Below are 60,948 nucleotides of genomic sequence, written 5' to 3'. Positions count from 1 at the left end.
CCTAGAAAAACTATTTCCCTTTAAAAGACCAACTTCCATATCAACCATCAAATCACTCGGCAAACACTTACAAGGCAAGCAGCAACATCCTTAATAACCATTTACTTATTAGAAATTTTACTAATTGGTGAGCGATACTGGGCCATCTCGGCCCTCTTGTTTACAATATAGTGTACATCAAATCCTTGTGCTCGCTTTATCCCCAAAATCCCTCGGAGGATTTCGATGAAAGTCCAGGAGAGTGATTTTTATAAAGCCTAGTGATGAACTGACGTCAGCAGAGTTGGATCGGAGTATTTATTCACCCAATGAGTTTTTGCCCATTTGGTTTTTTAACAATATAGTGTACACAATTATTCTTGTGCATGCAGATGGCCAGATACCCCACAATAGTAATTTCTATCAAGCCTGAAAGTGCATGCAGTCGGCAGGGTTTACTCCAGACTTTTTTCACAGAGTTAAGGATCTTTCACTTTTTACATTATTGTGAGCATACTTGTAGAGATATTAGACATTAGTGCTTGATTCATCTCCAAAACTCCTGGCCGGATCTGGATTAAACTTCACAGGATTTTTTTCAAGCCTAGTTGTTCATGCCGTCAGCAGGGTCAAGTCAAAGTAGTTTTGACAGGGTTATGACCCCTTTTTCCAGTATAGTGTACATCAATATCGTTTTACTTGCTTCATCTCCACAAACTCTAGATGAATCTGGATGAAACACCTTTAATTTCCAGTCACTTATCATATTACATGCAAGTTTCTTGTCCTGTGTCCAAGATGTGCGTGGTTTGTAACACATTCAGTAAGATTTCCAGAGTCATATTTTTAACATCTGCCTAAAGAAACATTGTCCTGTGTTGGGGATAGCCTCATAACTCCAGTGATTGCTTTAGTTTTGAATATGGGCTGGTGTTCAATTCATTTAAATCTGTAGCAAAATAACATAACACAGATAAATTCTATGCATAACACAGATAAATTCTATGTAATACCAGGATCAACTAAGATCTAAATTGAAACAGGCTCCAGGCTATTGAGTACGGTACTCTGTTTTAGTTTGGGTAGAGGGAACAGCAAGTGTCATAAATAATTTATCTGGAATGAAACAAATGTAACAAAAGTAGCATATACCTATAAATGAACAACAAAATGTAGCTGAATTATATTGCACTTTCCTCATGGCACTAACAATATACATGTTATTCGATAACATTAGAGTTCATATTTTAAAGTTTAATAGTGATAACATTACCTATATTAAACATAAAAATATAAATCAAGAAGACTGTGTGTGTTGCTTAAAATCATGTTACAGCTAGCACTGGGCTACATCCGGCTCATGACAAGGCAGTTGAAAACTTCAGCTAGCACTGGACAACATCCGGCTCATGACAAGGCAGTTGAAAACTTCAGCTAGCACTGGACAATATCCGGCTCATGACAAGGCAGTTGAAAACTTCAGCTAGCACTGGGCTACGTCCGGCTCATGACAAGGCAGTTGAAAACTTCAGCTAGCACTGGACAACATCCGGCTCATGACAAGGCAGTTGAAAACTTCAGCTAGCACTGGGCTACATCCGGCTCATGACAAGACAGTTGAAAACTTCAGCTAGCACTGGACAACATCCGGCTCATGACAAGGCAGTTGAAAACTTCAGCTAGCACTGGGCTACATCCGGCTCATGACAGAACAGTTGAAAACTTCAGCTAGTACTGGGCTACATCCGGCTCATGACAAGACAGTTGAAAACTTCAGCTAGCACTGTGCTACATCCCGCTCATGATGAAACAGTTGAAAACTTCAGCTAACACTGGGCTACATCTGGCTCATGACAGGACAGTTGAAAACTTCAGCTTGCACTGGGCAACATCCGGCTCATGACAAGACAGTTGAAAACTTCAGCTAGCACTGGGCTACATCCAGCTCATGACAGGACAGTTGAAAACTTCAGCTAGCACTGGGCAACATCCGGCTCATGACAGCACAGTTGAAAACTTCAGCTTGCACTGGACAACATCCGGCTCGTGACAGCACAGTTGAAAACTTCAGCTAGCACTGGACAACATGCAGCTCATGACAGGACAGTTGAAAACTTCAGCTAGCACTGGGCAACATGCAGCTCATGACAGGACAGTTGAAAACTTCAGCTAGCACTGGGCTACATCCGGCTCATGATAGAACAGTAGTCTGAAACAAAAGACTTTGTAATGCTTATTTTGTCTTTGTCAGCAGGAAAATAGGTGCTTATATTATCATAATGAGAGATTGTCTGTTTTTCTCTCACGGAGATCAAGGGGTATAACTCATAAACTATTCTAATTGCTACTAATATGCCGATTGTCATTTTATACACGTGTACAAAGTTTCATGTAATATGTTGCTATTACATACCGGGTATCTTGAATTGTGGCTTTAAGTGATGAATGCCCCCTAAGTGGCATCCAGTTCAATTGATTATGCAATTACTAATATGTCTACATGTACATTCATGAAGAGCTAATATAAATAAGCATACGCCAGACTTCCTGATGGTTAACCTCAAGTGTGGGGTAGTGATGAAATAAGAGGTAAGGTCGTGGGACTGCATGCGACTCATTGTCTTTATGTACTGAACACATGTGGCAACTAATTTTAGAATCCCTCTATTAACTATACTCTATGTTACGTACATATATGAATCATTCTATGATAAACCTGTAGATTTGACTGTATACCTTCTAGGTTGGGATATTTAGTCTAGCACGCGACATGTTGTCTTAAAGTACCGAATACATGTGCAAATGAATTTAAAATATCTCCCTGTATGACAAAGTTACAGCCGAGACACGAAAAAAACAGATGGATGGACAGTGGGATTTTAATATTCTCACCTGCAGGAACATAATAATAAAATAATTGACATGACAAACCTTCAGTCCCCATGCTCCAAAGCTGTTTTATCTGTTTGTTTTTCGTGGATAAGACTTGCAAAACTGTTTCATCTGCAATTCAAAATCCATCTCTTAATTATCAGGTAGTCACTCTTACTGTTTTACGAAATATACAAAATTTAACATTAGTTCAAAAGTGAATCATGATCCCTATTCCAACTTGACATTCTAACCAAATATAATTAACAGTGGGTAGAAATGTTGGGCTCTAGAGTGCAACCAATGTTTATGGAACATTTGACTTTTTTGAGCAGATACAACCAATAACAACCCAAACTTACCTAGTTTTAAAAAAGACAAACATTCTGTGTTTCATAATATTGAGTAAACAAGAGGCCCACGAGGGCCTATGCTCTACTGGCATGAGTTGTTTGGTTTAGTTTTATCCAAAGCATGTACACACCCATAGGCAATATACTGAAACCCAGGAAAGCAATCAGTGAACCTTATGCTTTACAAAACAAATGGCAAAGGGAGATAACCACTACTATAATACACAACTCTCTGTACAAGTTGTATCCCTGACATCTACTTTTGATAGGGATACAGCATTTCAAGGGCAATAATCCAGTCATGCAAGGGTGGATATGGCTGGTTTAAAAAGAGAACTGGGCTCTCATGGATATCTAACTATTTTATAATTCTAATTGAGATACATTCAAAACTGAGGACTGTATCACATTCACAAGCAGTTGCTTATCACGGACGACTGACACCACGCCATGGCATAAGCTCTTCTTGCCATTGGCCAGTGAAGCTAAAAATGTGACATCCAGGGTTTCAAGATTTTTTTCATTCATTTGAACAAGAGACTTTTTTACAAAACATGCCAAAAATACAACAAACATTCTGACTACCCTGTTTGCTTGGTGAAGAATAGAAAATGTGCCCATTAAGAGGTTTCAGAAATTAAGACTTTTGTAGATGACTCTTTAGAACCCTTTGCCCAGATTTATAAAAACATTCTGACAAAATTCCACAATGTTTGGGTAAGAAATGTAGCTACAAGTATTATAGAGTTAACAACCAGATTGTTAACAAGAGGCAATGAAAGACATATTCATTATAGACAAAGACACACATGGAAGATGCACATAATGATAATGGGCAATCACAAAGCTTCCCTTGAGAGCTAACCCCAGTTATGTTTTCTGGTGAGTTTAAAATGTTTCAATACCTCCAGTTTGCAGATACTTGTTCAGTGTGGGTGCCAAAGTTGCGATGGGAATGCACATGTTCACATGGGGATAGCTGGCCCCTGAGGCAGTGTCCCTGGAAATACAATATGTTGTATATTGTTTTGGCATACCACTATTATTCATATACTTAGTGCTGAAATACCCATATCCAAATAGTTTACTTTGTCAAAGTTAAAATTCTTTTCTTGAGGATATTTTTTTGTTGTTTTTGTTTGTTTGTTTTTTTATGAACAGAACCGAAATCAAATCTGGTTCATCGGACAAAAATTTTGTGTTCAAGGTCACCTCAATGGTAAGCTTTCACCTGCTGACATTACAGGCAATAAAAGTCAAGCTTTCACCTACTGACATTACAGGCAATAAAAGTTATCTGCTGACTGCTGGTCAACCTCCATACCAAGTTTGAAGACCATAGACCAAATCACACTCTAATTCTAAAAAAGATGATTAAAGGTTGTTTGTTTTCTTTATGAGTGCCAATAAAAGAGAGGTAAAGACCTACCAGAATATTTAAGGTGCTAGGACTGTAGAACACCTATACCACTTCAACACCTCACTCTCCCTTTAGTGATTTAGAAATTTTCCATACTAACATATTGACTGAAAATAATACTATTGAGAAGACAGCTAATGTAAAAGTAATGTCTATAATCAAAACAGAGTCAAAGTTTTAAACCTTTTTTTATTTATGAGAATGAATGAGTTTATGTTTTTTTCTTATATAAGTCTAAAGGAAACTTGTGACCCCCAGTGCTGGGCCAGTTTTAACCCAGGGGCATAATTTTAACATGAACAAAATAACCCTCTGTACTGTAAGTCTATTGGTAACTTGTGAGGGTATTTCCATATTTGGGCTCTGTGACCTAGTTTTTGACTCCAGATGACCCATATTTGAACTTGAGCTAGAAATCATCAAAACAACCTTTCTGACATATTTCCAGGATATTTCGGCTGAAAATGTTACCTCGAGAGTGTTAACAAGGTATTTCCATATTTGGGCTCTGTGACCTAGTTTTTAACTCCAGATGACCCATATTTGAACTTGAGCTAGAAATCATCGAAACAACCATTATGACATTTCCAGGATATTTGGGCTGAAAATGCTACCTCTAGAGCGTTAACAAGGTTTTGCCATATTTGGGTATTGTGACCTAGTTTTTGACCCCAGAAGACCCATATTCGAACTTGAGCTAGAAATCATCGAAACAACCTTTCTGACAATTTTCCAGGATATTTGGGCTGAAAATGTTACCTCTATGGTGTTAACAAGGTTTTTCCATATTTGGGCGCTATGACCTAGTTTTTGACCCCAGATAACCCATATTCGAACTTATCCGAGTAATTACTGGGACAAACATCCTGACCAAGTTTCGTGACAATTGAGGCAAAAATGTGACCCCCTAGAGTGTTAACAACTAAGTGTAGACCGACGACAGACAATCATCGATCCTAAAAGCTCACCCTCAGCCTATGGCTAAGGTGAGCTAAAAAAAACTTTTTTCAAAAGATTTCCCTATATTAGTTGATAGGAAATTTTACACAACGGGGCATTATTTGTAGAATCTTGGTACAGGACCAGTAGTCTATATGAAGCTACATACCAAATATCAAGGGTCAGGGCCTAGCTGTTTCGGACAAGAAGATTTTCAAAGATTTCCCAATATATCTTTATGTTAAACAGGTAATCCCCAGGGCATGATCATTTTTGAGCCCAGGGGCTTTAACAAACTTGGTAGAGGGCCACTAGGCAGTGATACACTCCACACATCTAAGCTCTAGGCCTTGCAGCTTTTGTCAGGAAGATTTTGCCATGGCAACCAATTTTCAGCATGGAATTCATTTCTTTCAACAAATTTGAATGGGCATTACCCAATGAACAGCCTTGTGAAGTTTCGTCTAAAACTGTTCAAGCAGTTTAGAAGAGATGTTGTTTAAAGCAATTGTTGATGCCAGACATAGACTGATCATGATGTGAGCTTAAAACTTTAAGTCTGAAACAAATTGTAGTTGCAGGTACCTTGAATTACAAATCACCATGGCAACCAGCTGTCCATGGATGTTGAACACGCCCCCACCACTCACACCTGCATGCACTGCACAGGTTGTCTAAAAAAAATTAGTAAACAAATTGTAGGCTTAAAATAATACATGTTCTAATATTTCTCTTTGACAATTAAAGACTCTCATAGACTTTAAGTTTAAACAATTCGTAAGATTATGTAACCAGAAAAAGGTTGTCTCCCTTAATTTTATCAAAATGTTGTTTCTCTGGGACGACTAATCCCAACCATTGAACTTTAAACGTACTAGAAATTGTCTCTCTTACATTTAAATCATATCAAATTATATAAAAAAAATTATGTAATGCTTCCAGAAAAAGTGCCAATGCATGACTGTTTCTTTTAACAGTCAAAAAAGGAGCATAGTTACATAGTTATAAATGTGTGTCACTGGCAAGATGTTAAACCAAAATTGAAGCATTTGAAATACCGGTATAACTTTTCTACTTCCGGTGACTTAATCTCCAGGTTGAAGTGTATTCAGGGGCAGATAACCGATAAGTTATCGGAGAAGGAAAAAATCTGGAATGGTTTATGAGTTATGGTTTTTGCACAACAATGCTGACACTGTTCAGTGTTCAGGAAAATGACACTAAGGCTATGACATTTTTTGTAATAAAAAAAATAACAAGAGCTGTCACAGAGACAGCGCGCTCAACTATTCCACCGCTTTTTGATGTATGGATTGAAAAGTTTTGGCGAAACATGCATGGATCACTGTTATGTTAGATTTCAATGCAATACATGATGTGCTGAGATATTTACATAAATTGAATGGAAAATATTTGAGGTGGTACGCAAACTTTAATGTAAATTCTAAGTCGAAAAAGGACTACCAAGCACTACCCTTTAAATGCCGAGCGCCAGGCAAGGAAGCTACTTGTACCAATTTTTACCTTCTTTTGGTATGACGCGGCCAGGGATCGAACCCACGACCTTGGTTTGATTCTAAGTAGAAAAAGGGGCATAATTTTGTCAAAATGCTTGATAGAGTTACCTCCTCCTGTGTACAGGGTGGGGGCATGATGGTGAACAAGTGTGCAAAGTTTCAAAGCCATATGTCAATATTTGAGATGGTACACAAACTCTTTAACATAAGTGGCTATGCCGACGCCGATGCCGACGCCCGGGTGACTAGGATAGCTCTCCTTATTCTTTGAATAGTCGAGCTAAAAATGGTTTTCTCAGTTCTAAAATGTTCTCTCCCGTTGCCTTTACATAGTGAACATACCTGGACCATTATTGGAACACCATTGACGCTGTTGACCTTCGACACAATACCCCTGTTTACCATGGGAACTCTGCCAAAACTGTGTCTAAATATGCCATATCCCACCACGAACACCACTTCACCTGTTGAAATAAAAAAATTTTTATTTCAATTCACTTTTCCATATTAAGCATCCCTGAAAAACAGACTCCTTTGAACCCAGATTCACTTGGAGCTGGACACCTACAGTGGTCAAAGTAAGCGTAAATATTGCATGGCTTGTTTATTTTTCTTAACCACCAGCAGTGGTTCTTTAAAATCCCGAAGTTTGATGACTGCACTTAGATACTACTAGAGAACCTCACATTTTTGATAGTTCAATTGCAATATCTCTGCACCATTTACTTGTCAAGTAGAGGCTCTTCAGTGATATGTTTTGGAAATGCCTTCAAAATTAGAAAAAAAGAGGGCCAAATGGCCCAGAATCACTCACCTGTCATATATTGCACATTCTTCCATTATATACAAATATTGAAAACCTAAGCCTATGAACACGGGGCGTGGCCAATTTTGACCCCAGGGCTAAAGTTTGAACAATCTTCATACTAAATATCTAAGGCCTTCGCCTTTTGGTTTCGGAGAAGATTTTTTAAGTTTTCATCATATACATATATAAGGAAACCCATGACCGCCCGGGTGGGGCCATTTTTTGACCCCAGGGCCAAAGATTGAACAATATTGGTACAAGTCAACTAGATGATATATTTTTGACCCCAAGGCCATAATTTGAACAAACTTTGTAGAGTTCCACTAGACGATGAATCATGCCAAATATCTAAGCTCTAGTCCAAGTAAGTTCAAAGGAGAAGATTTTTGAAGTTTTAACTATAAACATATCAAGTATACCCATTGTTGTGTTTACAACAAGAAATAACAACAGTTTTACGGTTTATTACTAGTACTTGAGAACAGTCATTGAGAACTAAACTACTGTGATAGCATGCAGCATGTAGTAGTACAGAGGCGTGGCTTATCAGCAAGAGGTGTCGCTATTGGCTGAAGTTAAATACACAACAGTTCTCCCCTTTCAAATATGAAGTCATAACATCATAAATATTAATAAAATATTCCCATAATATTTTAAACTGTTTGTTTTTCATCATAAAAATATTGTTTCAACAGTGCGATCATTGATAAACAATACACATTTTGTAAAGATATTAAATTAATTGATCTTTATTTGATAAAATTAATCACAAATAGCAGCTATTAATTAGCAACACTTCTCCAGCGTCATTTAATTAAGCACATTAATTTACAATGCCTCTTGACGGGTACTCTCTAATTATACGCTAATCTTTCCGGCGGGTGCCTATCGCGTTGTGGATAACAACGTTCTTCGACCTGGGACGGTTCATTATTATTACTAACATCTGGGGCTAATTGCTCTGAATGTTGTGAATCGGGTAGTGTATTGAAATACCCCTGACCGCGAGTTAATGGCATTGGTCCTGTTAACTCTGGTATCTCAGTTTGAGCCTGACTTTGTTCTATTTCGGTGGGCCGTAACTGATCAATGTGTCGTTTCCATGTGGCATTTCCAACAAGTACTTTATACATCAAGGGGCCATCCCTTGATACCACCGTCCCTGTAACCCATTTCTCTTTCACGCTCGGCCTATAATCGCGCGCAAGTACGCTTTGACCTAACTCAAGCTCCCTAAATGTTTGTTTTCCTGCTAATGACAATTTCATTTGTTTGTCTTGAACACATTGCTTTGTGTCCGGCTTGAGCAAATCGAGCCTTGTCCTAATTTTTCGACTGAAAAATAGTTTTGACGGTGTTTCGTTGGTTGTGGAATGCACAGCTGTGCGGTATGATAATAGAAAATTACAAGCCGAAATCCTCAGTTTCGCCATCCATAGCTCGCATAGCAGATTTAAATGTAGCATTGAACCTTTCAACGAGACCATTTCGAGGGCTCAACGCAACACTATTGTAACTCATTTTTTTCAAATTTTACAGGAGGTTGAAAAAACTTCACATTTTTTTGTATTATACATATTTTGTAAGATTCTTAGTATATTTGTCTTTGAAAGTAGAATCAATTTAATAATCCAAATAGAAAGTTGAAGTATAATGTTGTGTTTTTATTATATTTGAATAAATATTAGTTACAATAGTGTTGCCTCTGAAAATGAGAAAATATCATTTAATTTTTCAACGCAACACAAAATTTTGTAACTGAAGTTGCAATAGTGTTGCATTTATCTTTTTTTACCAGTTTTCCAGTTATATTTACAATTTGCAGAGCAACACAATGATATTTTTTTTTAAGTTGTGCTTACATATTAATTTAAAACATAGCTGAAAACACATTTAATTCCTCATAGTTCTTTGTAGTTTTTAGCTCGACTATTCGAAGAATAAGGAGAGCTACACTACTCACCCAAGCGTCGGCATCGGCGTCACACCTTGGTTAAGGTTTTGCGTGCAAGCACACATAGGTTAATATCTCAGCAACTACTTGAGGTATTGCATTGAGACTTTATACAATGGTACTCAACCATCCAATGTACTTAAATAACCCAGCCCCGATATCACGCAAATACTTTTAAAAGTCAAATCTCAATCTCTATCTCAATTCATTTTACCACATAGAAGCATAGTATTATTCAAAATCTTGCATGTTTTCATACTTTTTGTCAACCTATTTTCTCATAGAATGTGTTATTGAAAGATTTTGTCAATATTTCAAAGAAATCTTATTCTAGAACAAAATATATACTTGAGTATTTGATAAAAGGCAATGAATTGAACTCAAGTACATTTTTTGGCAATAAAAAAGTTTTCAATTGGAATCGAGACCAAAGGTGTGATCAACATATTCAATGAAAGAATGCGTTTTAAAAAAAAATGTGAAAACATATTCTTGTTTCCAATAAATTTTGTATAATATGGTTAAATGTGTTGAGATTGAGTTTGAGATTTGACTTAAGTATTTTCGTGATATTGGGGCCAGGTTAGATACCTCTAGTTTGCATTTAATGCAAATAATTGCCCTTTATTATTCGACTTACAAAAATCTGGTTAAGGTTTTGCGTGCAAGCACACATTGGTTAAAATCTCAGCAATTACTTGAGGTATTGCATTGAGACTCGATACAATGGTACTCAACCATCCAACATACATTATTAACCAGGTATGATAACTCTAGTTTGCATTTAATGCAAATAATTGCCCTTTATTATTCAACTTAGAAATTCTGGTTAAGGTTTTGCGTGCAAGCACACATAGGTTAATATCTCAGCAACTACTTGAGGTATTGCATTGAGACTTTATACCATCCATCCTCCTAAATTAATCAAGTTAGATAACCTGCATTCAATGAAAGTTGTCAAAACGTTCAATCTGTGAGAGTGCAGCTTTTTAAAAATATTTTATAACATGATGTTGCCATCATAAAATGCCCTGTAAATCATAGAAATGTAATTTATTATATAAATAGAATATCCCATTCGTGGTCATTTAAACAAAATTTATTAAGTTATGTTTACTGAAGTGTCAAAAATTGATAGAAAGTTTTCACAGCTTACGGTATTTCAATCAATTTTAGAAAACTTTAATAAATAAATGAAAATGAAATTCCTTATTGAACGAACACTCATGCTATCCTCTATGTTTGGCAAACGGGGAATACACTGAAATCACAATTAGGCATTCAAATTAATAATCTGATGTTAAACTAATACATCATAATATTAGCATCGTTGGCAACTACAGTACTTTTTCTGTTAAATTTCATACACAATGAAGCATAGCGATGTTGATCTGACAATGAATAATTAGATATAAATAAATTAATCTATAGATTTATACTTCTATAATTGATCTCATAATTTTCATATGTTCTAATTTTTAAAGAACACTGTACTAGTGGCATAGTACTGTTTTGGTTTAATAGTTAATTTGATTCACAGAGATTATAAGTATCTACCATAGCCGCTCGTGTAAGATTATAGGTTCATCCCGACCCTCGCGCAGGGTGTTTTGCGGGAACTCAGTAAACCTCGTCTTACAATCTCAGTCATGGAAGATACTTATAATCTCTGTGAATCAAGTTCACTTCCTTCTGAGGACCATGATATAGCTTATTTGATAAAAGAAGCTATTTGGCCTCTCTGAGGTATATGATAACGTCCTTATTTCATTGTATTTGACCTTTTCATTAACTTCATTTATTGAAAAAAAATTCACATTGCTTGCAACCTGTTTAATGTCTAAAATGTCAGTCGTACTCATTTCTTTCACAAAATATGGCCTTTTATGTAAAGCAGTTCGGACAATTGCTGCCCACTGCCCACTTGTATACACACTGTCATGTTTTGATGCTCTCTCAACTTCAGCATGTATTGAATCTCCTTCATTTTGTGTATAATCTTTTTGCAAATAATTATGTGTGATTGTCCATAGTTTGTTGCTCCCCCTTTGCATGAGGCTACTGGTAGCCTTGCCATATGGCAGCTACTGAGTTTGCAACACACTGCCGGTCACATCCTTTATGGGAAGCTTGTCCCTGGTGTTTAAAATCTTGCAACATATTATCTGTTTCCTAGATACAAAAAAATGGATTAAATATTTTATAGATGTTGTTATTATGGATAAAACCCTTTTTTCAGAAAAAGTAGCATTTTTTTCAGCAAATACTTCTATTATCCCACAGAACCTTAACAAATCGGATGGAATGCAAATATGGCATATTTCTAAGAACTTTTATGAAAAAAACATTAAATTGACTGGACTAAATGACTTGTATCAGGGTCTTATAACAGATTTGTTGACATTGTTTGTATTAACATTTTAGGACACTACTAAATGATATTTTTCCTAATTAGGTCAATTATAAAATTATTTAGACCATAGTATTAAAAAAGTGAGTGTTTTTTTTTTAATTTCCGTTGTATTGCATTGGGATGTTATATAACACCTGAACTACATGTACCAAAATGTCATGGTATTCACTTAAATAGATTATGGTTCTATGGTGTCAGGGCCACATAATTAAAGTTAAATCTGTAATAAAATTGAACTATTAATATAACAAAAAAATAATTAAAGAAAATGTTTAGAATGGTTACACATATTAATCTTCATATACAGTACAGCCAACTATTAAAAAAATAAAAGAAATCAGTTTATTTTTACCTTGTAATGAACATAACATAATAATATTTTTCTTGTTATTTAATTTATAATTTCATAAGATATTATTACAATAAGAAATTGTTTATATGAAAAGTAAAACACTTCTGTATAAAGCGCAAGCCTCTCAAACATTTCTATGCATTTATATTGCAATATTGACACAATCTTTAGTGGACACTAATGATGTGATATGATTAATGATTATCGTCCCAACCTGTGAGATTATTACGATTATTGCATAATTGCCCGATGAGAACGAGAACGTAAAGACTGACATCAATTTCACGTTAATAAGAATGGCCGCTGTATACTTGGTAGGCAAACATTTTGATTCAGTAATGAGTACTACCCGAAACTGTACCAGATGTTTACATCCTTTAAAGGTCATAAAGCACTGAGGCAAGGAAATGTTTTGTAGAAACGTTTTTTTTTTACTTTACTCGCTGAGAATTTTTAATTATTCCAGCAGAATGGCTAGAGTCATTTAAGTCGAGATGCTTATGAAATTGCTCCTAGGCTGGACTACCCTGGCTGTGCCCACCTTATAATTGAAGTGAACAACCAAAACAGCCAATGTAAAACATGAAATATTTGAAGAATGAGAATATTGCAGGCTTATTCTGAAAACACATACGAAAAGGTTTGCTAATGTGATTTCCAGTCACTCGTTATTTTTCACAGCTAATGCCATTCAAAACCATTTTGTTATTTTACATTTTTAAAACGTTAAGACTTAAGTCACTATTGTACGTATGCTAATCATAATGCATATCCTTTATTGTTCCACAAAATCATGTTCTTTAAATCCATTTGAAATCATTGACAAATGACAAAACATATGTATTATACAGGATAATAATGGTTGACCATGGCTTTTGGTTGATAATTGCCCCAGTGAAAATAATTATTTCTTCCACTGGGGCAATTATCAACCAAAAGCCATGGTCAACCCTGTATAATTCTATAAATAAACTTCATACTGTTTATTGATTTCTTCCATACTTGGAGTTGTAAAGTTGTAATCTACATTGTACTTACTATATTTAGCTTCTTTTCCAAGAAACTGATGATGTAATCAAACATTATGACATCATAGTGATATAGTATAACAGAGTTACAATAGTGTTGCACTGTGACATTTTTTCAAAGTGTTTATAATTTTTATGCAACACTATTGTAACTGGAGTTACAATAGTGTTGCAATTTGGAATTTAACACATCAGAGATACAATTAGGTAGCAAATATTTTTAAAGATACACTTATTTTAGGAATACATCTAAAATATTTTATGAGTTAATGCATCTTAACAAAATACACTCAAAAATGCCAAAAAGCTAAATTCTGTAAAAATTGCAGTTACAATAGTGTTGCGTTGAGCCCTCGATTTGTTGATGGTTTTGCCTGGGCTGTTTTGATATGCATTATGCCATTACTTTGCATGAATTTTGCAAAACTATCAGAAATGAATTGAGGTCCATTGTCTGTAACGCATTGTTTCGGAAGACCGTATCTTGAGAATATAATTCGCAATTCATTTATCGTGCGTTCGGCAGTAGTCGATTTCATTTCTATAACTTCTGGCCATTTGCTATGTGCATCGACAATTACCATAAACATTCGTCCTAAAAATGGGCCAGCAAAATCGACGTGTATTCGTTCCCAGCTGGAACTCGGCCATTCCCACGAATGTAGGTAAACATGTGCTGGCTGTCTTTGTTCCATCTGACACCCATTACATCTTTTGACCAGAGATTCAATGTCACTATCAATACCGGGCCACCATATGTAACTTCTAGCCAGTCTTTTCATTTTGACAATCCCAGGATGCCCTGAATGAACTGTGTCTAATACCTTAGACCGTAATTTGATTGGAATTACTACCCGGTTTCCCCACATCAAACAACCATGATGAATTGCGAGTTCATTCCTACGCGAGAAATAGCTTTTCAACAGAGGGTCATTAAGCTTTTCGTCCCAGCCGTTTTCTACATAACTGAAAACACGCGACAACAAACGCTCGCGCTGAGTTTCTCTGCGAATCTGAGAACTTGTGACCGGTAACTGATCAATTTGAGAGGTGTAAAACACTTCTTCAATATCATTGTCATAATTTTCGGTGGTGTGCGGCGCCGGCAATCTAGACAAGCCATCTACGTTCGTATGTCGCTTAGTATCCTTGTACTCAACATCGTAATGAAATCCTGACAAGAATAACGCATATCTTTGAACACGTGCCGCGGTGGTAACCGGTATGCTTTTACCAGGGTTAAAAATCGAAGTGAGCGGCTGGCAATCTGTCACTAGAGTGAAATGTCTGCCATACAAATACGTGTAAAAACGTTTTACTGCCCAGTAAATCCCTAACGCTTCTTTGTCTATTTGAGCATACTTACGTTCCGTCTTTGTCAAGGAACGCGACGCGAATGCTATTGGTCTTTCGGAGCCGTCCGGCATAACATGTGACAATATACCGGAAATACCGACAGGGGATGCGTCCGTTGCGAGCCGTACCGGAAGTTCCGGATTGTAATGTGTTAGCACGGGCTCTGATGTGATCAAGCGCTTTGAATCATTAAACGCCCTGTCACATTCATCTGACCATTTATACTTTTGATTTTTCTGGAGAAGTGCGTTTAACGGACTTACAACGGTTGCAAGATTTGGCAGAAATTTGTGATAGTAGTTTAAAACCCCAAGATAAGCCCTCAATGAAGTTACATCATGTGGTACAGGTGTGTCGAGCACCGACTGAATCTTGTCATTACATTTCCACAATCCTATTTTATCAATGTCATGACCACAATATGTAACCTTGTCCTGAAAGAATTGACACTTATCTTTGTTAACTTTTAATCCATTATCACTCAAGCGTGATAACACTTTTTCAAGGTTTTCGTAGTGCGATTGATCACTGTCCCCTGTGACAATCATGTCATCCAGTATACACTGTACTCCCGGAATTCCCTGAAGTATTGTGTCCATTGTGCGCTGCCATATCGCTGGAAGTGAGGAAATTCCATACACAGACCGGTTATAGCGGTATAGTCGCCGATGTGTATTGATTGTCAGTAACTCCTTGCTGTCGTCGTCGACCTCCAAGTGTAGGTACGCCAGGCGTAAATCCAGTTTCGTGAATTTTTGTCCCTGTGACAGATTAGCGGAAATGTCATCAACACGTGGAAGCGGATACTTGTCAACCTTCAGCGCCTGGTTGACCGTGACCTTGAAATCCTGACATCTCCCGTTGATTTCAAAACAGGTACAATTGGTGTAGCCCTTTCGCTGGTATTTACTTTCGTTAATAACCCTTGTCTTTCAAGGTTGTCAAGTTCTTTCTCGATTTTTGGTTTCATTGAAAACGGAACCGACCTTGCCATCGTCTTTCAGCGTTAATTTCGCACTGAAGCCAATACCGTCGCTGAATACAGACTCATATCCATTCATCATATTCGCAAAACGATTTTTTTGTGATTCAATGTTATTGATGCGCATAACGCTAGTCAAGTCAACATTAATCTCACTCAACCAGTCTCTCCCAAATAAGGATGGTTTGTTGCCTTTCACTACACAAAGTCTTAAATCCTTCGTTTGGTTGTTGTAGTCAACACGCACTACTGCAGATCCTACTTGCTGTATTGTTTCCCCAGAATATGAGTGTAGCTTACAGTAGGGTTTGTCCAGTTTGATATTTCCAAACAATTGTTTTATGTTTTGTTCTGAAATAATGGTAACTGCAGACCCAGTGTCTAGTTCCATTTCAACCTGTTTTTCATTGATGACTGGATATAGAAGAATTCTCGATGTTCTTTCGCTGGTCACTTTGTTTATGACATACACACTGTCATTTTTCGTTTCGTCAATTACGTTCACATTTCTGGGGTTTGGACAGACAGTCTTAATGTGTCCCTTTTCACTGCAACTATGGCAAATTGCATTCTTTAGTCTACACTTGTCAGACTGGTGGTTTGATTTACCACAATGTATGCACCGTGTATTGGAATATTTCCCTTTTTGTTGTGGCTTCAATGTCACGTCTTTACGGTATTGTCGTTTACTCGGTGGCTTCTTTCCTATTTTGTTTACATTTGAACTTCCTGATGCCGTATAATGTAATTCAGCTGCGTCTTTGCAAGCTGTTTCCATCGCAGTGGCGATTTCAATTGCTTTTTTCAAGCTTAAGTCAGCCGTTGACAATAGCTTACGTTGTGTCGCTTCATCCTTCAACCCACAAACAAACCTATCACGTAATGTGTTTTCGAGATTATCATTGAATTCACAATGTTCTGCTAATCTCCTTATAGCGGCTGTGAAATCACAAATAGATTCACCTGTAGCCTGATTACGTTTATGAAAACGGAACCGTTCCGCAATCACCAGAGGTTTGGGACATAACTGTGTCTTCAATAATTGACAAAGTTCCTGGTACGTCTTCTCTGCTGGCTTTTGGGGTGATGTTAAGTTTCTCAACAATGCATATGTCTTCTCCCCCAACAGAGTTAATAAAGCGGCAACCTTTTTCTCGTCCCCTATACTATTTACTACAAAGTACATCTCTAAACGCTCCTCATATGAAATCCATGATTCACTGTCACTGTTGAATGCGTTTAAAGTTCCAATTAAACCTGAGTTCGCCATCTTAATTATTATCCAGAATTTCACGCACAAATGGATAAAATTCCCGAAATAATAGTACGTTTTAGTTAAACATCCTCGTCGCCAATATGTTGTGTTTACAACAAGAAATAACAACAGTTTTACGGTTTATTACTAGTACTTGAGAACAGTCATTGAGAACTAAACTACTGTGATAGCATGCAGCATGTAGTAGTACAGAGGCGTGGCTTATCAGCAAGAGGTGTCGCTATTGGCTGAAGTTAAATACACAACACCCATGACCCCCCGGGGTGGGGCCAATTTTGACCCCAAGGCCATAATTTGAACAATCATTGTAGAGGTCCACTAGAATGAATCATGCCAAATATCTAAGCTCTAGTCCAAGTAAGTTCAAAGGAGAAGATTTTTGAAGTTTTCACTATAAACATATAGAGAAAACCCATGACCCCCCGGGGCGGGGCCAATTTTTGACCCCAAGGCCATAATTTGAACAATCTTTGTAAAGGTCCACTAGACGATGAATCATGCCAAATATCTAAGCTCTAGTCCAAGTAAGTTCAGAGGAGAAGATTTTTGAAGTTTTAACTATAAACATATAGAGAATACCCATGACCCCCCGGGGCGGGGCCAATTTTGACCCCAGGGCCATAATTTGAACAAACTTTGTAGAGGTCCACTAGACGATGAACCATGCCAAATATCTAAGCTCTAGTCAAAGTAAGTTAAGAGAAGAAGATTTTTGAAGTTTTAACTATAAACATATCAAGTATACCCATGACCCCCCGGGGTGGGGCCAATTTTGACCCCAAGGCCATAATTTGAACAATCTTTGTAGAGGTCCACTAGACGATGAATCATGCCAAATATCTAAGCTCTAGTCCAAGTAAGTTCAAAGGAGAAGATTTTTGAAGTTTTCACTATAAACATATAGAGAATACCCATGACCACCCAGGGGCTGGGCCAATTTTGACCCCAAGGCCATAATTTGAACAATCTTTGTAAAAGTCCACTAGACGATGAATCATGCCAAATATCTAAGCTCTAGTCCAAGTAAGTTCAGAGGAGAAGATTTTTGAAGTTTTAACTATAAACATATAGAGAATACCCATGACCCCCCGGGGCGGGGCCAATTTTGACCCCAGGGCCATAATTTGAACAAACTTTGTAGAGGTCCACTAGACGATGAATCATGACAAATATCTAAGCTCTAGGCCAAGTAAGTTCAGAGGAGAAGATTTTTGAAGTTTTCACTATAAACATATAGAGAAAACCCATGACCCCCCGGGGCGGGGCCAATTTTGACCCAAGGGCCATAATTTGAACAATCTTGGTAGAGGAGCATTTGGTGATCCTACCTACCATATATCAACGGCCTAAGCCTTGTGGTTTGGGAGAAGAAGATTTTTAAAGTTTTTCCTTTTGGTTGCCATGGCAACCAGAGTTCTGCATGGAATTGAATTCTTTGAACAACTTTGATAGAAGACCACCCAAGGAACATCCCTTTGAAGTTTTATTAATATTGGCCCAGCGGTTAAGGAGGAGATGTCTTTTAAGTAAATTGTTGACGGACGATGCGCTAAAAAAATCAGACTTTGGGACAATGTCAAGTCATGACCATTTCATGATATAATATCATTAGGTTTAGCAAATATACACGTTTTTGACTCCTTTATACATATTTGTTATGAACTGTTAGAAGAGCCAATGATCTTAACAGATAGTTCAAGTTTATTATCTTCCAAATGATTATTGAATTGAACTGTAAAGTGTCGCGAGTCACCAAAAGAACAGTACTCAGTATATTATGTCAGAGTTTGCCTTGTGGTGATTTTGTTTGTTAATCAAGAAATGCTTTGTTTTTGTAATCCTTTACAATGAGAAAGAATTATGATTTGTTTCGAAAGCAGGACAATGTTTTTGCTAGGGGAAACAGCCATTAAAAGCAGTAAATTGTACCAAGAAAAATCATAATTATGTTACCTTCAACAGGCTCAGCATACTCAAAGACTATGTGCTTTTCCCAGCCAGGAGTATCATGCACAGTTACTTCCGACTGAACAACTGCAACGTCAAACTGCCGACCTGGCACACTGCGGAACACTATGCTGCTTTGTGTCTTCTCATCAGAAGCCTCATTTTGTACTATAACTGGAAGAAGTACAAATATTATTAAAACATTTCCAATATGAGCCAACTGCAACACGTGCAGCTGCTGGGCTTGTGGACAGGGAAACACCATATTGCATTGTGTCTTCTAATCTGATGTCGGGTAACAAACAACACCTGCCAGTAAAAAATATCTCAAAGGTACATTTCAGAAAAGAACAGAACATTTATTTACTGAGCATTACAAGCACATCATCATACAAACAAATATACTATTAAAAACAGGTGCATTTCAATAACAACAGGCCCATGAGGGCCTATGCTCTACTGGCATGGCTCTTGTGGTCATTTTCAATTTAAAGCATGTATGGGTAAAAGGCAACAAACATATAGTTCACGTTTAGTGTTTGGATTAGCTGAAAATGTTGCGGGTTCAACATCTGAGGATAGAAAATGTTGTAAGCAAATTAGTTGCATGAACTATTTTAATATGTGCCAAGTCAAGGTCATCTGATAAAAATAATAATACTTGTTTTCAAAACTGTATACTCATGGTCAAAATTTCACTGCTGTAGCTTCAAAATTAAGAAAGTAGGTCAAAAGGTCACAGTCAAGGTCATCCGAGGACAACATTGATACTTGTTTGCAAAACTGTACACGTGGTCCAAATTTTATTGCTGTAGCTTCATAAATAAGAAAGTAGGTCAAGAGGTCACAAACAAGGTTATCAAAGTACAAAACAGTACACATGGTCCAAATTTCATTGCTGTAGCTTCAAAATTAAGAAAGTATGTCAAAAGGTCAGAGTGATGGTCATCCAAGGACAACATTGATGCTTGTTTGCAAATCTGTATACATGGTCCAAATTTCATTGCTGTAGCTTCAAAAATAAGAAAGTAGGTCAAAAGGTCAGTCAAGGTCATCAGAGGACAACATAGATGCTCGTTTGCAGAACTGTACACATGGTCTGAATTTCATTGCTGTAGCTTTAAAAATAAACAAGAGCTGTCACAGTATGTCACGAATGCCCCCAAATGTGACATTGACCCATGAACAAGGTCAGTACATGAAAAGTTAGATCAAACACTGACCTTTGATGTATGCATGTGGATCTTGCATACGACACACAATCTTTATATGCCAAACACATGTGCCAAGTTTTTGTTGTAAATCTGTCACATACATGACAAAATTTCAGCCCGGTTATGACATCTATGTGCATGCAGCATTTCATAATAATATAAAGCAAGGAATGCTTATGAACAAGTGGAATAATTCTAAAAACACTAATTACTAGGGATGGCAACGAGTAGTAAAATTAATACTCGAGTACTCGGACGATCGTTCAATCGAGTACTCGGGTACTCGATTACTCGGAAAAATTGAATATGTGTTCGCAAAGACAAGATTGTGTATACATGTATCGTTAATGACGTATATTGTGCGTTGGTCGTATTTTTGGTCATTTTCACCTTTAAAGTAAACTTTCATTACGTATTATAACAAACAAATGATATAAAAAGAAAACAAATCTTGTCTAAGGCTTTTAATTTGTCTTATTCGTTTCATTTTATACAAGTATGCACTGCAGAAATGAACAACAATTAGAATTACAATGAAGGAAAATTAATAGCATACATAAATAAAGTGAACGAAATTCAATACGAAGTTCAGTTGTTCAGTTGTTTACTCTACATTTTTTTTTTAAATGATAGTTTTTCGTACTGTGTAATTGTTGTTTACCTCATTAATATTCATAATTCTTGATTTAAAATATCAACCAATCAATTGTGATAATCATTGCAAAAATAGTTAAAATACGCCCATTAAAAAATCCATTCTCGAAACAGTCGATACTCTTTCGCTCGTTAGCGTCCATTGTTTGGTGAAAGGTCTCTAATTGGTATACAATAGAATTGTGTAGGTGAAAGTACCGCTATCAAAACTTCGCTAATTGACATCAGTGCTAATTTGAAATAGGGGTCCTTTGTTGACAATTTGCAACCATCACAACAACTGTCAACTAATTGATTGAGGTCAATTGTGTACACAGCGGGGATTAGAGAGACCGTAAATTGTCCTCTTGGCAACTAACCAGATCTGATATTTTGTCTGTAAAACGTGTATTTGGTGATTTTTATAGATTTTTTTGATTTTTTTTCCGAATACTCGAGTAGTGATTTGGTACTCGAGTACTCGGACGTTCGATCGAGTACTCGGGTACTCGTTGCCATCCCTACTAATTACATCCCATTGATGTTTTGAAACACCACATGAGACCCATGCATGGTCACTGTAATATGACAGTGTTGTTAATGGTCTTATGCCAACTACGCCAGAGATATAGATATGGTCAAGACAAGAACCTAATACATGGGTCTGTCTTATGTCCTTATATTCAGAATTCCATTGTGAATAAACACTAAGTGTATCTTTCACCTTAGAGGTAGGGACATGGGCCTTGCACGTGACATGTTGTCTTGGTAAGTCAAACATGTGTCGCAAGTTATTTTAAAATCTGTCCATACAAGAGAAAGATACAGCACGGACACGAGTTATTTAGCCGAACACACAGACGGACGGTCAATTTTAATATGCCCACCTTCAGGGGCATAAAAAGTTACTCAAATGGGGTGGGCCAGCTTTGGCCCCAAGGGCATAATTTCAACTTTTTTGGTAGAGGGTCATCATATGATGCTCAACAACAAATATCAAAGGTATGGGCCTTGTGGTTTGAAACAAGAAGATTTTGAAAGTATTTCTTATAGAAAGTCTCTAGGAAACTTGTGACCCCCAGGGCAAGGCCAGTTTTGATACCAGGGGCATAATTTCCCGCAGGGCAGGGCCAGTTTTGAAACCAGGGGCATAATTTCAACTGTTTTGGTAGCGGACCTCTAAATGATGCCTTATTCAAAATAGCAAGGGTCTGCCTAGCGGTTTCAGACAAAAAGATTTTCAAACATTTCCCAATTAAGTATACCAAACCTTTGGCCAGTTATGACCCCAGGGGCATAATTTGAACAAACATTCAGAAGCAATTGTGTTCAGATGGATGCAAGAACGACAGACACTTCTGGTCTTTGGCCAATAGAGCTAAAAATCAACCAACCCCTTTAAACTGTAATTTTGATCTCTCTCAACAAGGGCAAGTACAACATAAAACCAAATGCACAACCAAAAAACAAGTTGTCTCTCTTTCCAGACTTGGCTATCGAAATGGCTAAAAATAGCATTTTTTTAAATACTTTCAAGGGTCATAATCTAGTCATGCATGGGTGGATCCGGCTAGTTTTCGAAAGGAACTGAGCTCTGATGGATATCTAAATACTGTACAAGTTACAATCAAAACAGAAGTCTGTATTGTGTTCACAAGCAATTGTTTACAGGCGCACTGACACACATAAAACGTAAACATTACCATCACATAAGCTCTTCTAGCCTTTGGCCTGTAGAGCTTAAAACATGGCATGCAGATTCCATGGCATATCTCATCTCCCAAATGACATAATTCTATTATTGAAATTTGGTTATTAGCAAGATTGTTTGGCATAACAATTTTAGGGTTTTTAAATCTGTTCATTGGTTAAATGGTTATGAACATTCAAATCAGAGCAATTTTGGCATCACGTTAACAAAATTGTTAATGGACAAAACACAAGAATCATTATGACTGCAGTGATTGGATTTGCTTCATAATAACTATTTACATCACAGAAGGGGGATTTACTTCATAATAACTTTTTACATCACGGAAGGAGGATTTGCTTCATAATAACTATTAACATAATGGAAAGGGGATTTGCTTCATAATAACTTTTAACATCACGGAAGGGGGATTTGCTTCATAATAACTATTTACGTCACGGAATGGAACAGTTTTATTTCTTAAATCATTCTATTTATTTTTTATGCATGTTAATTCACTTCATCTTTTTTATGCCAAAAACTGTTTTAGAGAAGGATTTTACGTGTTGAACATTCAGAGTAAATTTTTAAACAAAATAACGTAATTGCAAGCTTACTTTAATTATACTTAACCTTTTCATTCAATTAAGTACAAACAGCACTACAGCACCAAGAAGTATCAGAATATGATCTGTAATTACCAACTTGATAGCAAAATGTACCATTTTTCTGGTATTCCACGCCCTTAAGGACATGACTACATGTCAGATAGATGCCCCTGTGTTGGTCCAGTATGATGCCTGAACCCCAGTTTGCTCCCACAGATATACTGACTGCCATGGACAACATTGTTTTTATCTTGGTAGCTGAAAAGATCAATTTAGATAGAAATTGAATATTTAACACCTAAAATATGAAAATTGCTGACATCAAGTTCATTAAATATTTTCAAATTACACCAAATTGTGTTATTGCTTCATTACATCCCTGGCTGATGGGATGTTAGAGATGAATCAAAAGACAAGATATAAGATACAAGAATCTTTATCTAAATTCGGGTATACCAAATAATATGATAACCAAAAAAAGCTTCATATTCATGAAGGCCTGATACATTCAAAGATTGTGGTTGTACCATATCCTTTATCGAGCATCCCAGCGGTTGGAGAGATGTGACTGTCCACAAGTGCATGTTTACGGAGACTCCCCACCAGCTCTGATATTGCACAGGCAAGGGAGAGCCCCACCCATTCACTGTTTCTCCAGCATAGAGTAGCTATCATCATTCCTGAGAGGTACCTGAAAATGTTCAAGTATACACATTCATTTTAGCTCGATGGTGCAGACAGTTACAGCCTAATAAATAATAAATAAGTGAAGCCTGAGTGTGTTTCCTGGATAGAAATCTGTTCAGCAGCCAATTGTATAAAACTGGTTAACATTTTGGAATTGTCACATGTCATGAAATGTTTATTGATTGGCAAATATTCTACTAATCAATCATATTATTTGAATGTGCAAACTAGACTAAAGATCACCTATACATAACTTATCCAAGTTTGATAAAACTGGCTGCTGGAGTCATTTTTGAGAGGCCACAAAAAAGTGCCTCTGGTGGGTCTAACATCTGTAATCCCTCTGATGAGAGCAATACCTTGTATATCACTACACTAGCTCATTCTCTATCATTTACTCAATGTCAGCCATTACAATAAACTGCATGGATAAATAAAACTACTGATAGTTTCAAAACAACTTTTCCTTTTAAAATCAGCTTGATACAACAACCTCTTATTTTTGTGCACAAAAAACAGTCCCCCTCCTTCACATCCCGGCACACATCTGGCATCCGTCATCATCAGGACTCTGCCTGGCCCCGCTATCTTGCTTATAATACCCCGACTGCAGCTGTTTAGAAACACCTCTGGACTCATACTACCAAATGGTGTGGCACAAATCTCCACAGGATCCCCTACTTTGTTGTCTTTTGCATCCCTGAATATTAAACTATTATGTGTGGGATGATAGTCAGTTAGTTTTATTAGCACAAAACATGGCAAAAGGGTGTAATAGAAGTATTCATTCTTCTTTATTTCTTTCTTGTTTTCAGCAATGCTAAGGCTACCGTTGTCATCTTGTTCAAACTGCCACTGGTCTTTGGGTAGCAGTTTTCTGATAACATCTTTGAGTCGCTTGGCTTCAAAAACAAGTTTTACTCTACCATGATATTGTCCGACTGACTTTACGCTTTCTGCAGTGCTTGAACTTAGCACTGTGTATAATGATTTGTCAGAATTTGATACAAGCTTATTGGCTCCCCCATCAACTAAACTCATATTCGGCAAAGTAACCTCAATGTCAACATGATATTTAAATAACTTGGTCCCAACAAGAGAGGATCCATGATTTTCCAGATTACGCAAAAGTTCTGGACTGAAATGCTCGTGCAATGGGTAGAGCAGGGAGGCATGTGTCAGAACCAACCCCTGGCAAGGATCAATTAGAATACCACTTGTTGTTCCCTCAGTTTTTCCCTCAGCATTCCTTGGGCATGCAAGGATGGTGCACATTTGCAGATATGGAGCTGGCGGGTCTTGTGCTTGTTCCATGATCTTGTTTTGTATCTGAAAGATAAATAATGTATTATAATTCATTACATTATACAGTTATTTATAAGTATACAATTACAATGTAATGCTGTAATACAAAATAATATGTCCAATGCATAAAATAATTCCATCATTTTAAAAACAATCACATGTTCTACTAAAAAATGCATATATGTACATGCATGTATAAAAGTAACACAGATTCAGAGACATAAACACACAATTGAACACAATATACGTTCACTGTTGTACACTCTCTAGGATCAACTTCCTTTATAAATTATTTATTTACATTAAGATTATTTTTTTACGTATTTTCGAGACAAATAAATGAAAATAATTTCTACAATAACACTCTGAATTAAGTTACACTGTCGTGCATTAAATGTTATAAAAGTTAACAACTAACACGTCTGATGTTTAGTTGCGGCAAACAAGTAAACGATATATACTCAGTTCACGTTTTAACCTCAATGCTACATTCAAACCGTGAATGCATACATGCTCTAAGGTCATGGTTAATATGTGTACTCAACTGTGTAGAGATGGCGTAATTGGTGTTACTAATAATAGCTCCTGAATTAAGTCAGTTGTCATATGACTTCCAAACGTCATATCTGACCTTGACCTCTAAATGAAAGAAAAAGCAGTTTTGCAATATTTTTGCCAGATTCTGTGGGGGTTTTAATGGAATTTCATACAAATTCATCACATTTAACCAAAAGAAATCATTGCATATCGACTGTCTTACATGCATTTAAAAGAAAACAATGCAGGAAATTCCATGACGTCATTCAATCGAAGTTCACAAAGCTCTCTGAGCTTGTTAATGTAAACCCCGTTAATGTTGGCACATTACATGACGGTGAGTGTTTTGTGAATATTATTTTGCTGATAAAATTTGCAAGGAAAAGCTGGGGTCTCGGCTGTGTGTTCAGTTAAACGGCTAAATTTACAGCTATTTTCGTACCTTTTGTTTCAAAAAAATGCAGATGACATGGGTGCCATTTTGAGCGTGATCTTTTCGCGTGTAACATTGCGTATTGCATGTACTCGCGCGCGTTTGCATTGTCCAGAAATCGGAGCAAATAATTTGCAGAATATTTCGCCGGGATCTGAATGATTCTAATTAGAATACGCCCATATCGAGATCACACAAAACCTCTGACCTCAGCTTTTTACTGCCAGTGTACTGTTTGAGTGATGTTATTGGTACATAGAAAATGTCGAGCTGATGAAATGAACTACTTTTCAACATTTGCCCACGATAACATGATAAAATTGACAAAAGACGCAATTAAAGCACCAATTAGGTCACATAAATGTAAGAATCTAAGTTGATTTAAACATACGTTACACAAATCTTTAAATTATTGCAGATTAATCATTAAATGAAAACTGGACTCAACCAGGAAATGAGCAAACTCACATTCTCATCATAAATCTAATAAGTGAAATAATTAAAATTAAAAAAAAAAACAGTACTGACTGAAGTCAAACACCACACCACATGAACTATTACATATCATATGGAGGACTTGTGTGCGGAACACTAGAGCATTAATTTTGGAGTGACCTGTTTGAGGATTTTTTAATTAATTTTATTCCTCAGGAAAAATACATCAATTTTATGTACTCATAAATCTTCCAATGTGTATCATAATAGTAATCTGTAGACATTGTAACATTCAAGCTCTTCCGTTGTGCAAATTGTCTTGAGTGTCAAGCGTGTTACCCCAATTTGGAGCGCTGGTTTTGGTCCATTTTTCCGAGGTTAGATACACAGACTCCAGCAATATAGCTTCGGATTCCATATATAAACAAGAAAACATAATTTACAGTAATAAAAATGACTCATTTACAGACCAATGTTAAAATGGCACCATCTTCTATCACTAGATGTATATTCAAAACAAAATTTGAAGAGTGCCCTCGACCCGCCAAAGTATATATATATATGTAGATCTATTTTTATTTGGCTCATAGGAGGGGGCATGTTCTGAGTTCACTGACTACCTTCAAACCCAATGTGAAACCAAGGAACTATTGCTGGTCATGTTGAATCACTATTGAAGTGAAATCTTGAAATATTGGAATAGCGAAAACAATTCAAAGTAATGTGTTTTTCAAAAGTCACCTGTTTGGCACAATAAAGATCAAATGAAAATAAGCTCAAATTTTTTTCCTATAAATGAATTGCAAGATGAAATAACACATCAGAATTTAAACAGTATTAATTTCAACCAGAGGAAAGAAAATGTTAATTTGTATATATTTGCAGGGAAGTATTAACTATTCTTTAAATAAACTATAAGATTATGTTATTATGACCACTGTAATATCAGGTTGATCTCTAAAAGGACAAAATGTTAATCCACGCAGTCTTTGAATAACTGAAATAGCATCAATTTCCTTGTCCATTTGGCCTAGTTAAGTGTGGCTTTGTATGGTACAGTAGGACAACTCATTTCTAACTGATCGGTGTAAAAATCATTGAAATGCAATTACTATATGTATGTTTGGTTGTGATAACTAATACATATGCAGAATTTTTTGTTCAAAACTCCGTTTACATTCCATATGATACCCTTGCTAATGTATACATTAAAAAAAATTGTAGGCATTAAATACCAGGAAGTATGCTGTAAGGAATTCTGTTGGTGCATTTTACTGCCTTTCAAAGAGTTTCTCATTGAACAAGTGTCCATTTTCACCCAAAATTCATAATAGTTTCCCAATTCAATAGACACAGTTACTTTGAATGCATAAGATAGCAATGTATTTTTTTGCAAAACAAACCAGATGCACACATAAAAAAGTATATTTGCTATTATTTAAACAATATTGTTATGATTTTGTATTTTTTGAGTCAGAAAAAATCCAATTTTGAAGGCACATGTGGTGTTGCTGTTGTTGTTTTTACTGGCTATTTTTTGGCTTAATTATGCTGGAAAATGTTATTATGTTTATCATTCAGTAAAAAGGAATCCAGAACCCTTTACTTTGCCTGGAATATATAAACATTTATTGTTTGTCTGTCAATGCTCAAGTAGTAACTGATTTATGTACGAAATGACCAGAGAAGCCATGATTTAAATAAGATATTTATTCAAACAGTATTGTGTTGTTATACTAATTGTTGTGTACTTAATTGTATTCCCAAGTCCCAAGGTTTTAAACCACGGTCAAGTTAAATCTTGTTGTCATTCAAAAGTGTGTGCTAAGTGAATTCTAGGATAACATGTTATGAATTGTTCTGATGTTACTGTTGTTGTCAGGGTCACTGTTTTGTTAACAGTTTTTCCTTGTACACCACTTGACATAACAAGAAGCTTCATCTGGGGGTTTTCCTAATTGACTCTAAATTAAGCCTAATTATTGACATCGCTTTTATTTTACTGAAACATAAAAAAATTACATTAGTATTCATGATATTACTTAGTTCTGATTAATATTTTTCCAGTTTCCTAAACTTCCAGTAACTTATGACGTCAAAAAACAGCACAGGGCTTGTTTTTAAAATCATTATTTAGAATTGCCTGTACTGAATTTGGTTCACTAACTGTTATTACACAAGACCATAGATGGCAATGACAATAACATAATTCTTCATAGAGGGAAATTATTATACTGTAGTGATGTTAAAGTTCAGACTTGATCCACATTCCAATTCATTCAATAACCGTAGGACTTCAGAAGATCTTGTTCATGATTTGTGTTTCTAAAACTGAATGTTCAGTCACCTTTCAGGCCTACTTTCCAGATGATCAGAGATGTAGAAGAGAATCATCATGTAGATCTAAATGATTATTACACTTGAACATGGACAATGGTGATGCCTTTCTGGATGACATAGAGTGAGCATTTCATTCATCTCAGGCAAAATTAATCATCCTTTGCATGCAGTAGATTGTTGAAATGGCACTCTTTTCTTTATGATTTGAAATACAAGAATTAGTCAAACTCATACACAATTCATCAGATCATAGATTATAAAGCCTATTTCATTGGTTGATATAGTAGTAATATAAAAGTTTGATTGTGTGTTTTTTTGCTTGTTGAGTTCTCTAGACTGTGGTTTCATTCAGATTCTTGTTTGTTCTTTCAGTGCAACTGATTTGTTTGGAACCCAGAATGATGGCAATGGGGTAAGTTAAGATAAACTTTAAATAATGAAACAATATAATATATGTGAGCTTTCGAATGGGCTTTCCAGCAGTAATTTCTCTTTTTAAGCTTTGCTAAAAGCCCTCCTTCTTGAAGTTCGAGCAAGTTTCATTTTGTTTGTGCATGCATAATCAAACTCCAAAAGCATCAACGGCAAAGTAGAAGCACTTCACAATTGTGAGTCAAGGAAATAACAACATACCTGTTACAAGACTTAAGATGTAGAAGGTGCCTGTACTGCTGCAAATGCCACAGTACAGAGCTTGACATAAATTGATTTCATAAAATGTTCAAATTTATTTCCTGACTGCTCATTATCTAAATTGCTCATAATTAAATCATTCACAATTATCATTTGCGAATATTGGTATAACTGGCCACGCCCTGAGGTTCACAGCTTCATATAGACTTATATTGGGAATTATTTAAAACTCTTCTTGTCTGAAACCATCATATGATGGCCTTCTACCAAGTTTGTTCAAATTATGCACCTGCCTTTTGACCTATTTTCTTATTTTTAAGCTACAGTACCGTACTATATCATGTATAGGACGCTAGCATAGATAGGACGCAGGCAAAAAAATAGTTGAGAAAACGGGTAAAAACCCTTAATATATAAGATAGGACGCAGCGGAAAAATGTCAAAATCGGAGCCGAAAAATTGAGGTTGGTCAAGTATTTATAACATATATATTGAAGTAAAAAAACAAACAAAAAATTGTATATGAGGCATATTTTGATAACTGTCTTGTGTATTTCGATAATTATCGTCGTATTTTGGTAATTTAGCGTTCACAACAATGATATATGTCTTGACATTTTGAGAACATTTACGCATATTATAAGACTTATACAAATGCCGTAATAGTCCCGACTGACAGTCAACCGTTGCAACCGTTGCAATAGTCTCGACATGCCTTCTGAATGACAGTCAACAGTTGCAACCGTTGCAATCGCAACAAAACTGATGATTGTTTTGATAAGGCTTGTCGCTGTGCGGATTAAAGCATGTCGGCATAATTAAGTGTCGTTAATTAGCCTTGCCAGCGGAAGGCACATCGGGTAAAGTGCGAACAAACAACCATAAGGTATTACCATCACAATAGTTTGTTCTATTGATGTTTTTCTAATGACAGACAGCGGGTGTTTTTCACACCTTCGCACATTTGAAAAGATTTGATAGTGACAATAATGTTACTTAACGTTATGCACATTCCTTTATCAATTTTTTAGAACAGTTACATACAAAATGTTTTGTAAAATATCGAAACATTAAAATCATAAACAACGATTAATTGATATTTACCTCCTTTCCCGATTTCCGTTACCGTTATAACTCAATCCAGTTAAAGTGCTGACTCACATCGAGATTTTGTGAGTAGCGTCCCTTTTATAAAAAAGTAAACACTCGTGTTTTTTTCAATTTATTTCTCAATAAATCATTTTAAAGTAAACATTCAATATATTTCTGCGTGTGTTCACTTGCGTGATTTTACCTACGTCAGTTGTTCTTTTCGGTGACGCAGTACAGATACTTACTATTACCGCGTTCTTCCCCGGTCCGATATTTTCGACCTGAAATGGACTTGGAAAAAAACAGATGAAATTCTAATAGCATAGAAAGGACGCAGGCAATTTTTTAAGACGAGAATTGGGGGTAAAAAAGTGCGTCCTATGCATGATATAATACGGTAATGAAATTTGGACTGTGTGTGCTGTTTTGAAAACAGATATCATTGATGTCCTCAGGAGAACTTGACTGTGACCTTTTGACCCCCCACCCCCATTCTCCTTAAGCTGAGAGAGAGAGAGCCCAGTCATTTCGGGCAGATTTATAATGACGAGGACAATGATTATGACGATCATGATGATGGTTAAAAAACATGTTCTCTTCACTTTGCAGTCAGTGTTCAACTGGGCAGATGAGTTTCTCAATGACGACCACGAGATGGGTGCGAGTTCTGTTGCCACGGAATTGGGTAACCTCTCTCGGAATGTAAACCCATCCACCCTCCTCACAAGCGCCCCGGTGTATGGGGCAGGCACAAGCTTACCCTCACAGAATGTATCCACCTCTGTTGTTATGGGACATGGTAATTTGGGGCTTACAGCAGTCCTGGGGCAGTCGGGTGTGGTCACCTCCCAGCAACAGGCCCAGGGGTAAATCTTGTTTAAGATTATGACGTCAAGATTTAAAAACATAGGTGCTGTTTAAGACTAGGAATATTTTAAAACATGGTTTATGACTAGAGTATTCTATTCTAGACTTGGAAAGAAACAGAGTAATCATTGCTGATTTCATGACAGCCATATACGAAGGTGAATGGCCAAAAGTTAAGTCTGAATTACAATGTAATATTGTGCTCCTTCAAAACAAACGGTTATGCACTATGAAGCCATCTTGAAAGACCAACAAAATCATTTTAAAAAGCTGTTGATGGTATTACCAGAAACTCTTTTTTTTTATAATTGGACTATTTGCTTATGTTGAAATGCAATAACTGGTAAACATAAGCTCAGAACTCTCTGAAAAAAAGTGAGAAATGTTGCTGTGTACTCTTCCACTGCCTATTTATTCTGATGCTGCCAATTTCTTGGAAAAGTTATTTTAAATGGAAGATGTGTTTTTCTAATGTCAATTATATTCACCTGCATGAAATTGTATGCTTGTACGTGTATAACTACATTCATATAGCAAAGTAAACAGTATATTTCTATCTGTTTTAATGGTCAGTACTCTTTGCTTATGCTTATTATAGTTATGCAGTACTTTTACGGACTTCTATGTGAAATTTGTATATTATGAAAAAAAGAATTCATGTCTTTCAGTCTAGCTGATACAAAAAATTGAGAATGACTGAGTTTGTAAAATCTTTTTATACCACCGAAGGTGGGCATATTAAAATCGCACCGTCTGTCCATCCGTCCGTGTGTCCGGCTCATTAACTCGTGTCTGGGCTGTAACTTTCACTTGTATGGACAGATTTTAAAATAACTTGCCACATGTGTTCCACATACCAAGACGACGTGTCGCGTGCAAGACCCGTGTCCGTACCTCTAAGGTCAAGGTCACACTTAGTGTTTATTCACAATGGAGTGCTGCATATAAGGACATAGAGTATAGGTTGTCGTGTCCGGGCTGTAACTTTCCCTTGTATGGACAGATTTTAAAATAACTTGCCACATGTGTTCCACATATCCAGACGACGTGTCGCATGCAAGACCCGTGTCCCTACCTCTAAGGTCAAGGTCACACTTAGTGTTTATTCACAATGGAGTGCTGCATACAAGGACATAGAGTATAGGTAGTTGTGTCCGGCTGTAACTTTCCCTTGTATGGACAAATTTTAAAATAACTTGCCACATGTGTTCCACATACCAAGACGACGTGTCGCGTGCAAGACCCGTGTCCCTACCTCTAAGGTCAAAGTCACACTAATTAGTTAATTCACAATGGAATGCTGCAAACAAGGACATAGAGTATAGGTTGTGGTGTCCGGGCTGTAACTTTCTCTTGTATGGACATATTTTAAAATAACTTGCCACATGTGTTCAACAGACCAAGATGACGTGTCACGTGCAAGACCCGTGTCCCTACCTCTAAGGTCAAGGTCACACTTAGGTGTTTATTTATATTGTCAAGTATGGGTGGTATGTTCAGAGGCAATTTAAAATAACTCGCCATATGTATTTGACACGTAAAGGCAAGATAAGGCAAGATAATCTTTTCATGTACTGACCTTGTTCATAGGTCAATGTCACATTTGGGGGCATTTGTCACATACTGTGACAGCTCTTGTTACTAAATTAAATGAAAAAAAATTGAACAACCTTGATTTATATGGTAATTTTCATTCTACAATGATGTCATTTAATAAAAAATTTATACTTCACACCATGTAGTAAAGAAATTTGAAAATGAAAAACCTGCAGGTAATGCAGGTAATTGCATATATATAAGGGATGGCAACAAGTACTCGATCGAACGTCCGAGTACCCGAGTACCAAATCACTACTCAAGTACTCGGAAAAAAATCAAAAAATCTATAAAAATCACCAAATACACGATTTAAAGACAAAATATCAGATCTGGTTAGTTGCCAAGAGGACAATTTACGGTCCCTCTAATCCCCGCTGTATACACAATTGACCTCAATCAATTAGTTGACAGTTGTTGTGATAGTTGCAAACTGTCAACGAAGGACCCCTATTTCAAATTAGCACTGATGTCAATTAGCGAAGTTTTGATAGCGGTACTTTCACCTACACTATTCTATTGTATCTCAATTAGAGACCGTGACAAAAATTGATTTCTTAATGGGCGTATTTTAACTATTTTTACAATGATTATCACAATTGATTGGTTGATATTAAATCAAGAATTATGAATATTAATGAGGTAAACAACAATTACACAGTACGAAAAACTATCATTTAAAAAAAATAAAATTGTAGAGTAAACAACTCAACAACTGAACTTCGTATTGAATTTCGTTGACTTTTTTATGTATGCTATTAATTTTCGTTCATTGTAATTCTGATTGTTGTTCATTTCTGCAGTGCATACTTGTATAAAATGAAACGAATGAGATAAATTTAAAGCCTGAAACAACATTTGTTTTCTTTTTATATCATTTTTTGTTAAAATAGTAAAAATATGTAATGAAAGTTTACTTTAAAGGTGAAAATGACCAATAATACGACCAACGCACAATATACATCATTAACAATACATGTATACACAATCTTGTCTTTGCGAACACATATTCAATTTTTCCGAGTACTCGATCGAACGATCGTCCGAGTACTCGAGTATTAATTTTACTACTTGTTGCCATCCCTAATATATATATATATATATATATATATATGTATGAATATTTAAACTTTTTTTCTAGGTTAAGTAGCCAAATATTACAGCCAGGAGCTCTGATCGTGAAGACCGCCTCAGGTCAACAGATCCAAGTGAACAGACAGACGCAGCTTCAACTTCAAGCCCAGTTACTACAGCAACAACAACAACAGCAGCAACAAATGTCCACAGGTTTTAACCAGCCAACTATGCTTGGTCGCTCAGTAACTCCCAACTCTGCCAGTGGTAGCATGGGACTGACTTTTGCAGCTAACAATGTGTCTCAGACAATAAGTCAGTTGAAGAGCGCAAGCCCCGCACCAAACATGAACATCCTCCAACTCCCTGCTCAAGTCCATAATCAACAACAGCAGCAGCCTCAGCAACACCAGCAGTTCCAAATTGCCCCAGGCACCATTCTACAAATTCCGTCCTCTCAGACACTAGGTGGTGCCTCGCAATCAATCAGTGGTCTTGTGCAAGGAGGAGCATTGATAGGGACGCCACAGCAGCAGACTAACTTAGTGAACAATCAGAACTCAGTAATTCAGAACCCAAACATTGTGAATGTAAACTTTAATCAGCCACAGATGCTGCTGAATAGCCAGACGCAGCAGAGATCAAATCTGAACATCACCAACATTCAGACCCCTACCCACAGTCCCTTCAATATACAAGGTATGTAAAATTAAATGTGAATTGCAGAATGACAAACTTCTGTGTTTTAATTGTTCAACTCCATCCAACTTGTTAGTGGCTGAGACTTAAAAGGTTAAATTTCCTTTTAAAATAGTCTTTAATGTTTAACAATATATATACAAATAGATTATTAGGATTCAATTGGTCAAGTATTCAGAAATGATATAATTTGAAAAATTACCTTCTAGACATATTGGGTTTCTGAAATTCATGATGTAAAAAAACCTTTGGGTATGCAGGGTTTCCGCCAGCCCTTTTTGTCGGGCCCGACGTGCCTTCCGCTGGCAAGGCCAATTACCGACACGCGTTAATTATGCCGACATGCTTTAATCTGCGTAGCGACAATCCTTATCAAAACAATCATCAGTTTTGACAATACACGATTTTGTTGCGATTGCAACGGTTGACTGACAGCCAGAAGGCGTGTCGGGATTATTACGACATTTGTATCAGCCATTCAGGATCGACGACAGCATGAAGGCGTGTCGGTGAGGTTTAACAGTGCCAATTAACCAAACTCTTCCTATATTTTATCAGAATGGGAATGTGTGAAAAACACCACTGTCGTAATTGCGACCTTCATCCCTATAATCATCTATGAACGCATAGTAAACAATAAGTGTTAATTGATTTCGGTAACATAAATCATGTGTCGTTTTATTTTGTTTCTTAATCCCGAGTCCTTTTGTTAACCAATTATTAAATTATAACTGAGAACCGTGTTAAGATATCTGTGTTATTAACAAGGGTTATGCTATGTCGTTGTAATTTATTGAGTCGCGTTCCCGTCTTTAGTTTAAAAGTGTAAAGTTATATTTTGTGTTGCTTATTATTAACCTTTGATTATTTTATCGTTCTTTTAATTTATTTAGAAAAAGATAAATAAATCTGAAAATACACATTACATTCCCTTTAAGTTATTATTTAGCCAACCCGGCTTTAAAAATATTAGCTGTTGCAGCTTTAAATACGAATACACGAGCAGTCGCTTTGCTCCGGGCTGTTTTGTGTTCCAGCATGCAGCGTGCTTTACACGTTTTGCTGCGACGTCAATATAAATAATACCCGCACTAAACGAAACATGAGTCGATCAATATCGTCGATATTGTATTGTCGGAAAACTTTGGAAATACCAATAATCAAGGAAGAGAAACCATTAACCCTTTTCACAAATAATTTTAATGTTAATCGGACTTTAGTTGGTAATTCTAAATCATGGGAACATAACTGTAAACTTGTTTAAAATGCATGAAATTGCACCATTTTGGATACGAAAATATAAAAAAAGTTTTTGTACTTGTTAGACTGTTTTTCCCCCAGGAACACTGATTCGGACTGCTGAAGGCAAAAGTATTCTAATCCCGAGCCAGAATCTTGCTCATCCGATCAACATACAGGGTTTGTCTCTGGGAACACCACTAGGTCAAACTGCCATACAACAACCCCAGCAGACTGCCAACATGCTCGTACAGCAACAACAACAGCAACAGGTGGACAATAGGACCAACCAGGGTTAGTTTAACTTTGTCAAAGTATAAGCATGTACAACAAAAACTCTTCAAAAAGGCTATTGCATTGAAACAAGCTGAAAAGAAAGCTTCTAAATATTTCACTGTACAGAAACCTTTCCATCAATTTTATGATGAGTTACCATTATTTGCAGTCTTTGAAATAAGGATATTTTGCCTCAACTTAAGTAGGGCCTAAAAAAAAAATACATTTGGTTCGGGTTACCCGACCCTACCTACGGAATAGGCGCCGACCCTACCGTTTTTATAGTCAGTTTAAAAAAAAAAAAAGTAAAAAAAAAAAATAAAAAATAAAAATAAAAATAAAAATATTTTTTTATTTTTTGCTTTTTATTTTTTTGTCTTTCAATATGAAGTTTAAAACCTTAAATGCTTATATAGAAGATAACTTTAACACCATTCTCCAATGATGAAAATGACATTCTTATATAAAGCCTAATAAACAAAAAAAAAAAAAAAAAAAAAAAGCCTACCTACCCTACCTATTTTTGAAAAGGATGTAACCCTAACCAAACAATTATTTTTTTTAGGCCTAGGAAGAATTAAGTAGGAAGAATTTGAAAAGCAAAAGAAGAACATGAAAACAAGTTAATCAGTCAAGTTAATAGTAGCAATGTCTCATCTAAAAAATGGTTTAAACTAGTAAAAAACTCACAAATAAACAAACAAATGCAATTCTACTAACATTAATAGAAAATGATCGCACTGCGTCAACAGATCAAGAGAAAACTGAAATGCTTAACAACTTTTTTGGTAAACAATCAACACTTCCAGATGAAAACATTCAACCGCTTCCTCTCTTACGAAATGCTACATCAGTCTTATCAGACATCGTCATCTCTCTTTAAGATGTCTAAGACGCGATCACCTCCATCGACCCTTCAAAGGCTTGTGGACCCGATCTTGTCAGTCCCAGACTTATACGAGAAGGTGCACCTGTCCTTGCTACACTTTTATCCATATACTTTAGTAAACTAATATGTCGATCTGTTTTTCCGTCGTCATGGAAACTTGCAAACGTCACTCCGATCTTTAAAAAAGGAGACCCGTCTAATCCAGCTAACTACCGGCCTTTTTCTTTGCTGAGCTGTCTTGGAAAACTGATGGAGCGCTGTATCCATAAGGTTCTTTATAACTATCTCGTTAGTAAAAAACTATTATCCCCTCTCCAATCAGGCTTCATCAAAGGTGACTCTACAATCAACCAGCTTACATTCTTATACAATGACGTCTGCAAAGCGTTTGACAATGGCATAGAAGATGCAGTCTTCTGTGATATTTCTAAAGCGTTCGATAGGGTTTGGCATCAAGATCTCCTTCACAAACTATCTTCTCTTGGTATTTCTCGCTCTTTGCTTCGTTGGTTCTCTTCCTATCTATCATTTCGCCAACAAGGTGCTGGTTTCTTGTCATCTTGGTCTTCTGTTAACGCCTATGTCCCCCAGGGGTCAATTCTCGGCCCACTTCTCTTTCTCGTTTATATTAATGACATCACAACGGACATCAATGCCAATATTCGCTTATTTGCTGACGATACAATTTTATACATCGTGGTCGACCATCCCGACACAGCTAGCACTGAACTTAACAGAGATCTTCAAACCGTCTACTCGTGGTCCCGAACATGGCTTGTTTCCAGACAAGTCTTAAGTCTATGATATTTTCTGGTAAACACAATAAGCTGTACATCCACAACTTTACCTGAACCATATCCCAATGGAACAAGTCGAGTCACAAAATCATCTGGGTATAACCCTCTCAAGCGATGCCAAATGGACGCAGCACATCACTCTTATGTTGGGAAAAGCTTGGCAACGTATCGGTCTGCTTAGGACCTTAAAGTATCACCTTAATCATCCCTCCTTAGAAAAAAATGTACATGCCTTATCGACCGCTTTTAGAGTATGGGGACAACTACACAAATCAGCATACCCCCCCCCCCCCCCCCCCCCCCCAGAAAGGCCTGTTCAAAAGTCCGAATATTTAGAAATGTCACACATTTTCGCGACGTCTTTTCGGTCAATATGTTTTCGCGATATCGCAATTCCTAAGAGGGTTGTAGAGCCGCATAGCCGATTCAGATAGTCATTGATACAAGCTTAATTCAAATGAGATTCTCATCGAGTTCTGCGGCGTTTCTAATAAGAACGATTGTGATCGTAAATAACTGTGGCTGTCGGGAAGCGGTCAGACGACAAAAAGTGAAACAGTATTATGTTTTATTTGCTTAATGCATCTACAGTGGGTCAACATTCAACTGATACTCTTGAATAATAATCTCTATCTAGATTTATAATCGGGGCTTCAAGCTATAAGTGTGATATCGACAACGATTTTTTCATTACTGCGAATAAAAATGACGTAAGCAGCGCACTCAGCTTCCAGACTATGTAGTTAATCAAGCGTGTCGCTGTTGATATCCTATATATGACTAGTTTCGGATTAACAATGACATATGCAATTTAACCCTTAAGCGCATGTATACGAGATAGGCCGACATAGCTCATTAGCAGATGTAAACGCATCTGGCCGACCCTATAATGAGTCTATTCTTGAGCAACATGCCATGTGCACCTATTTATCAAAATCTTCTCTATGGAAATGAAACTCTTTTATTTGAACAAAACAAAGTAATATTTTCACTTGTGCAATCGTACATAACTGCCTCTAGGTGGTTCGGTTTGCAATGAGCAGCAACAAACAACGAAGGAAGACCAACCCTCCCTGGCGTATCGGGCTGATCACGCCCACCCCCTCATCGGTGTGCAACCAACAATTTTCATTTTTTATCATTTTTAGATAAAATTAAGAAGACATAATCTATCAATAATACTCATTTTCAGTGTAGCATATGCCATGTCTCATCTGTTTTTTATGCACTATATGTAAGTAGAGGAGCAGAATTAATAGAAGTTATTTCTTGTTTTCTAATCCTCGAACATATTGTGATTTATTTCATTTCCATACATATAACATATGTATGTTAGTATGCTATTTGTCAAATAAATAAAGTTTAAACTAAGAAGGAAGAAAAAAGTTAATACCCTTTTGATTTCATTGTTGTCATTGTCGGTGTACAAAAACTATGTTGCCCTAACTCAGAAACCATTTAAGATAGTTCAAGAGTGGACACAGTGCATCAGCTTAATCTCTTTTATCTATTTTAAACACAATGTATGTGAAATATTACCTCTCTTTGGTTAATAATGACAAATGGTTAGTTTATTATATGTAAGAAAACTACTATTGATGTGAAGTAATTTTTCAATTCTCAATCACTAAAAATCTGGTCCAAATTTGTGGGAGCTCTTTCAGTTATTGCCCTTTGAGTTGTGATATTGTTTTGCTTGAGTTGTCCGTCACAAATTGTATTTGCTCCATATCTCTTCAACCCTTGAAGGATTTTTAACTCTGCACAACCGCTCACCATATTGGGATGATGGTTTGAGCTTTTGTAACATTCAGCTCAGTTCAAGGTCAAAGTCATACTTAAAGGTCAAAGTTCATATGACTACATTTTGTGTTGTAGATATTATTTCAGTAAGTAATGTACATACATGGACATTTGAAATAAAACAACATGTATAGTAAATAATATTATACATACATGATATTTTCAATAGCCATGACAGGCACACCGAACCTAGGATGACACAAAAAAGAGAAAACTCTTATTTCCATTGTGGTCCTTGGTGGCTTGGCATAGGGAGGCATTGCATATTTAAGTAATAATATAGCTGTAATCGAAATTGCACAAATATATTAAAAGTTGTCTTTATGCATTAAAATAAATATTGCCGTAGTTGTATCACAGTCACTTTACATAATTTAGTAACATAAAGTTATAAGTTGAGAAAGTTAAATATAATTATCACAATATAGTATGAATATGACAGTATGTAGTACTTATAAAATGCGAGGCTAGGTTAAAATAGTTCCTTTACTGAAAATCTTTGGATAAATAAATGAAAAAACAAAACCTCTAATAGCATAACTTATTATGCCAAATTATCTAAAAAAAGATTCTTTACTAGCAATTTAAAAACAGGTAATTTCTTAGTCTGTGCGATACAAGATGGCAACTTGTTCCATAAGGAAATACTAGAAAAGAAGGACTTTAACCCAAAACCTTTGACCTCTGGAACAGCATAAGCCCCTTTCTGACATAACCTTGTCCTATGGGTGTGCACAGTATCTTGGGAGATAAAATTGTCTCCCATGTAGTCCGGGGCTATGCCATTTTTTATTCTAAAGACATGACCCAAAATAATCTGGTCTACACGTTTGTTGACAGGTAACCAGTTGAGTAATTTAAAGTGTTCTGGGCCAATGTGAGACCTTGCATCTAGATCAAAAACAAACGTCATAATTTTATTTTGTGAGGTTTGGAGCTTGGTTTTAAGTAACTTGGTCAGACCATGATACCACATAGATCAGGCATAATCAAAATGGCATTGAATTAAGGCCATGACATAGAGTTTCTTGGTGTGTTTTGTAAAGTAAATTTTGCATTAGCCTTTTTATGCCCCCGAAGGTGGGCATATTAAAATCGCACCGTCCGTCCGGCCGTCCGTCCGGCTCTATAACTTTCCCTTGTATGGACAGATTTTAAAATAACTTGCCCAGGTGTTCCACATACCAAGACGACGTGTGGCGTTCAAGACCTGCATATAAGGACATACAGTATAGGTTGTCGTGTATGTACAGATTTAAAAATAACTTGCCGCATGTGTTCCACATTCCAAGACAACGTGTCGCGTGCAAGACCCGTGTCCCTACCTCAAAGGTCAAGGTCACATTTGGTGTTTATTTACAATGGATTGCTGCATATAAGGACTTAAGAGTATAGGTTGTCGTGTCCGGGCTGTAACTTTCCCTTGTATGGACAGATTTTAAAATAACTTGCCACATGTGTTCCACATACCAAGACGACGTGTGGCGTTCAAGACCCGTGTCCCTACCTCAAAGGTCAAGGGCACACTTAGTGTTTATTCACAATGGAGTGCTGCATATAAGGACATAAGAGTATAGGTTGTCGTGTCCGGGCTGTAACTTTCCCTTGTATGGACAGATTTTAAAATCACTTGCCACATGTGTTCCACATACCAAGACGACGTGTCGCGTGCAAGACCCGTGTCCCTACCTCAAAGGTCAAGGTCACACTTGGTGTTTATTTGCAATGGATTGCTGCATATAAGGACTTAGAGTATAGGTTGTCGTGTCCGGGCTGTAACTTTCCCTTGTATGGACAGATTTTAAAATAACTTGCCACATTTGTTCCACATACCAAGACGACGTGTCGCGTGCAAGACCCGTGTCCCTACCTCAAAGGTCAAGGTCACACTTAGTGTTTATTCACAATGGAGTGCTGCATATAAGGACATAGAGTATAGGTTGTCGTGTCCGGGCTGTAACTTTCCCTTGTATGGACAGATTTTAAAATAACTTGCCACATGTGTTCCACATAACAAGACGACGTGTCGCGTGCAAGACCCGTGTCCCTACCTCAAAGGTCAAGGTCACAATTAGTGTTTATTTACAATGGAGTGCTGCATATAAGGATATAGAGTATAGGTTGTCGTGTCCGGGCTGTAACTTTCCCTTGTATGGACAGATTTTAAAATAACTTGCCAGATGTGTTCCACATACCAAGACGACGTGTCGCGTGCAAGACCCGTGTCCCTACCTCAAAGGTCAAGGTCACACTTAGTGTTTATTCACAATGGAGTGCTGCATATAAGGACATAGAGTATAGGTTGTCGTGTCCGGGCTGTAACTTTCTCTTGTATGGACAGATTTTAAAATAACTTGCCACATGTGTTCCACATACCAAGACGACGTGTCGAGTGCAAGACCCGTGTCCCTACCTCAAAGGTCAAGGTCACACTTAGTGTTTATTCACAATGGAGTGCTGCATATAAGGACATAGAGTATAGGTTGTCGTGTCCGGGCTGTAACTTTCCCTTGTATGGACAGATTTTAAAATAACTTGCCAGATGTGTTCCACATACCAAGACGACGTGTCGCGTGCAAGACCCGTGTCCCTACCTCAAAGGTCAAGGTCACACTTAGTGTTTATTCACAATGGAGTGCTGCATATAAGGACATAGAGTATAGGTTGTCAGTGTCCGGGCTGTAACTTTCTCTTGTATGGACAGATTTTAAAATAACTTGCCACATGTGTTCCACATACCAAGACGACGTGTCGAGTGCAAGACCCGTGTCCCTACCTCAAAGGTCAAGGTCACACTTGGTGTTTATTTACAATGGATTGCTGCATATAAGGACTTAGAGTATAGGTTGTCGTGTCCGGGCTGTAACTTTCCCTTGTATGGACAGATTTTAAAATTACTTGCCACATGTGTTCCACATAACAAGACGACGTGTCGCGTGCAAGACCCGTGTCCCTACCTCAAAGGTCAAGGTCACACTTAGTGTTTATTTACAATGGAGTGCTGCATATAAGGATATAGAGTATAGGTTGTCGTGTCCGGGCTGTAACTTTCTCTTGTATGGACAGATTTTAAAATAACTTGCCACATGTGTTCCACATACCAAGACGACGTGTCGAGTGCAAGACCCGTGTCCCTACCTCAAAGGTCAAGGTCACACTTGGTGTTTATTTACAATGGATTGCTGCATATAAGGACTTAGAGTATAGGTTGTCGTGTCCGGGCTGTAACTTTCCCTTGTATGGACAGATTTTAAAATAACTTGCCACATTTGTTCCACATACCAAGACGACGTGTCGCGTGCAAGACCCGTGTCCCTACCTCAAAGGTCAAGGTCACACTTAGTGTTTATTCACAATGGAGTGCTGCATATAAGGACATAGAGTATAGGTTGTCGTTTCCGGGCTGTAACTTTCCCTTGTATGGACAGATTTTAAAATAACTTGCCACATGTGTTCCACATAACAAGACGACGTGTCGCGTGCAAGACCCGTGTCCCTACCTCAAAGGTCAAGGTCACACTTAGTGTTTATTTACAATGGAGTGCTGCATATAAGGATATAGAGTATAGGTTGTCGTGTCCGGGCTGTAACTTTCTCTTGTATGGACAGATTTTAAAATAACTTGCCACATGTGTTCCACATACCAAGACAACGTGTTGCGTGCAAGACCCGTGTCCCTGCCTCAAAGGTCAAGGTCACACATAGTGTTTATTCACAATGGAGTGCTGCATATAAGGACATAGAGTATAGGTTGTCGTGTCCGGGCTGTAACTTTCCCTTGTATGGACAGATTTTAAAATCACTTGCTACATGTGTTCCACATACGAAGACGACGTGTCGTGTGCAAGACCCATGTCCCTACCTCTAAGGTGAAAGATACACTAAGTGTTTATTCACAAGGGAATTCTGAATATAAGGACATAACAGTGTAGGTTGTCAAGTATGGGTGGTATTTTTTTATGTTCAGAGGCAATTTAAAATAACTTGCCATATGTATTTGACACTTAAAGGCAAGATCAACTTTTCATGTACTGACCTTGTTCGTAGGTCAATGTCACATTCGGGGGCATTCGTCACATACTGTGACAGCTCTTGTTTAAATATAGAACGAGCCATAGAATCAAAAGATAGAGTCTGATCAATAGTTGCGCCAAGATATTTAACAGCAGAAGTTGGTTCAATAGTGGTACCATTACATGTAATATCTAGTGTTGAGTTTGACCTTATTTTATGTTTAGACCCAAATAAAATTGACTCAGTTTTGCCTAAATGAAGTGACAACTTATTATCAACCAACCATTGACTGACAAGATGCAGGTCATCTTTCAATGACGTTTCCACAGAAAACTTACATTTACCTGAAACAAGTATGCCAGAATCATCAACGTATAACAAGAGCTTGTTTATAACCACGGCTGACATATCGTTAACATAAATCAAATATAAAAGAGGGCCTAGTATGGAACCCTGTGGAACTCCACATGTAATAGTAGAAGTAGTAGAATGTGTACTGGAGACATCAACTAGTTGCTTTCTCACCATATCTCTTGAACCTCTTGAAGGATTTGGAAATTACATGCCTTAAATGTTCACAATATTGAAATGTTTTGCATAGGCAGAGACATCTGTTTTTGATTTAAAAAAAAACAACAACCATATAGTTTTACCATTATTATTATGCCCCCCTTCGAAGAAGATGGGTATATTGCTTTGCACAGGCATGTCGGTCGGTCGGTCCGTCGGTAGACCAAAGCTTGTCAGAGTGATAACTCAACAATTCCTGGACGTATGGTCATCAAACTTGACATGAGGGTTGGGCCTGACCAGTAGATGACCCCTATTGATTTAAGGGCTCATCGGGTCAAAGGTCAAGGTCACAGTGACCTTTAATGGTAAATGATTTTAAAGCTTGTCCGAGTGATAACTCAATAATGCTTAGACCTATGGTCATTAAACTTGATATGGAAGTTGGGCCTGACCAGTAGATGACTTCTATTGTTTTTGGGGGTCATTAGGCCAAAGGTCAAGGTCACATTGACCTTGAATGGTAAAAGGTTGTCCAGAGTGATAACTCAACAATGCCTGCTCCTATGGCCCTCATACTTGACATGGAGGTTGGGCCTGATGGCCCTCATACTTGACATGGAGGTTGGGCCTGATCAGTAGATGACCGCTATTGTTTTGGGGGGTCATCGGGCCAAAGGTCAAGGTCACAGTGATCTTGAATGATAAAAGGTTGTCAGTGTGATAAATAGACAATGCCTGCACCCATGGTCCTCATACTTGACATGGAGGTTGGGCCTGACCAGTAGACGACCCATATTGTGGGGGTCATTGGGCCAAAGGTTAAGTTCACAGTGACCTTGAATGGTAAAAGGTTGTTTTAGTGATAACTAGACAATGCCTGCACCCATGGCCCTCATACTTGACATGGACATTGGGCCTGACCAGTAGAGGACCCCTGTTGTTTTTGGGAGTCTTCGGGCCAAAGGTCAAGGTCACAGTGACCTTGAATGGTAAAAGGTTGTCCGAGTGATAACTCGACAATGCCTGCACCCATGGCCCTCATACTTGACATGGACGTTGGGCCTGACCAGTAGATGGCCCCTATTGGCTTTAGGGGTCATTGGGTCAAAGGTCACAGTGACCTTGAATGATAAAAGGTTGTCCGAATGATAACTCAACAATGCCTGCACCCATGGCCCTCAAACTTGACTTGGAAGTTGAGTCTGACCAGTAGAAGACCCCTATTGGCTTTAGGGGTCATTGGGCCAAAGGTCAAGGTCACAGTGACCTTGAATGATAAAATGTTGTCCGAATGATGACTCAACAATGCCTGCACCCATGGCCCTCAAACTTGACTTGGAAGTTGAGCCTGACCAGTAGAAGACCCCTATTGATTTTAGGGGTCAAAGGTCAAGGTCACAGTGACTTTGAAAGCAAACTCGACAACTCCTGGACCTATGGTCATCAAACTTGACGTGAAGGGTTGGCTTGACCAGTAGATGACCCCTCTTGATTTTGAGGGTTATTGGGCCAAGGTGAAGGTCACAGTAGCATTTAACGCAAAAAAGTTAACAAATCTTCTCCCTGTGATATCTCAACAATGCCTGAACCTATGATCATCAAACTTGACATGGAAGTTTGGCCTGACCAGAAGATGACCCTTATTGATTTTAGGAGTCATCGAGTCGAAGGTCAAGTTTACAGTGACCTTGATTGCGAAAATGTTTCGAGTGATAACTTGACAATGCCTGCACCCATGGCTCTCAAACTTGATTTGATGTTTCATCTGATCTGTAGATGACCACCTATGATTTTAGGGGTCATGTGGTCAAAGGTCAAGGTCAATGTGACCTTGAATGAAAAAATCTTGTCTGTGTGATAACTTGTCAATGCCTGCATCCATGGCCCTCAAACTTGACATTTAGATTTTTTGTGACCAGCTGATGACTCCTATGGATTTTGAGGTCAACGGTCATGGTCATAACACACTCTTTCCTCACACTTTGAATGGTCATTATCTCAGCGGCATCCAATGTCAGTGACAAACCAGCTGCCATTTCGGTCCATGCATATTTCATTCAGTTGTCCATATAATCCTGACAACATGACGCTCAGAGGGGCATAATGTTTGACAAACAGCTCTTGTTCATATTAGATCTCGATCTATTTAGGAATTGTTTCCGTCTTTAAAAAAATCTAGGCAACATCAGTGAAGCCAAAAACATTTGGTCTAGAAATTGTTATTTTCCCTTGTAGGTGGATTACAGCAGTTTGTTGTGAACCACCAAGGTCAGCAGCTAGTCCTGCAGCGAGCAAACACAGGTGTGTCAGTCAGCCAGCCCCAGAATATTGTGGTCCGAACAGCCGCGGGTCAGTCCAGTATTGTCCAGATACAGCCAAATACTCAACAGATACAGGTAGGTATTGTCTTTTGGAGCAAGTGTTTACAACTAAGAACAATTTTATGCCATCTCAAAATTTCAAAATAAGCATGTTTTTGTTTAAATGACAATCCATTTTTAAATGGTATAACAGTTTTCAGGGATTTCTAACTAACTCCTGGTAGTGGTAATTTGAATTAAGTCAAGGAAAGTTTTTTACCTTTAAACATTTTTGTAAGAAAATTTACTTGGTGTTTAAGAATTTATGCTAGATGCCATTACTTTGTTGTATTTAAGCTCACCTGAGCACAAAGTGCTCATATTTGTAATAGGGTGATTGTCTGTGGTGTAACAAGACTAACAAGATTCACTACTTCTTTTCAGTCAAATGTAGGCCAGTCCCTACATTTGGTTAATCCGACAGGAGGCCAGACTGCAGGTGTTCCCATGGTAAACATAGGAGGCCAGAACATTCCCCTCTCACAGATCACAAGTCAGCTGTCAAACCTACAGGTACTAACAAATGGATGAAGTTTTCTGTTAATATTCTATGACTATGATGAAAATTTTTGTGCAATTGTTTTTTTATGCCCCCACAAAGTGGCGGCATATAGGGTTGCCCTTGTCCGTACGTCTGTCTGTCTGTCTGTCTGTCTGTCTGTCTGTCTGTCTGTCTGTCTGTCTGTACGTACGTACGTCCCGAAGATTGTTTCCGATCTAATTCTTGAAAACCGTTTGTCCAATCCTCACCAAACTTTAAACACATGTTTGTGACCATAATATCTTGATCAAGTTCGATAGTCATGGAAATCGCTTTAGTCATTTAGGAGTTACGGCCCTTTTTTGCCAAAAATACTTCAAAAATATATGTTTCCAATCTAATTCTTGAAAAGTATGTGTCCAATCCTCACCAAACTTTACATACATGATTGTGACCATAATATCTTGATCAAGTTCGATAGCCATGGAAATCGCTTTTGTCATTTAGGAGTTACGGCCCTTTATTTGCAAAAAAAGACTTGAAAAATACGTCCCGAAGATTGTTTCCGATCTAATTCTTGAAAACTGTTTGTCCAATCCTCACCAAACTTTTAACACATGTTTGTGACCATAATATCTTGATCAAGTTCGATAGCCATGGAACTCGCTTTAATCATTTATCCTGAATAATCATTATGGCTTATTTTCTGTGACAAAAAATCGAAGTGGGGGCATCCGTGTCCTATGGACACATTTCTAGTTTAAGAAAAAAGGATATTTCAAATTTGGCGAATTTATAAAATTTTGTTTGTGATTCCTCCCATCAAAGTCAAGTGACCTAAGCTCATAAATGGTTTTGCTCAGTAACTAAAGAACAATTACACCCATACTTGGTATGCCTGTTGGTCATCACTAGTAGATGCCACTTTAGATTTTGACATCAGTAGGTGGAGGTCACAGTGATCTACAGGGGAAAATTATATTGGCTGTAACCTTAGCTAAAAAATGATTTCTGCTCAATAACTGAAAAATGCTTGCACCCAGGAACATCATACTTGGTATGCCAGTTGGTCATGACTCGTAGATGACCCCAATCGATTTTAAGATCAGTAGGTCAAAGGTCAAGGTTGCGGTGACCTTAAGCTAAAAAAACGTATGTTGGTGGTGACCCTAAGCTCGAAAATGGTTTCTGAAGAAATCTTGCACCCAGGAACTTTGTACGCCAGTCATTTACTTGTTATGCCAGCTTCTCATGACTAGTAGATGACCCATATTGATTTGAGATCCATAGGTCAAAGGTCTACATTTCGTGCCCTTGAGGGGCAAAACTGTTTCCACTCAAAAACTAAAGAACGCTTGGGTCCAGGACCTTCATACTTGGTATGCAAATTGTTCATGATTAGTAGATGACCCCTATTGGTTTTGAGATAACTTATCTTATGCAGTAAATGTTTACTATTGAATATGGGTGAATAGGCCAAACTTGGTTTTCTCCAGTCCAAAAGTGCAAGTTTCATGTCTATCATTGTCTATTTCTTAGCTACAACCAAACAATCTTTTCAAAAAAGCAATTTCTAGGTTTCCCCAGTTTTATTCATTGGTAAATCAGATGCAGTAAGCACGATAAAGTAATGGAATTTTTATTTCAATCAGCAGCAGCAGCAACAACAGCAGCAGCAACTGACTATTCAGCCATCTACATCAATATACGGGCAGTTGACCTTGAACTCAACTCAGACCAGCTTGCAAGGTCACAGTCAACAAGTATTGCTACCCAACCCTGGGATTGCCACACAGAGTACCAATAGTGTTGAGAATCAGACTAAATTGATTCTGCAACAGATCCATGAGAGTTTGAAGAAATCCCAAGCTCAGACCAATCAGGCAGTTTCTAATTCCCTTCAAGCATTTTCATTGGCTCATAGCCAAGCTCCGCCCAATATGAGTGTGACAAATATTAAACAGGAGCCTGGGATTCAAGGGAATAGGGTGCTTACGCATACATTTGTGCCAGCCACTTCTGTAAAGACTGAGTCAAATATGATAGAAAGTTTGATAAAGCAAGAGGCTGATGTTAAACCGACGTGCCTTAACACTGCTTCTGGTCAACAAGGGACCAATTTTCATCATTTGTTGACTAACAATGTGCAAAATACCCAAGTGACTACAACTGTGTCCAATTCCACAACCCAGATGTCACTTTTTATCATGTCCAATAGCTCTAATGTGATGAATAACTCCATGACTTCCATATCAAGTGCCTTGAATGCAAACTCATCCATGACACAGACTTACAGTGCAAGTGCTGGCGGAAATGTGAGCTCCTTGGGCCAGACAACACAAGTAGTTCAGGGAAGACAATTAGTAGGGGGAACAACTACTCAGACCACAATTCAGCTTCCCTCAGAGCTGCAAGAACAATTTCAGAGAGTTCAATTTGAAATGCAGAAAGTTCAGGCGTCTGCAACAATGACACCTGAGCAAAAGCAGCAGAGGTTGCAACAGTTTCAGATGCTTCAGAAAAAGATATTGCTTAAAGGGCGTGTGTTATCAACTAAATCTGAACCTAGCCAGCTTCAACAAACTTTGACAGGGACCACACTATCGAGCTCAACCTCTGGAGCTCCAATTGTTTGTAGTTCTTTGCAATCCAGTCAGTTAATAGGGCAGCAAAGCTCTAGTCAGAATTATCAGGACATAGTGCAGAATAGCCAGATATCAAATCAAGGTATGTTAGATAACAAGATAGAAGACATTATTTTGCAGAATAAAGTTAAAATTTTATTAGATTAAGAAAGTAAGATTGATATATTTTTGAGCTCACATAAGCACAAAGTGTCTCAGGGGAGTTATTGGGATCGGTCTATGTCTGGAGCCAATTGCTTTTAACAACATAACATTCTTAATTGCTTGGCCAATTTCGATTAAACCTACTAGAGATGTTCCTTGGGTGGTGCACTTTAAGATTGTTCAAAGGAATGAATTCCATCAAAAAATTTGGTTGCTTTGGCAACCGAAAGGAAACATTTTCCCCCGGGGGTCATAATTTTCTTATATCTTCTACATATACTTTAAAAGTCTTCTCTGAAACTGCTAGGCCCAGACCCCTTCATATTGGGTATGTCACATCATATGATGGCTCTCTACCCAGTTTGTTCAAATTATGCCCCTGGGGTCAAAGCTGGCCCCACCCCTTTTGACCTTTTTTCTTATTTTGAAGCTACAGCAAGAAATTCGGACCATTACATGATGTGTTCAGTAATGAAAATATTTATAAAGGTTTAACACTTTCTCTCATGTTAGCTATTTTGGGCGATTATAGCCCTCTTGTTTAGATTTCAAATAAGTTTGAAGAAATGGTTAAAAGAACAAGACATTAGATGAAGACTAAAGTAGTTCAGTTTAGTATAGTTTATAGACCTTGGAAGAAAAAACACCTTTATCATGCACATCAAGTGAATAATTCCTCAAATTTCAGGGATCCAATTAGGCCAGCAAGCTTCTCTTAGTCAAATGGTCGCAAATCTGACGAAGCCATCATCTTCCAAAGGCCATGTTGCCACCATCTTGCCCTTACAACAGTCAGCCCTCCCAGTTAGTCTCGCACCCCAGGCCATGTCTACTGCAGTGGTTACAGTCACCTCAGCAGCGGAGGGGACAGGGCAGACAGCTCTGCAGACATCTACCACTGCAACATCTGGGGGCACTCAAGTGGCAGTTCCTACACAAATTAAGGTGAGTTTTAACTTGATTGAAGTTATTGGCTGCTTGGCTTGTCCTTATTCTTTCCATTGCATTGTTGATAGTAATGTGGCGTACACTTGGAAGTTTAGTCATCTTTGGTCACTTGGAAAGGGACTCCATTGTTACCCCATTAATGAATAAATATTTAGGGGACATACACAAGTTTATAATACTAGGAAATTAGATAAAATGGTCATTTATTATTTTTTTAATTAAGTTAGAGAAAATTTTCCACAGTAGTTATTTCTGCTCAACCTATACTTCCGATTCATTTTTGCAAAAATTCTGTACTAAAACAACTACCCTTTTCACCTACAGATAGCAGACAAGATGTTGACGTTGAGCCTAACCCCTGCTCAGAGGGAAAAGGTTCAGTCGTATTTGGACATGATGACGCCAGAACAACAACAGCAGTATCTACAGACACAACAACATGTGCTACAGAGGATACAGGTATGATGGCTGGAATGGCCCTTTTCGCCTTTTTCTCAAATGTTTTTGGATTTTCATCATCAGAGAGCAGGAATTTGGATATACCGGTATGCGACTTTCAGAGGAAAGCTGAGAATGTTTTGTGTCTTTTAAAGTTTTAAAGACCTCGATACATTCATAAATTGTTACATGTTGTGTATCATTAAAATCACTCTGAAAGTCGTCCTTCCATTTTTAAGTGTCAAGGTAGTAACTTTGTCATGCACTATGCTATTTTGAAAAAAAAAAAATGATAGGCACTAAAAGGCAATGTCCCTGCCTTGATTGTCAAGGTCAGACTTGGAGGTTAATCATTTATGCACAAAAGAGAGTATGGCACTTGGGGGACACAAATCACTTACAGTGACAACCTTGTAACATGACCTGCTTATTTATAATAAAATTTAAAAAATTGTAACCTATGAAAACATTTTACTCAACAGCGCCAGCAGGAGCTGAATGCCCAGATCCGAGCCCAAGTTGAGGCCCAGAAGAAGCTAGCAGCAGCCAACAGTCAGAGCCCGATACCCAGCACAGTAAATGTGGGCAGCAGTGGGAGCAGGCTGGGAACAAGTTTCTCGCAGGTCGAGGTAGAACATTTTTAATTAATCTATGATCCAGTTAAATATATGATAGAATTCTTATTGCTCTAATTTGACAGTAAATGAGTCAATGCGTCACCTAAATGTAATAGACGAGTCTTCATAACAGTGACTAAATTTGGACATTAAACAATGTCCTAACAAATCTAGAATTTGCGCTGAAGACCAGAATGTGTAGTGAAAGTGTGTAATCAAAATTATTAATAATCAGATTCTTTAAACCTTTATTTCAGACAATGACCAGTGCACCCCAAATCCCGACCCCTGTTGCAACCTCGATGATACCTGATTTAAAGACCATTCCTATCCCCAGTACCCTTGTGTCGGTCAAGTCTTCTCCCTCTGCTAGTGGGGCCATTCTAAATCGGGGAACCAAACGATCATACTTGGACATTCCTAAAGGCACACTGTTAGTATAAACACAACTACAGTAATGCATAGTTTTCAGACCTTTTTCCGAAATATATAGATCCTTTTCCAGAAAAATTAAGGCACTGATTTATTTAATATATAATTTTTTGATAAAAGTTCCAATGTTTTGGGAAAAGTTTTAAATTTAAATGTTTTAAATTTAAATGTTTTGGGGAAAAGGGTGCTGTTATTAAAAATGATGTAAAGCTTAAATTTGTGGTCTGAAATATCTAAGGCAGTTGTTATTTAAGGAGACTTCTCACAGTCTGATTTATAAGGTGGACATCCTCAGTATGTAAAGTTTAAACATGTATCTCAAGCAACTTGTGTTAAGACAAAACAAAATATGACTATGTATACTACTGGTAAATCAATTTCTCATTAGAAATCTGTCTTTCAGGATCAACCAGCAGATTAGACAGGACCAAAATCATGCAGTTGCTCCAGATGTGAAGCGACCATTCCATTCTTGGGATGATGCATGTAGACGTCTCCTGCGTTATCATGTGTTCCAATCTTATGGACCAAGTCCGAAAGAGTTTGAAAGATTTGATGAGGCCATGGAAGACATCTCTGTGGACTTGCTGACAAAAAAAGACACGATGATGGAGAAATTCCGAATGCTGCTTCTACAAGAAACTATAGTGAGTTATGCAGTGAAGCTGGCATTATCTGAGAAGACTTTAAACCACATGCTTGATTTCAATGGATGTAGAATGTATGGATTTTTCAAGATTTTTCCTGATTACTGTAAATGACTGGGTATAAGATGATAGGGGTTATAAGACGCAGGCAAAAAAAATCTATGAAAAAAACGAGAAAAAACGTTTAATCTATGTTTTGGGTTTTAGGATGGATAGAAAAAATGTCAAAATCATCTGCCGTGATCGGCCACCATGTTTGTTGACAGTGATGTTGTTGGGGGGGGGGGGGGTTGTGAAAATGGCGATGGTTATTTTTAAAACCATACATTACTAATACAAAGAAAAATATGTTTCATTGTTTATTTGTTTCATGTTATATAAAACATAACAAATTATTTAAAATGAAATACCGTGTGTGACAATTTGTAGCTGGATGGCACTGAAAAGTACCTTTTATGACAATTTGTAAGATTTCTTTATGACATTTGCTTTAAAGGCAGTGTGAGTTTTTCACACCTTGTCATACAACTGACAAAAACTATTTTGACAGTGCACAGCTTTGCTTCTTTATATGCATGTTTAATTATTGTTATATTCAAAATAATATTGAATAATTTTTAATCATACAATATTTTTTAATCGTACAATTTTTTTTTTAAATAATAAACGTCTTACGATATACCGTATCCAGGCTTTCAAGCGGGCCCTTCTTTTCCTACTTTTCCCTACTTTTTTTGTTAGGCTCCTACTTTTCCCTACTTTTTCTTGAAAAAGCCCTACTATCCCTACTTTTTGGTGCAAATAGAGAAATAATAGAAGGTTTTAACGATATGCATTTATTGAAATAATCTTAATTTTGATTTTAATAAGCGGCCATTTCTAGTATTTTCGTAGGATTAGTTTGATGCAGTAGGTCTACAGGGCAGCAACAGGGGTTCTATGATAAGAATGAGTGGTGCATGATCATTAGAGACACCCATTTCAGGTTCATCTCATCCTTTGGCTGAATCCCTTTTGAAGCACTGGTTTCTAAGCAAAGATAACTACATGTACATCACAATTGATGAATAGGTGTTTAGTAGTTATTTATTTGCATCCAAAAAGGCAAGTAAATAGCCCTACTATCCCTACTTTTTGCTCTTAATAGCCCTATTTTACGCTACTTTTTCAAAAAAATCCTACTTTTTTTGTTATTGGTCACTTGAAAGCCTGCGTATCCCGATCTTCATCTGCCGTTTTAACCCGTATAAACTTGATCGATATGACGCAAGTAACATCCCTTTCTACATAAATCTAAACAAATGCTCGGTCTGAAATCGACCTCAGAAAAAAAGTTCAAAAGCTTGTTACTGGTTTTAAGAAGCAGGCATTTTTTTACATCGAAATCTGAGGGAAAAAAGTGCGTCTTACAACCAGTCATTTACGGTATAAACTTTCATAAACATACTTTGAGAGCAGATGTCAAAACTTATTTTTTAATGTTGATGGACTTGCATGTAAAGCTGTCTCAAACATAAATCATACTGTTTGTGTGTATGGTAATTAGATAATTTGAAAGAAAATAGGGAGTAAAGAATAAAATTCTTAAATATGCACATGTTTGCAGCTAATCAAATTGTATATGAATGGTCTTGCAGCGAACGAAACCTTCATCTGAGTTGGTCATGCTTCAACGAATGCAGAATCAAGAACTGAGAAAACTCCTCGAGGAAGAAAAGAAACAGTCAATTATTGATCCTGGTATGTGGCTAAATTTGTCTAAAAAACATGATTGCCTGTCTTTCAAGGATTATGTGCAATCATTTTCTACCAGGTCTGTGATAATTAGAAATTTTAGGCCAGACAAGTGACTGCATTTGATTGTTATATTTCTCTTATAATAAAAAAAATACTTGGATTCAAAAGTTTAATTTCCATCACAGAATAAACCATGCTTTTCCAGTATTTCATAAATTTTATGCATCTTATTTTTCACAGATTCCTTTACTCCGATGCCAATGCGCTACTTGGTCAAGACAGAGCGCTCTGAGAGCCATACAGATGCTGAGGCCAGTCACAGTGGAAGCCCACCTTCCTTCACAGTAAAACAGGGACCAGTTAACGAAGAGAGCCTGAATATGGATAGTAGCCATGACAACAGTTCTTTTGAAGAGCAGGGCGAAGGAGATATCAAAGTGCGGAAACTTGTCATCAAGTCTGATGGCATGAACTTCAGCAGTGCCTTTAAGAGACAAAGTTTGGACCAATCTGAAATCAGTTTTGACCATATTGGAGATAATAGTGAAATGGATGATAGTTGTTTCTCACCAGCTAAGAGAAGACGGACTACTATTGATAGTAATAGTGCTTATGAGTCTGCAAGTGCTTTAGAAGAGGAAGATGAGAATACTAATGACTATTCTGGGCTTGAGGATGAAACCAGACAAGCAGCCATAATGATTTCCTCTGCGGATGAATCGGAAGACACACAGCAGGAATATAGTGAGAATCCATTCAGTGTTTCACGCCAGTCTAGTATAGGGAATTCCCATCTTAATGGTAGGAATTTTGAGCTGTCAGGAGATGCATTTGATTTTAATGAGAGCTCCAAAATAGAAAGTGTGCATAATAATAGCAAGTTCTCAAGTTATGGACCAAACTATGGTAGTGAATATCAACCTGCTAATTCACCATTGTCCGATGATGCTACTGGTGATGATGATGATGATGATAATGATGATACATTAGGAAATAGCGAAGACACTATGGACATGTATCAACCTATAACAGAGTCCCTTACAGATAGCGAGGAGAATTCTTACTATCCAGGGGAATCACGTCCCTCCAAACATGCTAGCAACCTGGCTAATAAAGAAGGCAAGTTCTCTAGCCAGCTAAGCTATACAGGCTATTCTCAATCTCTCAATCAGCAAGATTCTGATCAAGATTCGGACCAAGATGTTAAGGCTCAAATGGAAAGTGCAATAAACTCAATACTTAGTCTAAGTCACACTGTTACAGATGATAGTGCTGTTTACCAATTCAATCAATCAAATGCTTTTCTGCATGACAATGACCAATCAGATACATTGTTTGTTGATCCAAACGATTTTTCTGAAAATTTGAATAGCCAAATGAATGGCAATGCTCAAATGGGTGAAACTGAATTCAGTCTGGATTTAGATGATGCTGTAAACAGTATTCTTACATGATCTAATATTCATTAAATTTACATACATATTTAATGATAAATGAAATTCCTAATTCAGCAGATTTTTTTTTGTATCTCAATGAGTTATAACTTTGACTTGCATTTTTGGTGATAAGAAAACTAAAGCCCTATATATTTAATTCAATTTCTGATACATAATTATCATCGTTTTCTTTAAAAAAAAATGTTTATTTTCTGCATAGCAGTATTAAACACCTATCAAATAATGTTTCATTTTAGGTTGTGATAGATTTTGTTTGTATTCCATTTTTTTTGGCAAAGTTGGTGCATATTTGATCACTGTTGACTTTCGTTGCAAAAAACTAAAGTCATGTTTGACATATATTTCCTAAAACTACAGACCTTTGTTATATGACTAGTTTATAAATGTTCAAGATATCATTATGAAATAGCTTGCCAATGTTCCGTCAAATATATTTGAAACTTAATATGTATTAATCATGTTCCAGCGATATTTTTACAACGATTTTTAAGTGTCAAAATTGTGCCATAATTATGTTTCATATATATCTTTGACTTTGTTTTTAGTGAATTTTGGCAAAATGAGTAAAACTTGTGTATGAATTTGGTTCCCTTCTCGACATATTTTGTATTTTTGTACTGTTAAATGTATTTGTTCATGACGAGTTTATTCCCTTGAAAATAAACTTACTGTGTCATTATTTCTTACTAAAGTTCTGCAAGGACTTGAAATTGTTGAATTCCCTTTTGTAAATAAAAAATGGAAACCTACCGTTTGTATCTTGAAGTTGACAAAATTGCAAAAGAAATTTATACTTTTCAATGAATTCCACCAATCGCCCTGATTTTAGCGAGTTCAATAATGCCTGAACGTGAATGAGAGTTGTGGACTGGAACATATGTTGCCGTGCCATGTATATATTAACCGCACAGTTGATTACGTCAGTTTTGAGGGCAAAATTGCCAAATCAAAGATTGATACCCCGCAATACTTTGAAGTCTTAAAAATACCTTTGTTGTGGTTTATTGGATTTCAATCAAACTTGATAGAATTACAGTAGAGCCCTATGGGAAGACTTGTCGATATTGAAATTAAAGCTCTTATTTCTAGGTAAAGGTCACACTTGAAGGTCAAAGTACATGTATATTTCAGAAAGAGAAAAGACTTTGTTTCAGCTATAGCTTTGTAATTAAGATTTCAATTCCAGAAAAACATGATTATCTATCTGACAGCCAAATTAGGTGCATTTTTTACATGTCATCGGTCTTGGTATGCATTGTGCAAAGCGCCCCCAACTGAATTATGAAGATTGCAGTAAACGATTAATTACCTTGAGACGGCATGTTCAATAATGTCCCACTGTTTATGAAACTTGAAATGTTTGAAAAGCTCAATATTAGTTCAAAATTAAGTCCGATGATAAAAAAAACCTTGTTTACTCTATTGACACTCTTGCCTAGTTATCATTCTTGATAAATCTTGGTCACATTGTTTGAATGAAACCGTTCTAAGATTTGAAGTCAACTGGTTCAATGTTTCATATAAAAACTTGAGAAGCCATATTTTTGCCCTTGTCCGTACGTACGTCTGTCTGTACGTACGTACGTCCCGAAGATTGTTTCCGATCTAATTCTTGAAAACCGTTTGTCCAATCCTCACCAAACTTTACACACATGTTTGTGACCATAATATCTTGATCAAGTTCGATAGTCATGGAAATCGCTTTAGTCATTTAGGAGTTACAGCCCTTTTTTGCCAAAAATACTTCAAAAATATATGTTTCCAATCTAATTCTTGAAAAGTATGTGTCCAATCCTCACCAAACTTTACATACATGATTGTGACCATAATATCTTGATCAAGTTCGATAGCCATGGAAATCGCTTTTGTCATTTAGGAGTTACGGCCCTTTATTTGCAAAAAAAGACTTGAAAAATACGTCCCGAAGATTGTTTCCGATCTAATTCTTGAAAACTGTTTGTCCAATCCTCACCAAACTTTTAACACATGTTTGTGACCATAATACCTTGATCAAGTTCGATAGCCATGGAAATCGCTTTAATCATTTAGGAGTTAGGGCCCTTTATTTCCCAACAATACTTAAAAAATATCTTATCCGATCTAATTTTTGAAAAGGATTTGCCCTTGTGCAGATTATCCTGAATAATCATTATGGCTTATTTTCTGTGACAAAAAATCGAAGTGGGGGCATCCGTGTCCTATGGACACATTTCTAGTTTTTTTCAAAAACAACCTCGGATGTATTTGGACGGTTAACATACTCAAAAAGTGGCACGTTTAAGTCCGCTGCAAGTAGATCGCGTAGTAATTTTATTAAGCAGTTAAACTTTATGACTTTACTCGTGGGAATCTTAATTTTGTTTACAATAATTCACTTCACTGGCAATCAATTTAAACTTAGATTAATAAATACAACTCTAAAACAATACATTTAATTAATGATATAATTCAAAAATTTACGAACTACTTCAACTGATGTACCGGCATACATCCGAGGTTGTTTTCGATAAAATGGCCGAGGAGTTCCGAATGCATCATGACTATCATCTGTCCTACTTGGTTCGGTGTGCCTGTCATGACTATTGATAATATCACGTGTGTATTATGTTATTTACTATACATGGTGTTTATTTTAAATGTCCATGTATGTGCATTCCTTACTGAAATAAATCTATCTATATCTACCAGTGCTGGAAAAACCCGTCTTACATCCCCTATGTAAGATGAGTACACGCAACAACGCGCCCCTTCTTATAACTTTTAATGTATGGCTTATGAAAAGTTCATTATGCCATTTTAATAAAGTGCAATCAAATTTTATAAGTATGCAAGACTTCAAATTAAAATAAATAGTAAAAACGCTATTTTTAGAGGAACTATTTGACGCCAATAGTGATTTAATATTACCGCGCTTTATGACGTAACTCGGCAAGCGTCGTGACCTGCTTACGCGCGTGCCCTCGGGTCGGATTTTTCTCTTCGTACCGGAAACACATGATAGATACCTATTTTTTATGTGCAAAATATCATTTTGACACGTTGATTTTGCTTGAATCTGTTATATTTTGATGTTGTTTTAATATATGTGCAAAAAAGAAGAAATTTATTCAACTTAAAAATTAATTTAGTTATTTAACCAGGCTTTCAACCAAATCTGGATTATTAGAATGGGGATGTCGTTGGGCGGGCGGGTGTCACACATTGGTTACCGGCCAATAAGTTAACAGTCATAGATAGTGATGAAACGTGGTGTGTAGGTTGCTTAAGAGCTCGCTTGGAATAGCTCTTCAGAGGGAGGGGGGGGGGTTAAGGTACTATTACTAAAAGTAGTAAAATGGCGTCCGACCAATAACTTTAGTTAAGTGTGATGGATAGTGATATTGTGACGAAACTTGGTTAGTAAGTAGCTTATGTGAAGACCTAGCTGGTGGTTGCTTTTGACGAGTGTGGGGACAAGTTCAAGATTACTCAAAATAGATAAATGGTTTCCGACCAGTTACGTAAGTTAGGCTAGATGGATTGTAAATAAAATTGGTGTGTATGTAGCTTTTGTGAATAAAAAAATTGTTTCACTTCAATAACTTAAGTGAGGATTGATGGATAGACAGTGGTAGAGCTTGGTGTATAGGCTAGCTTGGGATTGGTTTTGTATTACTTAAAGTAGTAAAATGGCGTCCGACCAATAACTTTAGTTAGGTGTGATGGATAGTGATATTGTGACGAAACATGGTGGGTGGGTAGCTTGGGGTTGCTTTTGACGAGTGGGTGGGTCAAGTTCAAGATTTCTCAAAATAGATAAATCGTTTCCGACCAGTTACATAAGGCTAGATGGATTTAAATAAAATTGTTGTGTATTTAGCTTATGTGAAGAGAAAGCTGGTAGCGGGGTTAAGGTTAAGGTCACTGTTACTTAAAATAGAAAAATGGTTTCACTTCAATAACTTTATGGAGGATTGATGGATAGTGATAGAGCTTGGTGTATAGGCTAGCTTGGGATTAGCTTTGCGGGGATAGGGGTCAAGGTCAAGGTAACTAAAAATAGAAGAATGGTGTCTGACCAATAACTTTAGTTTGGATAGATGGATAGTGAATAAACTTAATGTGTTGGTAGCCTATGTGAAGAGATAGTTTGGGATTGCGTTTGACAAAAATGGTGTCCGCCCAATAACTCGTCAGGAAGGATGAATAGGTATGAAACTTGGTGTGTAGGTAGCTTGTGAAGAGCTTGCTTGTGGTTGCTTTTGAGAAGGATGTGGTCAAGGTTACTAAAATAGATTCTTTCCTAAAACTTAGTTAAGAATGATGGATAGTATAAAAGAAACTTGATATGTAGGAAACTTATGTGAATAGCAGGCTTGGGATTGCTTTTAAGGGGGTGGATTCATGGTCAAGGTCAGTTTTACTAAAAGTAAAATAACGGTTTCTGCTTGATAACTATAACAAGTTAGGAATGATGGTTAGTGATGAAACTTT

General features: G+C 37.1%; 2 protein-coding genes across 7 annotated transcripts; one reads left to right on the top strand and one right to left on the bottom strand.

Annotated features, from left to right (window-relative positions):
- Positions 1 to 1,078: 1,078 nt before the first annotated feature.
- LOC128231641 (peroxisomal leader peptide-processing protease-like) lies at positions 1,079 to 25,864 on the bottom strand. Of its 3 annotated transcripts, none has more exons than XM_052944679.1 (10): positions 25,751 to 25,864; positions 24,521 to 25,356; positions 23,868 to 24,031; positions 23,455 to 23,598; positions 19,202 to 19,369; positions 7,422 to 7,543; positions 6,148 to 6,236; positions 4,109 to 4,203; positions 2,911 to 2,982; positions 1,079 to 2,188 (listed from the first exon to the last, which is right to left on the bottom strand). In XM_052944679.1, exons 2-10 carry the CDS (start codon positions 25,339 to 25,341, stop codon positions 2,160 to 2,162), a joined length of 1,704 nt encoding a protein of 567 aa, XP_052800639.1. In that variant the 5' UTR covers positions 25,342 to 25,356; positions 25,751 to 25,864; the 3' UTR covers positions 1,079 to 2,159. The 3 variants fall into 3 exon arrangements, with proteins under 3 accessions (XP_052800639.1, XP_052800640.1, XP_052800638.1); XM_052944680.1 differs by lacking the exon at positions 25,751 to 25,864 and adding an exon at positions 25,563 to 25,719; XM_052944678.1 differs by lacking the exon at positions 25,751 to 25,864 and adding an exon at positions 25,520 to 25,540.
- Positions 25,865 to 26,170: 306 nt separating this feature from the next.
- LOC128230613 (uncharacterized) lies at positions 26,171 to 57,224 on the top strand. Of its 4 annotated transcripts, none has more exons than XM_052943036.1 (16): positions 26,171 to 26,206; positions 29,092 to 29,198; positions 29,450 to 29,489; positions 31,412 to 31,668; positions 34,407 to 35,038; positions 36,380 to 36,571; positions 46,805 to 46,965; positions 47,314 to 47,442; positions 49,066 to 50,137; positions 50,888 to 51,144; positions 51,472 to 51,606; positions 52,068 to 52,214; positions 52,460 to 52,635; positions 53,038 to 53,281; positions 54,919 to 55,021; positions 55,259 to 57,224. In XM_052943036.1, the coding sequence occupies exons 2-16, from the start codon at positions 29,164 to 29,166 to the stop codon at positions 56,470 to 56,472; spliced, it is 4,794 nt and encodes a 1,597-aa protein (XP_052798996.1). In that variant the 5' UTR covers positions 26,171 to 26,206; positions 29,092 to 29,163; the 3' UTR covers positions 56,473 to 57,224. The 4 variants fall into 4 exon arrangements, with proteins under 4 accessions (XP_052798996.1, XP_052798994.1, XP_052798995.1 ...); XM_052943034.1 differs by having other exon boundaries at positions 49,063 to 50,137; XM_052943035.1 differs by lacking the exon at positions 26,171 to 26,206 and adding an exon at positions 26,440 to 26,665 and having other exon boundaries at positions 49,063 to 50,137.
- Positions 57,225 to 60,948: the final 3,724 nt, after the last annotated feature.

The sequence above is a fragment of the Mya arenaria genome, chromosome 4, assembly GCF_026914265.1.
Source record: "Mya arenaria isolate MELC-2E11 chromosome 4, ASM2691426v1".
NCBI classification, from domain to species: domain Eukaryota; kingdom Metazoa; phylum Mollusca; class Bivalvia; order Myida; family Myidae; genus Mya; species Mya arenaria.
Note: the sequence above shows the minus strand (reverse complement) of the source record. Positions and strands in the feature narration are given on the sequence as shown.

Coding starts and splice junctions, on each gene's coding strand:
- LOC128230613 (XM_052943034.1), top strand. CDS start 29,164: ATGGACAATGGTGATGCCTTTCTGGATGACATAGA. Junction 46,966..47,313: donor CAAATACTCAACAGATACAG/GTAGGTATTGTC, acceptor ACTTCTTTTCAG/TCAAATGTAGGCCAGTCCCT. Junction 50,138..50,887: donor TAGCCAGATATCAAATCAAG/GTATGTTAGATA, acceptor CTCAAATTTCAG/GGATCCAATTAGGCCAGCAA.
- LOC128231641 (XM_052944678.1), bottom strand. Junction 7,544..19,201: donor GTATGCTGAGCCTGTTGAAG/GTAACATAATTA, acceptor TTATTTCAACAG/GTGAAGTGGTGTTCGTGGTG. Junction 4,204..6,147: donor ATGGTGATTTGTAATTCAAG/GTACCTGCAACT, acceptor TTGTATTTCCAG/GGACACTGCCTCAGGGGCCA.